The following is a 72,089-nucleotide window of genomic DNA, read 5'->3' on the forward strand; positions in this document are numbered from 1 at the left end:
GCCCATCCCTGGGGTGATCTCTGGCAGGGGAATTTGATGATATAGTTATCCAGGCTTGGGTCACATCACCATTTTAGATCAGGAGGGGAATGATCCCCCATCCCCCACCCCAAGCACATGGAATGATGGAGGGGATGGTTCACCAAGGAAAATGCAGGTCAGTTCCTAGAAGGAGGTGGACCATGTGTAGACCCAGCAACACCAGCAAACACCCGTCACCCCTCAAGCTCCAGTCTGGTCTGCTCCTTCCTCCCTCCTCGGGCCTCTTATGGGCTGGCCTCCCTCCTCCCCTCACTGCAGGGTCATCAGTACTGACTCGGGTGCATCACTTCATTATCCTCATGTGAGGCATGTGTGGTACCTATGAGATTAGACTCTGAGCTCTCAGGAGGGCCGTGTCTTATCTCACTATGCTCTGTGACCCCAGCTTTTGGCACATTGTGTCTGCATCTGTCAAGTGTCAAGTCTGTGCTTCGAGAATGAAGGGAAGACTGACTGGAGAGAAACCTGAGTCAGTCAACACACTTTTCTGCTCTGATGTTTTGTGGGTTCTCCTGTTGTGGTGTGTATCATGTCTATGTCATCTGCCTGGGACAGCTGCAGAGAGGATATGAGGTCAGGCCGGAGGATGACTGCCACAGATGAGGTCACCTCAGGGTCTGAACATCCAATGCCTTGGACCAGTGCATCTTTCCACATGGGGATGAATAGGGGACATTTAAGGCTGGTTTTCTGGTATACGTGTGTGTGTGTATTGCTTTGTTTTGTTTTTGCAAGCTCTGGGCAGTAAGGACCAGAAAGATTGAGAGCCAGCTTCAGTTCAGCTCCTCCCAGGCATACACATCTGGTCACACACAATTTTGTGACCCTATCGCTGATTTGGGGTGGTCAGCGCAGTACTGGTACAAATAAGTGCTGAATAAACTACAGTCAAGTGAATGAGTCAAATGAATCTGGCTTGCTGTGCCCCGGGCAGGGGAGGCTTAGGATTCCCCATAGTTTGGGTAGAATGGGCTGGGAATTAACATGGTTCAACATCTCACACTGCCATTTTGAAACTATAACATATGAATGCTGATCACAAAGGGGATGGGATGGTGGTGTGAGCCCAGGTCTCTTTCCAAGACTCAGAGAAATTATTACGTTATCAGAAGATTTTTCTGTTTTTCTTCTTTTTTTTAAAGGTTTTGCCTCAAATGTCTTTAAGAAGTTAATCCCTCTCTTCAGACAAGCTGGTGAGCCACAATGATGACACATTTTCCGTGATGAAACAATGAAACATCATTGAAAGCTTTTTAAAAGAGAGGCAGATGAACAATTGTTACAACTTCAGGATGAGATAATTTACTAGCTGAATTGCTAAAGTAGGAGGAATCTGCCCTTTTCTACTGTAAGGAAACAATAATCTGGAGATGAAACAAGAATGATTAAACTACATTGTCCTGGCCCATTCCTTGTAGTCCTAGAAGGTTTCCAAAGTTGAGGCTTTGATTAAAAGAAGAATGTTCTTCTCAGATGCATCTCAATGGTATTTGTTCTGTTTTATCCTGTGGGGAGCTTGCGGGTGCCAGGCCGTCCACCAGCAGGGGTGTCTGGACTCTGGAGTCTGTGTCTGATGTGAGCCTGGAGCGAGGCAGCCCCAGCAAATGTCCGGAGGGTCACTGAATGTCTGGTGCGGACAGGGGATCTGAGGACGCTCATCCACTTCACACTGCACGACAACAGTGGAAAGCACGGGCTTCCTCCTGCAGAGTCGTCACCCTCTCAGGGAGCCTGGGTCAGAGCTGCCCCTCTGCAGAGGGACCAGCAGACTCACCGTGTGTTTCCATGGGAGATGCCCCAACCTCAGACACGAGGCTCTTCTCCAGGGTGTGGCTTCCAGGCAGGAACGAGCCTCTTACAGGCGCTGTCATGTGTCTGGGGCACTTCGTGTCTCCTGGCCCAGGAGGTCTCAGGGGAGGACTGGAGCCAGAAAGGCAGGTGCAGGAGCGAGCGTGGACCTGAGTTCCCCTGACCTCCCTGGGCTCCTCCCCATCTGGGTGGGTGTCATCACAGTGCCTGCCTCTGGGGGCGCTGTGGGGTTACAGGGGATGATGTGTCTCCTGGGTTTGCAGAGCTGTGAAGGGGGCTGTGACGGGCCATAGCGCAGGCGGCTGCGACGGGCGCGCCATAGCCGCAGGCGAGAGGAGCCACCCCACGTCCGAGGTCAGGGGCAGAAGCCGTAAGGACCCCATGCCCGAAGGGCGGCTGCCAAGAGGAGCTACCCCGCGTCCGAGGTCAGGGGCGACGGCCGGGAGGAGATACCCCGTGTCCGAGGTCAGGGGCGGCGGCCGGGAGGAGATACCCCACGCCCCAAGCCCGAGGCCAGGGACGACGGGCGGGAGGAGCTACCCCACGCCCCTAAGCCCGAGGCCAAGGGCGGCGGCCTGGAGGAGCAACCGCACGACCAAGGAGCCGTGGCTGCGCGGGCGCAGGAGGGCCTAGAGGAGCTATCCCACATTGAAGGTCAGGAAGGCCTGTGGTGAGGAGATACCCCTCGTCCAAGGTAAGGAGCAATGGCTGCGCTTTGCTGGAGCAGCCGTGAAGAGATACCCCACGCCCAAGGTAAGAGAAACCCAAGTAAGACGGTAGGTGTTGCAAGAGGGCATCAGAGGGCAAACACACTGAAACCATACTCACAGAAAACTAGTCAATCTAATCACACTCGGACCACAGCCTTGTCTAACTCAATGAAACTAAGCCATGCCCGTGGGGCAACCCAGGATGGGCGGGTCATGGTGGAGAGATCTGACAGAATGTGGTCCACTGAAGAAGGGAATGGCAAACCACTTCAGTATTCTTGCCTGAGAACCCATGAACAGTATGAAAAGGCAAAATGATAGGATACTGAAAGAGAAACTCCCCAGGTCAGTAGGTGCCCAATATGCTACTGGAGATCAGTGGAGAAATAACTCCAGAAAATGAAGGGATGGAGCCAAAGCAAAAAGAATACCCAGCTGTGGATGTGACTGGTGATAGAAGCAAGGTCCGATGCTGTAAAGAGCAATATTGCATAGGAACCTGGAATGTCAGGTCCATGAATCAAGGCAAATTGGAAGTGGTCAAACAAGAGATGGCAAGAGTGAATGTCGACATTCTAGGAATCAGCGAACTGAAATGGACTGGAATGGGTGAATTTAACTCAGATGACCATTATATCTACTACTGCGGGCAGGAATCCCTCAGAAGAAATGGACTGGCCATCATGGTCAACAAAAGAGTCCGAAATGCAGTACTTGGATGCAATCTCAAAAATGACAGAATGATCTCTGTTCATTTCCAAGGCAAACCATTCAATATCACAGTAATCCAAGTCTACGCCCCAACCAGTAATGCTGAAGAAGCTGAAGTTGAACGGTTCTATGAAGACCTACAAGATCTTTTAGAACCAACACCCAACAAAGATGTCTTTTTCATTATAGGGGACTGGAATGCAAAAGTAGGAAGTCAAGAAACACCTGGAGTAACAGGCAAATTTGGCCTTGGAATATGGAATGAAGCAGGGCAAAGACTAATAGAGTTTTGCCAAGAAAATGCACTGGTCATAACAAACACCCTCTTCCAACAACACAAGAGAAGACTCTATACATGGACATCACCAGATGGGCAACACCGAAATCAGATTGATTATATTCTTTGCAGCCAAAGATGGAGAAGCTCTATACAGTCAGCAAAAACAAGACCAGGAGCTGACTGTGGCTCAGACCATGAACTCCTTATTGCCAAATTCAGACTTAAATTGAAGAAAGTAGGGAAAGCCACTAGACCATTCAGATATGACCTAAATCAAATCCCTTATGATTATACAGTGGAAGTGAGAAATAGATTTAAGGGCCTAGATCTGATAGATAGAGTGCCTGATGAACTATGGGATGAGGTTCGTGACATTGTACAGGAGACAGGGATCAAGACCATCCCCATGGAAAAGAAATGCAAAAAAGCAAAATGGCTGTCTGGGGAGGCCTTACAAATAGCTGTGAAAAGAAGAGAAGTGAAAAGCAAAGGAGAAAAGGAAAGATACAAAATCTGAATGCAGAGTTCCAAAGAATAGCAAGAAGAGATAAGAAAGCCTTCTCAGTGATCAATGCAAAGAAATAGAGGAAAACAACAGAATGGGTAAGACTAGAGATCTCTTCAAGAAAATCAGAGATACCAAAGGAATATTTCATGAAAAGATGAGCTCAATAAAGGACAGAAATGGTATGGACCTAACAGAACCAGAAGATATTAAGAAGAGGTGGCAAGAATACACAGAAGAACAGTACAAAAAAGAGCTTCACGACCCAGATAATCACGATGGTGTGATCACTCACCTAGAGCCAGACATCCTGGAATGTGAAGTCAAGTGGGCCTTAGAAAGCATCACTACGAACAAAGCTAGTGGAGGTGATAGAATTCCAGTTGAGCTATTCCAAATCCTGAAAGATGATGCTGTGAGAGTGCTGCACTCAATATGCCAGCAAATTTGGAAAACTCAGCAGTGGCCACAGGACTGGAAAAGGTCAGTTTTCATTCCAATCCCAAAGAAAGGCAATGCTAAAGAATGCTCAAACTACCGCACACTTGCACTCATGTCACACGCTAGTAAAGTCATGCTCAAAATTCTCCAAGCCAGGCTTCAGCAATATGTGAACCGTGAACTTCCTGATGTTCAAGCTGGTTTTAGAAAAGGCAGAGGAACCACAGATCAAATTGCCAACATCTGCTGGATCATCGAAAACGCAAGAGAGTTCCAGAAAAACATCTATTTCTGCTTTATTGACTATGCCAAAGCCTTTGACTGTGTGGATCACAATAAACTGGAAAATTCTGAAAGAGATGGGAATACCAGACCACCTGACCTGCCTCTTGAGAAATCTGTATGCAGGTCAGGAAGCAACAGTTAGAACTGGACATGGAACAACAGACTGGTTCCAAATAGGAAAAGGAGTTCGTCAAGGCTGTATATTGTCACCCTGTTTATTTAACTTCTATGCAGAGTACATCATGAGAAACGCTGGGCTGGAAGAAGCACAAGCTGGAATCAAGATTGCCAGGAGAAATATCAATAACCTCAGATATGCAGATGACACCAGCCTTATGGCGGAAAGTGAAGAGGAACTCAAAAGCCTCTTGATGAAAGTGATAGAGGAGAGTGAAAAAGTTGGCTTAAAGCTCAACATTCAGAAAACGAAGATCATGGCATCCGGTCCCACCACTTCATGGGAAATAGATGGGGAAACAGGGGAAACAGTGTCAGACTTTATTTTTCTGGGCTCCAAAATCACTACAGATGGTGACTGCAGCCATGAAATTAAAAGACGCTTACTCCTTGGAAGGAAAGTTATGACCAACCCAGATAGCATATTCAAAAGCAGAGACATTACTTTGCCAACAAAGGTTCGTCTAGTCAAGGCTATGGTTTTTCCAGTGGTTATGTATGGATGTGAGAGTTGGACTGTAAAGAAGGCTGAGCACCGAAGAATTGATGCTTTTGAACTGTGGTGTTGGAGAAGACTCTTGAGAGTCCCTTGGACTGCAAGGAGATCCAACCAGTCCATTCTGAAGGAGATCAGCCCTGGGATTTCTTTGGAAGGAATGATGCTAAAGCTGAAACTCCAGTACTTTGGCCACCTCATGCGAAGGGTTGAATCATTGGAAAAGACTCTGATGCTGGGAGGGATTGGGGGCAGGAGGAGCAGAGGACGACAGAGGATGAGATGGCTGGATGGCATCACTGACTCGATGGACGTGAGTCTGGGTGAACTCCGGGAATGGTGATGGACAGGGAGACCTGGCGTGCTGCGATTCATGGGGTCGCAAAGAGTCCGACACGACTGAGTGACTGATCTGATCTGAAGGGGGCTGTGCTCCGTGAGTAGATGTGAGGGAGTGACCAGGTGGCAACCACGTCCCGAGTCAGTGAGGATGCACTGTGCACCTGGTCAGATCCTGGCGGGTGTGCCAGGCCCCTGGGGCTGCCCCCAGATCCAGGGAGAGGATGTGCCCTAGGGAACCCCCAGGCTCTGGGCGGTTCTGCGGCTCTGGACAGAAATGAGGTAGTAGAGGGGCTGCGGTCCTGCCTGAGCCCCTGGACTCACGTCTCATAAGCTCTCAAAGGTCAAGGGCAATTTTGTTTCAGACCAAATCCTCCACCAGCTTCCCCATCCAGAATCCTCTTTAGCAGTCGACACAGCCGCCTGCCTTAGGGAGCAACACATGTCCACCTCCTCCTGCAGTTTCCTCCAGCTGTGAGATGCAGAGGAGCTGCCAGCAGGCTGCAGACAGCTTCAGGGAGTCGGGATGATTGTGACATGACGTGGGTGGATTCATTCATGAACAGGGATTCGGTTACTCTGGGTGCATGACTGCTGCTTCCAGAAAGTCTGAGATGATGAGGGTCACGTGCTCTCACTCAGACCTCCTCCCAGGCTATGAGGAAGCCAGGCTCAGACCAATCCCAACCCGCGGGTGGCCGTGTATTACACACACTGTGTAGGCCGACACTGAAAGCACAGGTCAAGCCCTCCTGAAAACCCATGAGCACCCCATGTCTCCTTGCTGGGACTTGATTCAGCCTCACCAGCAGGAAGGGTCTACCTGATATCCCAGAGGCAGGACCTTTACTTCCTGCTTGGTACCAGCCCACAGCATCCTCTGATCCACCAGATGGATGGAGGACTGTGTAGGGACCGTGGGAAGAGACCACCTGGCCTACTGGTCCCTTTACATGTACCTGTCATTTTGGGGGAGGGGGGTGCGGGTCTCCAAAATATGTTAGCCAGCCAGCCCCCTCATGAACAACAAGGATAAAGTTCTAAAGCCTGTGATGCTAGTTAACAAGCTAGACATTTCACCTAGAGAAATTTGCTTCTGGGTTCATGGTGCTGAGAAAATGAGAGCAAACCATTTCCAACTCCTTTGACTAGGGAAGGCTCATTCCTAGAAAACGGGAATGGGCCATGATTGGCTTCATGTGCTCAATGATGTCAACAGGTGGCCTCTCCCACTTGGCTTGTGGCCCCATTGATACCGCACTGGCTTCATCTCAAGATATCCTGTGTGGTGGAGGGGGGAAGAAGATGCTGCTCTCAGCAGTTTCAGCGGAAGTCACAGGACAGGTTCTGGTTGGCTTCTGTGGGTCACGTGTCTATGCCAGAGCCAATCTCTGAGGCTGGGATGGGGACAGATGATTGGCCAGATCCATATCACATGATGGCCCAGGGGCAGAGCCCAATGCCAGCCCCCCCACCCCCCAATCCCAGAGGCTGGGGATGGGGCGGGGTTCCCTGAGAAACCTTGAGAGCTGTATGAGAAAGGGTTACCAACACGCCACGCCTACCCCTTTGTGCCTCCATGTCCCCTGCCACGTCCATATGTCCCAGAGTCCTGAGTGACTGCACTGTGATGTCCTCCCAGTCTGATGACAAGTCACATGTCCCATGTCACCAGTGATGGCGGTGAGAGGATGGACTTAGAGAGGGTCTGTGGATGGCACTGAAGCCACCACCCTGCTCCCCTCCCCCACGGGATATTTCCTAAAAATTGTGAAGCCAGCCCTCCTTTCTCTCACCTACCCACTCCCCACCCCCACCCAATCCCTTCCCCAACTGCTGATTTGAAAGCTTCTTTTGACTTTGTTGCGTATTCACTGGCACTGACTGAAGCCATGGGCCCGGTGGTTAATTAGAAACGTGTCCAAGGGAAGATGCCTGAAGACCTAGCTTCCTGCTTCTTAATTAAAATTCCACATGGAGGTGCAGCAGCATCTTCTTGATAAAAAGGGTTCCCGGAAGGGCAGAGCAGGGGACTTCATTGTGGTGTCCTCGTCTGTTTGGGAACCGAGGGAGGGCAGGTGGTGCCAGCCCCACACACAATCCCCTCGTTCCAGCTGCACCGACTCTCTCCCCTCCGCCCATCTCCTTCCTGGTGATGTGGGCTCTGGGGCGTCCACAGGTAAAAGCAAGAGATGGTGGGGGTGCTCCCTCCCCAATGCGTTGGCCTTTCAAGCCTCCTGGATCCCACCGTGGTCCCAGCACCCAAGTGTCTGTCCCAGAGGGGAGGCGGGGCTGTGCTCCAAGCTCTGTGGGGCTTCAGGGCCCCTGGGCTCTATGTAGGATCTTCATAGAGCCCTGGTGGGAGGGGTGGGCATCAACCATGTGCCCCTCCTGGATACTGGCCCCTCCTGCCCCCGGGAAGGGGGAAAGTCCAGATATAGACCAGGCTCAGAGGCAGGAGGAGAGGGTGCCAGGAGTACCCTCCAGCTCCCTCAAGCAGGACGGTGGGTATATAGGCTGCTCGGTCCCCCACAGACCAAACTCCTGTCGTGGGTGCCAGCCCCACCCCAGCCACAGGCTCCCTGAGCCCCTGACACTATCCCTCTGCCCTTGGCTCCTCTTTCTTGCAGACAGATCTCACAAACCTCTGATCCTCTGCCCACGAGACAATTGTCAAAGATCCCAAAATGCTGTAACCAGCCCACACAATTGGGCCTCCAGTTTCTCCAGTGAGTTCTGCCTTAGCTACCTGGTATGCTCATTATTAATCACCCACAGATTTTTACTGTGACCACCCTTTACTGTCCTTCAGTACATTGGTCACAGCCCATGTAGGGGGTCAGGATGGGGCAGGGACACTGGGGTAGGGACCTCTGAGTCAGGCAACCTGGGTGTGGTGCCAGGGGCCCCTCTGGAGTGAATGTTCCCAGAGACCATCTGCCATGCCAGCTGATTAACCTCACAGGAAACTGCACTGTCTGTGTGCAAACCCTAATGTATCTGGTACAGTGGGGGTCAGCTGAGGGGGAGCAGCCACTGCCCGTTCAGATCAGGAAAGTGACCTTCCAGCTCAGTGAAAACCCCACCACTCTCTTGTGTCTCACACCTGGTCTGACCCACTGGGGCATCTTTCTGGCCTGAAAATGTTTCTTTTTGGACACCCTGCTTCAGGCACATTGAGTTGGAGGTGATGATGGTGGAGTCCAGGAGGAAAAGAGAGAGGGTGGGAGGCTGGGTAGAGAAGGGCAGACTTTGACTCCCATGGCCTGGCCGCTGCCCTTGGAGGCTGAGCCACTATAGGGGGATGGACCACGAACAAGGACAGCTTCCTATGTTGCAGGTTGGGAGGAGCTTCAGACAAGCTGGACGGATCCACGAGCCAAGCAGGGTGGGGGGCATGCAAGGCCACTGGCAATGCATACCTGTTCTGTGAAGGAGGTCTCTTTCCAGGAAGGGCCACCAGGTTGGAGAAGGGATGGGACCATGGTCTCAGGCATGAACTCTGCATGAACTCCGAGCTCTGAGTACAGGCTTGGGTTCTTCAGTTAATTGCTTTCAGCTGTGGAAGGTGGCACGTTATTGTGGTGACGTGACCCTGAGCTTCCAATCCAGGCTGTCCCCTGTCCCAGGGCTGCATGAAGACCATGTGCAGTCAAGTTACCTCCAGCCTTTCACAGGATGACAGACGCCCCTGTGAGCAATTCTAAGTGGGGTGGGAAGCCCTCCCCTCCTGCTCCTGAGGTCAGGGAGGACCTTTACCTTGTCACTCAAATGGAGAAACAGGCTCAGACAGACTCCAGTCCCCCCGATAATTAAACCTTCCTGATCAGGGCATGAACACTGGGCGGGAGTGGAAGGGAAATAGTTGAATGTGTAAATCCCCTGTCCCTGTTCTCTCTGTGTGCTGACCTAACCCCCCAAGTTTGGAGGGCCCGGCAGCACTGCCCCCTACCAGATGCCCCTGGTGATCTGGGTGTTTCATCTGACTTGGGTCAGTGACAGCGGGGATCCGAGGCTGCCCTGCCTGGATCCTTCACCCCCACCCACCGCAGCATGGAGTCCAGCTGCAGCAGGGTCCCCGCATCCTGTATCCTCTGGGCTCATTGGAGCCCCACTGGCCTTCCTGAGGGAGTGTTACCTCCAGTCCCACTCCATCTGCTCACAAGGGGTTAACACCCATTACCTGGGACAATCTCTGTGGAGGGGTCAGCAGGGAGACCTCACAATCTGACGGCCTCCCACCTCCAGAGACATGTGTCTTCCTCATCCGGGGTCTGGACACTAAGCACAGGGGCCTCTCAGTAAACAGCTTAAGGATGAATAACAGAAGGCACTCATGTGCCCACCCCCCAGCATTTTACTCTGCCCGCAGAGACCCCAGGGCTGACGCCCTCCAGAGTTTGCAGTTTCTTCTTTTCCCTGTGCGCATGCGATGGTCTGAGCTCCCCGAGTACTGCTGTAAATGTAGCTCACCTCACTGATATATCTTCACTTTCACGTGTGTGCTTATGATTCATAGACTTGTGTGTGTGATATTATGTATGGATGGATTTAATCTTCCTGAGACTTTCTCTTTGACTCATGGCTTATTTAGAAATGTGTTGTTCAATTTCCAAATATTCAGGCATTCAGGAATAATTTCCAGATATTGATTTCTAGTTTAATTCCATAATGGTTCAAGAATGTACCTTCATGATTAACTGCCTAATTTTTATGGCCCGGATATGGTCTAAATTAGTGGCAGTTCTGCATGTGCCTGAGAATGACTGTGCCCTGCCGTCACTGTGCAGAGTGTTGTAGACAGTCTGTTAGGTCGAGTCTCTTGGTAGTGCTGTTTGAGTCATCAATATCCTTACTGATTTGCTAGTCCTTGCTTTATGGTGGCTGGGAGTGGATTGATGAAGTCTCCTCCTCTAACTGTGGAGTTGTCAATTTTTCCTTTCAGTTCTATTGGTGTAATTTGAAGTTGTATTGTTAGGTGCACAGCTATTTAGGACTGTTACATCTTCTGGGCGAGCATTCCCTTTTATCATCCTGTAACAGCCCACTCAGTCATCTCCAACTGTTTGTGACCCCAGTCCATGGAATTCTCTAGGCCAGAATATTGGAGTGGGTAGCCTTTCCCTTCTCCAGGGGATCTTCCCAACCCAGGGATCGAACCCAGGTCTCCCGCATTGCAGGCAGATTCTGAGGATGAGATGGTTGGTTGGCATCACGGATTCAATGGACATGAGTTTGAGTAAGCTCCAGGAGTTGGTGATGGACAGGGAGGCCTGGCATGCTGCAGTCCATGGGGTCACAAAGAGTCGGACACAACTGAGTGACTGAACTGAAGAGCCCCCTCATCCCTGGACATCACCCTTGTCCTGAAGTCCACTTTGCCTGAAATCAGGATATTTACTCCAGCTTTCTTTTGTTTGCTGTCTGCATGGTACCCCTTCCTCCTTCCTTTTACTCCTGACAGAGACATGTTTTTATATTTAATGTGGGTTTCTTTTTGACCATTTATAGCCAGTTATTGCTTATCTTCATCCGATCTGATGATCTCTGGGTGTTAACTGATGAGTTTCGAGCACTCAACATTAAAATGACAATTGATGGAATGGGGTTCATATCGGCCATCTTGCTGGTTGTTTTCTACCTGTTCCTCTTATTCTTTCTTTTTTTTCCCTCTTTTTTGCCTTTTCTAGAGTTTAATTGAACTTTTGTTATTATCCCGTTTTATTTCCTCAGTTGACATACTATTACCGAAAGCAGAGTCTGGCTGCTCACTGCTCAAAAGCTGATAAAGAGGCCAGTTTAATGGAAAGGAAAGTTTGCTTTATTTTGGATGCTGGCAGCCAGAGTGAATGGGAGGACAGATGTCCAAAGGCTAACCCCTCCACCAACAATCAGGGAGCAAGAGCTTTTTTAGATGGAGGGAGGGGGGCTACATGCATAAAAAGCACCGTCCGCTCTGACAGTCATCTTGAAATTAGTCATCAGTTGTCTGATCAGCATTGATTGTTTTAGGTACAATCTTGCATTCAAGAATCAGTTTGTTTCCATTTTTTGAAGCCAGTTCTTGGAATTGTGGCAGCTTATGTCATGGCTACAGTCATCACATAGTTAACTTCTCCCACCTGGTGGGGGTTTCAGTATCTATAAAACAGTTCACAGACTATGGCTCAGAATATTATCTTATAGCCCTTTAGAAGGAACTAAATATCCTTGACTATGCTTAATGAGTATATTATTATTATCTTGTCTCCTTTGACTGTTTTCCTTTGTTTCTCTGAGTTCTCACTTCTCTGATTAAACTTATTCTTTGGCTGAAGTTTTCCACAGATGAAAGGCAGGCTGAGGACATGGTAGGGAAGGACCATAGGGTCCTGCTCCATTTCAATACCTCATTTTAAAATGTTGAACTACGGTTTGTAATTTTCATTTTAAATAATGAGTCCACCTTCGAATAAGAACATATAGCTTCTCTTTATATATATATACACACACATAAATATATATACACACACATATGTATATATATCATGAATGGCCACACCTCTCTTCCAGGTCCCAGGCTCTGTGGTTTCTCCATCCCCGCTCTCTGAACCCCTAGAACTTGGACATTTAGTTAATCTCCTTTCGTCCTGACCCTGAGGACATTGCTGAGATGTTCACAGGAAACAGGTTAGATTTTTCAAATGACCTCAGATCTTTCAGAAACTAAAGTTCCCTGAATATGGCACAGCCCCCACATCCAGCTATGGACCTGTAGTGAAGGGAAATTGCAGGGGGAATGGGGGTGGGGCTTCATTTCCCCTGCCTGATCAGACTTCTGTTCAGGACCCTGGAGAGCTGCCCATGGGAGGGGACGGGTTGTGCTGGAACCTCTGTCACAGACTAGCACAGCCCCCCTGCCCAGTCCCCAAAGGGAGCCTCCCAGCCCCAAATCCCAAGGGGAGTTTCCTGGCAGGTATCCAGCAAGGAGGGAGGGTTGGGCAGAAGATGAAGAGCCCTCAGCTGTGAGAAGTCATAGCCCAGGAGCAGGCAAGAAAGGAGAAATGGGTACTGCTCTAGGCAAAATTTTTCATTCTTTTTCTTAAATACACTTTTTAAAGTTGAAGTGTAGTTGATTTAGAAAGTTGTATTAGTTCCAGGTGTACAACAAAGTGGCGTATATATATATATATATATATATATATATTCTTTTTCAAATTCTTTCCCATTTAGGTTATTATGAGATATTGATTGAATAGTGTGGAATCCCCTGTGCTATACAGTAGGACCTTGTTTTTTTACCTATTTTATATATAATAGTTTTTATCTGCTAATCCCAAACTCTCAATTTATCCCTCCACTCTCCACTTTCCCCTTTGGTAACCATAAACTTGTTTTTTATGTCTGTGAGTCAGTTTCTGTTTTGTAAATGAATTTATTTGTATAATTTTTTATAATCTATGTATAAATGATGTCATATGGCATTTGTCTTTCTCTTTCTGACTCACTTCAGTTAGTATGATAATCTCTAGTTGCATACAGTTTGCTGCAAATGGTATTTTTTCATTCGTTTTTATGACTGAATAATATTCTATTTTATATATGTACCACATCTTCTTTAATCACTTATTTGTCAGTGGACACTTAGGCTGCTTCCATGTCTTGGCTATGAACATAGGGGTGCATGTATTTATTCTAATTAGTGTTCTCCAAATATATGCCCCGCAGTGGAATTGCCAGATAATATGGTAATTATTTTTAGATTTTAAAGAACCTTTATACTGTTCTCCATAATGGCTGCACCAATTTTCATTCCCACCAACAGTGTAGGAGAGTTCTCTTTTCTCATACTATCTCCAGCATTTATTGTTTGTAGACTTTTTGATGATGGCCATTCTGACTGGTGTGAAGTGGCACCTCACTGTAGTTTTGATTTGCTTTCTATAGTAATTAGCAGTCTTGAGCATCTTTTCATGTTTCTGTTGGCCATTCTTTCTTAAAGTCTTTACTTTGAGACATGATGAGAAAATTTTACAAGTGCACATGTGTGAGACATGATTCCAGTTGAATATGAAGACCTTGTAACCAGAGAGCTTTAATAGTTATGCTATGCTATTATTAGCTATGCGGTTCCCAGGGATCTGAGACTGACAGACTTTGCAGCTGAAAGTGATGGTGGTTAGTGTTCCTCTCCCTCTACCTCACCCTCTTCTTGTACAGAGCCCACACCAGCCCTCTCGGAACCCTTCCTAAGGACAGCCACGTCCTCTTGGGCCTCAGGAATCTCTTGCTTCCTCCATGCCTTCACCCACACCCCAGCAAACAAAGCCCCCTGTGGCCGGTGTCAGGTCACAATGGTGGCCCCAGTGGCCCAGACCTCAGCAGCAGCTGTGTCATTGCTCAGCACACAGTTTGCTGGACTTTGGCCAGGTCTTCACAAGGTGCCACCAGGAGAGGTTGGCCATTGATGCCAAGTTTGAATCCAACAGAGCACCAGTCCACAAACTGGATGCCACACTTTCTCTGGATGAACATACATATATGTAATCCCTTTGCCAATAAAGGTCTGTCTAGTAGATGCTATGGTTTTCCCAGTAGTCATGTATGGATGTGAGAGTTGGACTATAAAGATGGCTGAGCACCGAAGAATTGATGCTTTCAAACTGTGGTATTGGAGAAGACTCTTGAGATTTCCTTGGACAGCAAGGGGATCAAACCAGTCAATCCTAAAGGAAATCAACCCTGAATATGCATTGGAAGGACTGATGCTGAAGCTGAAGCTCCAATATTTTGGCCACCTGATGCAAAGAGCCGACTCATTGGAAAAGACCCTGATTCTGGGAAAGACTGAAGGCGGGAAGAGAAGAGGGTGACAGAGGATGGGATGGTGACTCAATGGACATCAATGACTCAATGGACGTCAATTTGAGCAAACTCTTGGAGAGAGTGAAGGACAAGGAAGCCTGGAGTGCTGCAGTCCAAGGGGTCTCAGTGTCAGACACGACTTAGTGACTCAACAACAATTCCCTTTGATGGATGACTCAAGGCTGGACCACATGCCCACCCCTGAACCAGTCACAGAGGATGGAGGTCACCAGTTAACCTAGATCTGAGCTGCACAGTCTACTCTGGCTCTCGGGGACAGTCACCACCCCCAAGCCATGGTGCCAGAAAGTTGAATGAAGCAACTCAACTTCACCACAGGGAATCTGGGGCCGTTATGAACATTCAGAGCCTCGACACTTGTGGGCACGGCAAATAAATGGATACCACACCTAGGATGAGGCTTTTCCTTCCAGGACATCAGGGGACATGTAGGCAAACCAACCCTGCATCCAGTGGACAGAGCTCAGGGGGACCCTTGTCCTGGAGCTGGAGCTGGGAGAGGGGTCAGGGCAGGGAGGAGCCTGACTGAGTGTGGTGACTGAGTGTGACTTTCCAGGACCCTGGTCCAGCAGTGCTGAAATTTTGTCATGGAAGGTCACTTCCATTTAAATTAAACAAGTACAAATATTTTTAAATATTTAAACTAAAAATATTTTAAATACCAGCAGCTTTCAAATTTCCAAGGCACTGGCACAAAGTTACTTTAGTTACGTTATATCATTTTGGATCTAAAAGGAAAAACAGTAGATATTCCTGCAGTAAAATCGATAAGGTAATTATCCTGTAATGAATGCCAAACCCTTGGGAGTAAGCTAATTTGGGCTTTTTATTCAGTTTCTCAAAGCCCTCCAGGACTGTGCCTTGTGAGACAAAGGACGCTTGTGGGATCTGAAGCAGAGCCTAGAGTGAGCGCCCCCCCATCTCTCCACAAGCCCAGCTGTGGGAGAGGAGGGGGACAGCATCAGGAGTCACGTGTGTGTGGACAGCGTCCCCCACCTGCCCAGGCCTCCTCCCCTGTGGCTTCTGAGTTTGACAAGGGGACCTGACAAAGGGGATCCTGACAGCTCTCGCCTATTAACAAGAGTCCTCAGAGAGTTTAGACTAGAGGAATTTCCCCAAATCTCATCGTTCATTGCTTTGTTTGGGGGTAAAAATAAGCCGTCACTTTTAAAGTAGTACATTTGATACCTATTTCTCAGCGGCTTCTCCTTTCAAATAGAGGTTTTCCGGGATCTAAAGACTGAAGCTGAATAATTCATGATCTGTTCTTTCCCAGATTTGGGTGTTTTATTTTAAGTGCATTAACTTCATGAAAATACTTGGGCTGTAGCTTCCCTGAGAGCTAACTGTGGGAACAGCCCTTGGGCATTTGTGGCTAAAGTGGGACTTCCCACTTGGCACTAGTGGTAAAGAACCCGCCTGCCAATGCAGGAGACATAAGATGGGAAGATCCCCTGGTGGAGGCATGGTAACCCACTCCAGTATTCTTGCCTGGAGAATCCTCACAGAAAGAGGAGCCTGATGGACTACAGTCCATAAGGTTGCAATGAGTCAGACACAACTGAAGCGATTTAGCACACACACACACACACACACACACACACACACACACACACACATGTGACTAAAGGTGAGACCTTGAGCCTATTACCAACCTCTTGGCGCTTCACTTTCCTCATCTGTAAACCATGTCACAGGCTTATTGTGAGGCCGAATCTGACAAACGTACCGCACTTGGTCCCAGCCTCACACTGTCAGTGCTTAGACACATGCGTGTGGATGCTCTTAGCCCAGATTTTCCCCGTTGTTGGGCTTGGCCCTCATCAGCCCATTTCCAAGGTTTCCTGAACACATCCACACGTTCTTACTATGTGTCGGGTGTGTGCCCTGTGGTGGTCAGTATACCTAAAGCTCATGTCCACCACCACTCAGAGGACAAGCAGCCCACAACATTGAGACAAAGAAGGCTCTGCAAGGACCTACCCACTTTGGTTCTGCACAGACTTAGGGGGTGTTATCCTGAAGGCACATCTCTGAGTCAGGAATGGGATTCAAATATGGCTTTAGAATCTGGAGAAATCCACTCATTTAGGATTAGGGCGGTCAATGAGCCCCTTCTACATGCCAGGCACCAATCCAGTAAGGGAAACCAAAACAAAATCTGCCCATAGGCCAATGGAAGGAGGTAGAGAAGCGGGCAAAGAAGGTGATGTGTGATGTGTGAGATGGTCAAGGGTACTGGAGGGAAGAAGAGGCGAGGAGTGTGGAGCACGTTGTGGCAGGCATAGCTTTATCCCTCACAGAGGTAAAGGGGTTAAAATGTAGAGGATGAGGGAGCTGAAAATAATTCCCATTCATCATGCAAATCTGTCAACTGAGAGGGCTAAGCCTCACTGCAGGAAATAGCCTCATGTGGGGAACGGGTCACGTGACTCTAAATAAAGCTAATGACAGCTTGGGCCATTTGCTTTAGGCAGGTAAGACCATGAGTCTGGGCCAGTGGGAGGCACAAGGTGGGAGAGAGACGCTGGCCAGGGCAGGTCTGACCGCAGGGTAGCTGGGGCCGCGTCTCCCAGGAGCCCTAGGGCTTTCCTTTAATGCCCACCTCAAGTCAGTGACCAGCCCTGGAGGACCTGCTCTTTGGGTCTGTCCTCTCTGGGGAGGTCAGAGCCCTAGGTCCTGCACCATCTTGGTGCCTCTTCTCACATTAAATCCTGTGGTTCTCAGAGTGGGGCCCCTGGACTGGCAGCATCAGCATCTCCTGGAAAGTTGTTAGTGATAAAAGAAATGTTTACATGTGGAGGACTGGAGAAGTCATCCTGGCTTATGCATGAGTTAACTTGAATATTATGCTAACTAAAGCAGCTTGTTTATGGCCTATCAAACACATATTGTACATCTGCTTTATTTTTTTTAAGGGTGCATTGACTGGAAAAAAAAGAATGTCCATGTTAAAAACAAAGATCGAGTGGCCTCCTTTCCTAGGACACCAGTGTCGGTCCTCCTTCAATGGTCAGATTCCCTTCCTAAGTGTCAAGGCTACATTGATTCTCTGTGTACATGCTGATCTCCTTCTTTCCTTTCCCTTATTTCATTTCTTTTCTTTTGAAAGCTTGAAGGAATGTATCTCTGCTGTGTTTGATTTTTTTTTTTTTTTCAAGACAGAAAACTGGGCTGAAAGCTATGCTTCTTGGGAGTAGTACCTCAGAATTATCTAAGTAGCTGTCTTCTAGGCTACAGTTCTCAGTTTGGCTCAAATCAAACCCTTTCCTATTCCTATGATGTGCTAAGCCACTTCAGTCATGTCCAACCCTTTGCAACCCTCTGGACCATAGCCCACCAGGCTCCCTTGTCCATGGGATTCTCCAGGCAAGAATACTGGAGTGGGCTGCCATGCCCTCCTCCAGGGGATCTTCCCGACCCAAGGATCAAACCCATGTCTCTTACATTTTCTGCATGGGAGGTAGGTTCTTACCATGAGTCCCACCTATTATAGATTGTTTATTGATTATTTTCATAGACATTAGAAACACAGACTCTTGGTCCTGCCATCCAGACCTGCTTCAGCAGAGGATCTGGGGGTGGAGCCTGGTGATCTGCTCTTTAACAAGCCCTCCAAGTGATGCTCATGCTGACGTCTGGGAATCTCTGGAGTAACAAGTCCTGGAAAATCTCTTCACACTGAACCATACTTATTAGGATGGGTTAATCCTATTGACATCTTGGCTTCCCCAGAGACAGAGAGCTGAGCACTCTAAAATTTGGCTATAGCCTCTCCTACCACACATGGAAGCTCGGGGCTCTCCTCAGAGACCATCAGTGAGCAGAGAGGGAAGAAGGGCAATGGGGTGTTTGCCCTTATCTTGGAAGCAATTTAATTCAGCTTTTGGTGAGTAATCACCATTAGAATGAGGAAATCAGCATTAAAGTCTAAGTAAATCTCCTTGGTTGTGATAACATGGGCTCCACTCTGCTAAAAATGCGTTTATCCTCTGGGTGCAGTTCTGAGCCACTCATGTCTTCAATGAGGTGTCACAGCTATCAATACTGATGATGGGGGAATTTACCCTCCATCATCCAACACCAGCAGCCCTATTAACTTCCCCAGCACACACAGATATGAACCTACTGACTGAGTGAGGGGCCAGATAATGAATCTGACAGTTGGCCTGGTTTGTAAAACCCTGTGTCATGATTACTTCTTAGCTGCAGGAGACCTGGTTAGAGACTTTCTATGGAGTCTTTCTACGGGAAGGAGTTGGGGTAGAGATAGAGATGGGAGTTACATCGTCCTTGGACCACAGAATCCCGAGGGAGAGTTGACAAAGAGATGGTGGCTGAAAACTGAGCCTTGGGGAATGTCTATATGTAGAGGTTCCAAGGAGGAGAGACAATGATGGAGGCAGATGAAGAACAGGGCAGGAAGAGTGCTACATAAAACAACCAGTGACAACTTTTCACAATGAAGGAAATAGTCCATCATCTAAAATGCTTCAGAAAGAAGGACAATGAGACCAAAGATGAGACATGAGTTGGAGCGACCATCATCAGCAGTATCGCTCCTCACTGAGGACAGAGGGCAGGGCTTTGGGATGAAGCCCGCTCCTGGTCAGGAGGCTGGGGGATGGGGATGGGGTGGGAGAGGGTCATCACCTGCTGCCCTCAATTCTCCCAGGAGACAACTGTGTATCTATTCTCTCCCTCATTGGAGAGAATCTCCAATCTCCAATGAGAATCTCCTCATCCTTAGAGGAGATTTAATCAAGAAAGAATTGATCTAAGGATGTCTTTCAAGACACGTGGACCCTGTGTGCTGTGTTGCCTGCTCTTGTGGCTAGGTCTTCTGAAGACTCTTCTGCTTTTAATAGCTTAACAAGCTGCATTTTCCAGTTAGTTTGCAAATGGCCCTGTCCCCCTGTTCTATTCTTGGTTTTACTGATCTCCTGGGTTGTGAGAGATATTTTTTCCCTCACTAATTGGAGCCAAATTCTTCTGTCCTTAGGTCCACCATTTAGATGGTAGCCACTCTAAATGGCTACCATGAAGGCTGTTTCCATGTGAAACTGGGGAGCAAAGGGCACAAGAATGCCCATTCCTGGTCATACTGGGCCACCCTGCCCTTGGGCCCTTGGGCCCTTGGGGTGAACCTGTTTCTGCAGCAGATGACAGCAGCCTGGGCCCTTGGGGGCTTATGACACATGGACTACCTTGGAGGTTTAATGGTGGCTCTAAATACTATGTCCAGGTAGTGATAAGTTACTGACTTTCCAAGTGCCTGCCCATCCCAGGAGACAGGCCTCTTCACAGCTACCATGGCTTTGTGTGAAGCTGGAGAGGGTCAGGAGAGTAGAGTCAGATAAGGATGGGGGCATACCTGTCCCGGGCAGCTGGAATGTAGATGTGGTGACTGGAGCTCAAGCAGCCATCTTGGAAAATAAGGAAGAATCAGATATTGAGGAACTCTTGGAAGCAAGACAGAGGACTCTCCTTCCCTTATGGCCACGAATGATGATACCAGCTCTGGACCACACTTCTCCACTCTCCAGTTTTCTGATAGAGAGTAGCTTGTCTTAGTGTGAGCTCCTGTGGATGGTGTTTTGTGGTCACTCACAGCTGATTTGTCTCACCCAATGCAACCTCAACGGGTGTATTTCTGCCCCCTGTGTTGTGCTGACTAGACAGAGCAGCTTCCCTATGGCTCCTCAGAAAACAACATGCTCAGGAGACCCCTGGGGCTCCTGACACTGCAGATGCCAATTCCCAGGCTGGGGATGGGGCCTGGGATTCTGCGTTTCCAGTCTCCCAGGGGATGCCAGGTATATGCAGCTTCCTGACCACACCTGGGGCCTAGAACTCCTCTGCCTCAAGTCTCAACCCAGGTGTTCTCACCGCCACACCTAGGGCAGCTCCTGCCTGCCTCTTCCCACAAAAGCAGCTGCTGGAGAAGAGCGGTCAACAGAGAGAATTTTCATTTGACGGGTCAGCAGGGAGCGGGGACTCTGTTGTGATGTTGGTCCTGGAGGAAACCCGTCACTTCCCCTCACCTGCCTGTTCTTGTGAGCTTCGTTTCACAGCAGGAAACTGGGACATCATTGTAACATCAGAGGTCCAGGAAGGGTACAAAAGATGAGTTAACAGTTTCATGCTTTCTTAATCCTTGAAGTAGGTTTTCTGCACCATTTTCTGGGTTTTCAGAGTGCTTTACCATCTGTCTTCCAAAGCTGGTTAGCAATCAGAGGATGCTGCAGCTTAGGATCCTCATACCTGAGGATGCTCACTTCCCTTCCTGACCATGGGTCGGCCTGGACTCAGAGGGTCACTCTCCCTCCAGCCCCTCCCACCCTCCCTGTGGCTCCTGCACAGACTCTCGATGTAAACGTGAGATGTGGGGCCTGGACAGGTGGGCGAGGCTGCCAGGACTGTCACCACAGCCTCTCACTGGGGGTCCACAGTCCTCAGCGCCCTCTCCCCAGAGGCCCACCAGCCTGCAAGGGGTTAAGAACAGTTGCCAGGCAACTGCACATTCAAATCCTGGCTCTGCCATGTATTAGCTATGTGCCCTGAAGAAATGACTGTCTCTGTGGGTCCAGAGGGTGCTGCAGGTGAGGGGCCACATGGGGAGGTCAGCGTTACAGGCTGGGCCTGTGAGCCTGGGGCAGGGAGTGCCAGGAGAGTGGCTGAGGGAGAGCGAGGTCAGTTTTGGAGGAGGCTCTGCATCTGGCAGAGCAGGTCAGAAGCCCAAGAACCCGACTCAGGTTGGATTAAGGGAGGGAGTGGCTCCCCATAGGCAGCAGGTATGGCTGGACCCAGGGCCTCAGTTGGTTCTGCCTCCTCACCTCTGGGCTCTGAGAGGCACCAGCCTCATGTGCTGTGTGGCAGCAAGTCAGCAACCTGCAGCCCATGTACCTCTTTCCAGCACCCCATTATTAGTCTCTCATCCCCACAGGTCACTGGGGTTCCCCATGGCTGGGTCGAGTATCACAGGCACCATCAGGCATGTCTGAGTCAATGTACAGTCCTGGTTCCATGATGCTAACACCTGTCCATGGGCTGAGGGGTTTGTAGCCTGACTGCTGCTTGGAACCCTGCTCTGTCACTTTCGAGCTTTGGGACCCAAGGCAGTCACCGCACCTCTTCCTGGGTCTCATGTCCATCTGCAGATTGTGGTGAGCATAACACCTGCTCACAGCCTTGAGAAAGGTGTGGTGCCTATCCTTGGAAGAGGCACCACACAGGTAAGGAGGCATCCAGTGGACTCAAGCAGTTGTCATCAGTAACACTTGATGTTTCAAGTGCTGCCAAGGGCCAGTTTGTCTCTTATCTCACTGACCCTCGCTAGGTGACCCCCACTCCTGCAGATGTTGTATCTATAGAATCTCTAAATTACCTGGAGTTCATGTCACCTGTGGTGGGTTTCAGGCATGTCCATGCATCTGGCAATCAACTGGGCATGGAGACCCATCAAACCATTACTGAGTTCCTACTGCATACAGCCATGGTATCAGATCATTACTGAGCCCCTACTGTATACACTCACAGTGCCGAGCCTTTGCCAGATGCTTACTATATACATTTACATTGCTAGGTCATTGCTGAGAACCAACTGTACGCATCCATGGTGCCAGGTCATGGCTGCGCACATACTGGGTACATCTGCCTCAGAACGTGGTGCTCAGGGGCCTGGACCCTCACTCACACGCCCTGGCCTTTCCTCTCCAGCCACGCATTAACTTGCTCAAGGAGAGCAACCTGGTGCTCTGATTCATCATGGAGCAGGCGCACATTTCCAAGAACCATCCCTCATCCATCCAAACATGCAGCTGGTTGAAATTTTGAACTATGAGAAAATGAAACAATTTTTCAAAACCAGCCTAATCTCTATTTCTTCATCCAAAATAACTGCTTGCACCGCATCCAATCTGAGTCAATTCTAAGTAAATGTGGTCACATCAAGACTGGACTTGGTCAGTTCAGGATGCGCCTCCCTCCATCTTCTCCTGGGAGGTGTGGGTCTGGATGCCTCTGGATCCTGGACCATTATCTCCCTCCTCACAGCCATCTGCAGTGACATCCATCACAAGCTGTCCTTGTGGGTGGCATTTGGATGGGTAGACAGATGACAGGCGGATAGATGATAGACGGATATTGGAGGAGACTGCTCTGAACAGCTAAGAGCCACTCCTCCAAGCCCCACTGCAGGGCTGCCTTGGAGGCTAATCCTGTGATCACCTCTTTCGGTCATTTCCTCTCTGGCCAGTGTTAGAGAAGTGAGGACCCATCTGGCTGCAACCACAGCCTCACTACCACCAGAAAAAATTTTTAGCAAATCAACCCAGCAAAGGGAAATGGGACTGTCCATGTCAGATATTGATTTCTCCCTGGTTACTCTGAAGAAGCCCCGGGGAGGATAGGAAAAATCGATAGAAAGTTAAAATGAGTAATGGAATTGGCAGTTTTCTTACAAGACAGATTAAATTGAGATGAATTAAAATAGAGTGGGTACCTGGGCAGTGCTATATTCCCTGGTGGCTCGGAGGGTAAAGAATCTGCCTGCAATGCAGGAGACCCAGGTTCGATTCCTGGATTGGGAAGTTCTCCTGGAGAAGGGGATGGCAACCTACTCCAGTATTCTTGTCTGGAGAATCCCATGAACAGAGGAGCCTGGGAGGCTACAGTCCATGGGGTCACAAAGGGTCAGACATGACTGAGCTGTTAACACTGTCACTTTTGTGGGTGGTGTTTGGGGAACGGAAGCACTGCTGGCTTATGCAAGGAATGACTCAGTGTGTGGGTCAGTATCTGCCACAAATAAGAAATGCCTGGGGAAATTTAAGACTCCTGATTTCCAAACTGTGCCTCAGGCCAAGTTATACTAGGACCTCTGAAGGTGGCAGTCAGGATACAGTCATTCCAAAACTTCTTTGGTATTCCAATGGACAGCTATTTGGGGAATCACTGACTAGAGCCTTGCCATCCATCTTTGGCTCCAGAGGTTTCTGTCTCACTCCAGCCTGGGCGCAGGGTGGAGTGGGGAGTGGGCCGACCTCAGGGCAGTCCCAAGCTCCCCTGGAGCTGCTGTGTCTCTGAGCCATCCTTTGTCCTTCCTCCACCATGGTCTCTGCTGGCCAGAGAGCCCAGAATACACACCCTCTTCTTTGGCCAGGCCCTTCTCCCAGGCCAAAGTCCTATATGGGCCTGAAGAGTGACATTTGTGTGTTAGACATTCAGCTTCCATTTCCCTCTTTCTAGCCTCTCCTGTGGCCCAGAGGTGGCTTCACTCCTGGTGTCATGAGGGTGGGTTATGCCTCCTGGCTTGGGCCAGAGTGATTGGTTCAGGGATGGCCATGCGACTCAAGCAAGACTCTCTGGCTCAAATATGGAAGCCCTGACATTATGGTTGAATGACTTGGATGGTAGTTGATTTTTCTTGAGACTTCTGAGTCTGAACTGGTGGGGCCAGGGGATGTTAAGGTTGAGCTGTTGAACACAGATGCTCCAAGAATAAAGCCAGCACAGAGAAAGAGAGGAGAAAATGAACACTAGTAATGTCATTTGAGCCCCTGGATCAAGCCAGGCCTGAAAGCAATCCTTGTTTCCCGCTAGGTGCATCAGTAACACCTCTTTTCACTTAAGCTGGCTTGGTGTTGGTTTGCTTTCATTGCTCACAACATAAAGGATCCTGAAAAACACAATGGCCTGCAGCTTCTCATTATATGACTCTCGTCCTGCCCACAGCCAGTCTGTAGATACATCATCTTCTGTCTCCTCTTGGAGCTAAAGTGACTTAGAAAGATCTTAAAGGAGCTCAGTACAGGGATCCAGATGGCTTGGTTCAAACCCTGGTCCTGCCACTCATGAGTTGTGTAATCTTAAGCAAGTTACTTATCCACACATGCTTCAATATCCTCATCCAAAGTACAGAATAGTAATGGTACTGGGTTCATTAAGATGTCTTTACTCATAAGGACAGATTAAGGATCAAATGTGATGGTTGTTCAGTTGCTAAGCCATGTCTGACTCTTCACAATCCCATGGACTGCAGCACTCCAGGCTTCCCTGTCCTTCATTATCTCCCAGAATTTGCTCAAGTTCATGTCCATTGAGTCAGTGATTCCATCCAACCATCTCATCCTCTGTCATCCCCTGTCCTCCTGCCTTCAATCTTTCCCAGCATCAGGGTCTTTTCCCGTCAAGTGGCCAAATTAAATGAGGATGTGTATTTAAAACAGAACTGTTTGTGGATACAGTGAGGCCTATGTCAGTGTCAGCTCTCATTATGACAATAATGTTTGTGTCCAAGGGCTCCTCACCCTCCCACCTCAGGCCTTTGCACCTGCTGTTCCTGCTGCCTGGAACGCCATCTACTGTCATTCCAGGTCACACCTCCTTCAAATGCAAGCTCCCCAAATGTCCCTGTTTCATGTCCCCAAGTTCCCTGCAATTCTCTGTCCCACTGTCCATCAAAGTTCTATGTCTTTAGAGCAGTTATTCCTTTGCTGTATCCCTCTCTAGACTGTGAACTTGAAGATGTGATGAATCTGTTTTGCTGTGATTTGTAGCTTCAGTACCAAGGACAGAGCCTGGCCCCTTAGAAAATACATTAGGAAGGGAGGGAGAGAGGAAAGAAGGAAGCAATCGAATGGTCTGGTAACTCAGGGACTACTTCACTGGGAAAATGTGACAGATTCCAGTGCTGAGAGACACATTGGTGTTCAGGCTGGGAGGATCAGTCCAAGCCCTCAGAGGTTCAGCAGTGGGGCTTAGAAACAACTTCTGACCTGCTCAAAGCTGGAGATGGTCCATATTCTTTTATTATTCTATACAAACTTCAGGTTACAGCATTACAGTTCAACATCTGTAGACACATCTATAGGGATTCCTAGGTGGAGCTAATGATAAAGAACACTCCTGCCAATGCACAAGACTTAAGAGACGTGGGTTCGATCCCTGGGTCAGGAAGATTCCCTGGAGGAGGAAATGGCAACCCACCTCAGTATTCTTGCCTGGGAAATCCCAAGGACAGAGGAGCTTTGAGAGCTATGACTCATAGGGTTGCAAAGAGTTGGACACAACTGATGTGACTTCACATGCATTCATGCATCTGTATACACCAGATGGTCCACATTCCTGATCACTTGATCAGGAGAGGACTCACCAGTGGGCCCACTCAGCACCTGCTGCTGCAAAGCTCCAGCAAGGTCTGCACTAGGCACATGGGGTGGTTTAAACACACCGTGGGGAGAAGCAATGGGCTGTAACAGGCACATTACTATCCTCAAAGGGGACCTGTATCCTTTTTTCCTTCTAAATACATTTCAACATTATGAGATTTTAATTAAAACTAAGGCAGGTGTCACTCTGCTAAGATCATGCATAAGAAATGAGAGGATGAAGATGATGCTAAGAGATATTGATAATGCAGAGTAATTATAATGATGTTCCATGAAATGCATTTTGTTCTTGGAACTGAAATTGACTTTAATGGCTTTCAAAGCCTCAGTGCATTTTTAATCCAGGCAGAGACTCTTAGTTTTATGGGCTCTACCAGGATCACTGGGGACCAGAGACATACTGGGAGCTGGACACAGCATGAGCTTGAACAGAACTGTTGTAAGGAGATGGTCCATCTCCGAAGCCTGTCCCATGGTGAGCAGCATGGGGTGAGGGGGGAATTTAGAGTCTGGATGCAGAGGGTGAGTCCCAAACCTGTCATGGCTGTGCTGAAAGTCACCTCCATGATGCAGAAGTGTTGATCACCTCCCAAGGAATCCAGATCCAAGGCTGTGCTGCACTCATGGGTCACATTTCTCTGCCAGGGACAAGTCAAGGTTCTCTGAGTTCAAGCTACAGAACTGGACTCTGGCCAGTGCCAAGCACCAGAAAACTTGGAGACACTTAGAAATTTAATGGATTTTCACTCAGAGCCTAAGAATTTCCTTTGCTTTCCTGATCCCCTATGTGTGCTGTGCGAAGCGAAGGGAGTGGGGAGCTCAGAGTGGTTTCCAGCAACATCCAAGAAACAGCCTCCTTGCCCCACCCAGGGTGAGAGCTCCTCTCAGGGACCTGGCAGATGACATAACCTCCTAGGGTCACCTTCCTCCATCAGCCCCAGCCTGGCAACTTGCCCACAGCTTGGTGAGTGCTGACCTACAGCAAGGAGAGCCTTCCCAAGCTGCTGTAAAGGTGAAGAATAAAAATGCTCCCAGGATAGAAAGTCCAGTTGCGGCATCGCTCCCTGTCTTTCATCAAAAGCCTCCTCATGAAGGTCTCTGGCCTCATCTTTTCTCTGAGCTGTCAGGGTGGATATAATAAGCTGAGTCTTCCTAGAGTCTGTCAACAGTCACATCATCTCAAAGAAGCCCCACTTCCAGTAATGAGAGGGGCTCTTGGGAAGGCCTAGGAAGTGGCATGGAACCAGGGAAGTTTTGTGGAGTAAGTCAAGAAGGGGGTTGATGCAAGTTCTTTTTTATCTAAGAGATAAAGTCTTCATTGCAAAGTATTTATTGCACCTGTGATACTGGAAAAGAAATACACATAGAGGTTATTTTATTTAAATACCTTGATGGTCTTCTCTGGAAGACTGAAGGATAGTGATTTAGAATCATGACATGCTATACAAACAAGTACTCAGACTGCCACTATAATGTCCCGGTCTTTCTCAGAGATCCAAGTACTACAGCTGAGCTGCTGGTCCGTCTCAACACTCCCACCCTGGTTTCCAAACATGTTGTGTCTCCCAGAGTATCTGACTCTTAGGCTCCAGGGACGTGTTGGGTCCATATCTAGCTCTTACCATATCTTACGACCAAGTCTGGGGCTGAGTCAGCTTGTGTATGTGTTACAGGTGTGCCAATCACATGGCTAACCTATGGGTGTGCATCAGAGACCCCTCCTTACCTTCTCTCAGAGCTGAGGCTTCCCTGTCAGCCCTGGGCAAGACCTGGTGCTCACTCTGATTGGATCAAATGAAGTCATGTGACCATCTTTGACCCAGTCACTACAGCCAGGATATAGCCAGTGGAGAGTGTAAGAGCTTTTCCTGTTGACCCTGGAACAAACACTGATGCTCACCCTGACTGGACATGCTGAGATCCTGTGATCAGCTCTAGACCAATTGTTGTGGTCAGGGCAGAGCTCACTTGGCCTCACCTGGGTCACAGCCCCATCTGGAACCAAGGGTGCCGCGCCTGGATCACAGGTCTGAGCATGGAGGGTAGATTCCTCCACGAAATTTGGGGGCGTTCTTAGAAGGAGAGGTGGATGCTGGGAGCCTGCCCACGGGTGTTATCTACTAATCTGGGTCAGTGCCAGTGAGGCACCCAACTGCCCCCTTATGGAGCCTGCGGGGTGGAGAAGAGGTGACTTGACTTGGAAAGGAGAAATACTCCATCGTGAAATGCAAAGCTCTAAAATCACTCAGAGGAAAACATAAGAAACTTGCAGGAACATCTAGAAGACCAAAAATTGGGACACCACAGCCCCTGTGTCCAGATGAGGTGAACACACTCCTGTGGTAATAGGTCTGTCTTTAGGTGGAGAAAGTGCCCGAACTGGCTTCCCTACCATTCACCCTCTGACAGGGAGAATCCACATCAGCAGTTAAGGGACAGGGAGCCAAAAAGGCAAAGGCTGAGCTCCACAGAGCACTCAGACCTCCACCAACTTCAAGAAATGTCTGGGTCTCAGCCTTTCCTGACCTTCTCTTCATGAGCAGGGTTGCCTCTCCTGAGCCCTCTGGTAAGTCCTCCCAGACCTAGTCTGCCCCTGATTTCTCTTTCCTTTCTGAGTTCCCATAGTACAGGGTAGAACTCATCTCATTGCTGTGTCTTGGAGTTGGTCTCACTCACCTAGGATAATGGGATTGCTGGATGGAAGTCATGAGTCACTTCTATCCCAGGGCATCTGACATCCTTGTCGAGCACTTCCTCCTTCTGACTTAATGACAGCCTGGGTCCTGGGGTGATTGTGGTGAGAGGAGCCATTATGTCAGTCCATGATTGGTGTGTGGCACAAGCAAGAAATAGACAGTTGTTCTGAGTCACTGAGATGTGGAGCTTCTATGTGACTGCTGAAAATGTTTGTGTGCATTAGTCAAAAGCAGCTCTTATAATAGACTGCAGTCTTGGATGGCAAACCAAAGTTCCTACACAGCCACACTTAGCATATCTATTTCACAGGCTTAGGATTGACCTTGTTATGTTGTATTCCAACCTTCAAAGCTGGAACCCGCATTTACTGGAACATCCTCTTCTGCAAGGATCAGAGTTTATTTATTACTTACATCTGACACATCTATTTGTTAGCTCTCATGTGTTTACTCTTATTTACAATCAGTCTTTAAACAATTTTTTTTCATCTGTGTGTGCTTCAGTAGTCTCTCTTGGTTCTGGACACAAACATTTTAACAGCTGCTTCCCCTGTCCAGCCTCATTCACCCCTCTCCTACCAGTATTACTTAAGGTCTTCTCCAAAATACATAGCTTGACCTTGAATCTTTGCTGCAGACCTGCTTATGGAGAGATGTAAACTACAATGATACATATTAGAAATAAACCCACCAGGACTTAAATTAATAGTGGGATGTGAGGCAGAGAGAAATCATGCATGAAGTCTAAACTGTTGACTGGAACATGAAGACAGCACTGCTATAAAGATGTGGATTATATGAAAAAGAACCATTACATAACTGGGGACATGCTGGTAAAATCTTGATGGGCGCACTATCTGAACACTTCCTTAGCAGCCATGGATAAAGGGCTGTGGATATTTCTAGAATTTCAAAAGCCTGAAACTCCTCATGTCCCCAGTGAGTCTTTTCAAGTCTACCTTAGAGCATTAGAGGATTCTTCTTTCTGTTATCTATCAGCAATGGATTATTCAAATAGCTTCCAACGAGTACCATTCATTTCTGTGTAAAAAGTCCACTGTCCCAGAAATAATTTCATTAGCTGCCTCATTTTCAGCCACACATGACTTTATTAAAGTTCCTCTTAGGAATTAAATTTCCATGCTTGGTCTCTACTTGATGGTGACTTCACGGCAGAATTTGGTTAAATTTGCTTCAGTCCTTTGTGAAGTAAAACTACAGGCATTTACAACCAACAAATGGACTTTTACAACTTTGTTTGCCCATACTTGGCTGTCAAAAGTATTATGGTTGGGAAATTTACCCTTTTTTCCCAAATGTGCATGCCACAAGAAAAATATAGGTAGTTCTGGCAAAAGCTTCTTCTTTGGGGTCTTCTCCAGTAATCTATCACTCAAAAGTCCATATAGTATTTATAACATATGCACTTGCAGATTAAATAATCTCACTGAGGCATCCATACATCCTATAATATTTTTGTTTTATTGAGAGAATTTTAAGATATATTTTTCTTCCACATACTAAGACATAAAAACACATGTCAATAAATTTAGAAGGTTAGAAATTACATTAAACATCTTTTCTGACCACAATAGTAAGAACCTAGAAATCCATTACAGAAAGAAAAGTGGAAAAAGACAAACATGGGGTAGCAAATAATATGCTACGAGAAAACCAATGGGCCGATGAAGAAATCTAACAGAAAATCAGAAAATACCTTGAGACAAATGAAAATAAAAGCACAATTTTCCCATATGTATGGGATGCAGCCAAAACAATTCTAAGAAGGAAGTTTATAGCAATATAGGCCTACCTCAAGAAATAAGAAGAACCTCAAAATGACTTAACCTACCATCTGAAAGAATTTTTAAAAAATAAGCAAAGCCCAAATTCAGTAGAAGGAAGGAAACAACAAAGATCAGAGCTGAACTAAAAACAATATAGGCCAAAAAACTGATAAAAATGACAATGAAACCAAGAGCTGAGTTTTGAAAAGATAAAATTTAGTCACAAAGAAGGCTCACGAAGAAAAAAATAGAAAGAGAACTCAAATAAACAAAATAAGAACTGAAAAAGGAGAAATTAGAACTGATACTGCAGAAGTGCAATCGCAGGAAAATACTATGAACAGTTACGTGCCAGGCAGTTGAACAACATAGAAGTGGATAAATTCTTAAAAACATACAACCTTCCAGGACTGGGTCAGGGAGAAATGATATAAATAGATCAATTTCTAGTATTGAAATTGAACCTGTGATTAAAAAAAAAAAAAACTCCCAACAAGCAAAAGTCCAGGACTAGTTGGAGTCACAGGAGAATTCTACCATACTTGGAAAGAAGAGTTAATACCTATCCTTCTCAAGCTATTCCCAAAAATTGAAAAGGAGGGGATACTTCTAAGCTCATTCTTCGAGTCTACCATTACCCTGATACCAAAATCAGACAAAGGTATTACAAAAAAGAAAATTATAGGCCAATATTTCTGATGAATATAGATGTGAAAAATCCTCAACAAAATATTAACAAACCAAATTTGACAATATACAGAAAGGATCAAACACCTCAATCAAGTGTAATTTATTCCAGGATGCAAGGACAATTCAATACCACAAATCAATCAGTGTGACATGCTCTATCACCAAAACAAAGATGAGAAATCACATAATCATCTCAATAGATGTAGACAAAGCATTTAGTAAAACTCAGCATTCATTCATGATAAAAATGCTCAACAAAGTGGGTATAGAGGGAACATATCTCAAAATATAATAAAAGCCATTTATGGCAAATCCAGAGCTGACATCTTTCTCAATGGTGAAAAACAAAAAGCTTTTCCTCTAATATCAGGAACAAGACAAGGATGCACACTCTCACCACTTCTGTTTAGCATAGTATTGGAAATTCTAGTCACAGAAATCAGACAAGAAAAGGAAATAAATTGCATCCAAATTGAAAGGGAGGCAGTAAAACCATCATTATATGCAGATGACTTGATAATATATATAGAAAATCCTAAAGTCCCCACCAAAAAACTATTAGAACTAACAAGTGAATTTAGTAGTTTGCAAGATACAAGATTAATATACAGAAATCTGTCCTTTTCTATACATTAATAGTGAGCCATCAGAAATAGAAAACAAAACAAAAAAAAAGTAGAAAACAAGAAAAAAAATATCATTTACAAAGTTATCAAAATGAACAAAATAGCTAGGAATAAGCATAACCAAGGAGATGAAAAACCTATATTCTGAAAACTACAAGACATTGATAAAGGAAATTGAAGATGATACAAAGAAAATGAAAGATATCCCATGTTCATGGATTCAAATAATTAATAATACTAAAATGTCCACATTCCTCCAAGCACTCGCCAGATTTAATGCAATCCCTATAAAAATATTCATGACATTTTTCACAGAACTAGAACACATAATCCTAAAATTTGTATGGAATCACAAAAAATATGCTGACTAGCCAAAGCAATCTTGAGAAAAAGTAATAAAACTGGAGGCATCAAGTTCCCAGACTTCAGACTATACTACAAAGCTATATTAATGAAAACAGTATGATACTGGCAACAAAAAAAAAAGAGACACAGAGATCAATGGAACACAATAGAGAGCCCAGAAATAAACCCATGCAAATAAATTCATCTATAACAAGAAGGGCAAAAATATACAATGGGAATAAGACAGTCTTTTTGACCTCCAGTGGTTGTGGAGTGGCCAAGGCTGTGGCAGCTTGAAGCAGGATCTCAGTTCCCCAACCAAGGATTGAATCTAGTTCTTAGTACTACCTTGGCTCTTGTTTGCTTTGAAGAAAGAATTTGACAAAGAGACAAAAAAGTAGTGAGATAAGTAAAGTGTTTTTAGGAGAGAAGATGCATGCAGAGAAAGCACAGGCAGACTCAGAGAGAGACAGAAAGACCAAGCTGCATGCTTTGGAGGTGGATTAAATCACTTATGTGGGGGCAGTTCTTCCAAGTTTTCACTTTCCTCTGGCCAATAATCTTACTTTGCTTCCCACGTCTAGTCAGACCAAGGATCCTTCCCATTATGTGTGCATACATTTCAGCCTAGTAGGGAGGGTCTCTGGGAGATTGACAGCGCCTATTATGGGATAGTGCCCCCTTCTTTTTTGACCTCTGAGGAGCCTTTCTGCACATTTGCAGTTGAGGAGATCTCTCTGACCTCAAGAATGATGGATGTTGTCTTCTTCTCTCTTTACTCCAGAAGGGCTCAGTTCCTCTATGCTCCTGCCATTAGCTTTTTCCTTGAAATGTCAGGGACAGACAAGTTCCAGTTTACTCAGCTTGAAAAATTCCAGCTGCTCAGCCCACGAACCCATTGTCCTCCTACCTCATCTTCAACAAGTGGTGCTGAGAAAACTGGACAGTTGCATACAAAACAATGAAATCAGAACATTTTCTAACACCATATACAAAAATAAATTCAAAATTAATTACAGACCTAAATGTGAGACTAACAAAAAAGCTCCTATAAGGAAACATGAGCAGTACACTCGTTGACATAAATTTTAGCAATATTTTTTGGATCTGACTTCTCAAGCAAAGGAACAAAAAGCAAAAATAAACAAATGGGATCCAATTAAATTTCAAAGCTTTTGCACAGCAAAGAAAACCATCAACAAAATTAAAGGACAACTTACTGAATGGGAGAAGATATTTTCAATTGATATGTCTGACAAGGGGTTAATACCTAAATTACATAAAGAGCTCATAAAACTCAAAATGAAAAAAAAAAGAAGGACTTCCCTGGTGGTCCAGTGGTTAAGACTCCACACTTTCAATGCAGGGGACAAGTATTTGATCCCTGGTTGGGGAACAAAGATCCCATATACCATGTGGTGCAATTAAAAAAAAAAAAACCAAAACTCAATTAAGAAAATGGACAGAAGACCTGAATAGACAATTTTCCAAAGAAGACATACAGATGGTCAATAGGCACATCAAAAGATGCTCATCAGCAAAATGCAAATCAAAACCACAATGACACCTCACACCAGTTAGAATGGCTATTTCAAAAAGACAAGAACTACCAAGTGTTGGAGAGAATGTGATAAAAGAGAATCTCGAGCACTATCCCTGGGAGTGTAGGTTGGTATAGCCCCTATGAAAAACACTATGGAAATTCCTCAGAAAATTAAAACTACCATATAACCAGCAATTCCACTCCTGAGTGTATATCCAAAGAAAACAAAAATAATAATTCAAAAAGATATATGCACCCCAATGTTCATAGCAGCATTACTTACATAGCAAAACCATGTAAGCAATCAACAGACATGTGAATGAAGAAGGTGTAGTACATACGGATAGTGGAGTACTACTCACCCATAAAAAGAATGAAATAGTGTCATTTGCAACACCATGGATGGATTTTGAGGGTTGTGGATTTTGATGGATTATGCTTAGTGAATTAAGTCAGACAGAGTAAGACAAATACTGTATGTTTTCAGTTATATGTAGAAACTAAAAAGAATGAATAAAAAAGAAAAACACCAAACTCACAGAAAACAAACCGGTGGCTACCAGTGGGAAGAGAAGTGGAGAGAGAACCAATGTAGGGGAAGAGGATTAAAAGCTATAAACTACTAGATACAAAATAAATAAGGTACAAGGATGTAATGTACAGCACAGTGGCTACAGCCAATACTTTATAATAACTTTAAGTGGCTTATAATCTATGAAAATATTGACTCACTACGCTGTATGCCTTAAACTGCTGTAATATTGTAAATCAAATATACTTTAATTTAAAAAGATCCTTTTCTTCACCATCATACATTCTGTCAGTCGTTCAATATTTACTGATAAACTATTGTGCATCTGAACTTGTGCTAGTACTACTGATAGAAAGGTAAAAACACCGTTACTCCTTTGGCACCTGCAGTTAGTTGGAAAGCCTAAGATGTAACCTCTCATAAATTCCCTCTAATTTTAATAGAGCTCCTGAATTTAGCTGGATGCACAGCCCCCAACTGGAGATTACATTCTTCAGGTTCCTTTGCAGTGAGTTGTGGTCATGTGTCTAAGTGCTGGCCAATGGGATGTCAGCAGGTGTGATGCTCTCACTTCCTTATAAGGAAGCTGACTGCCCTCCACTTCCTGTCCCTTTCCTCTCCTGTAAGCTGGGTTGCAGACATGGAGATTGAGTCCCAGGCTTGGCCTTGTGGACTAGAGTGATGCCCCAGGAAAGGCAGAGCACTGAGATGGGAGGGCCCTTGGACCCTCTGCCAGCCCCAACTTTCCTTTGGAATGGGGGGCTGACCTCTGATCTTGCTCTGACCAGCCTAGGAGCCTCAGGTGAAGCAGCCGCATGAATATGCTAACACAGGCCCCTGAATAGACATTGGAATACTGTGATCCTTACTCTAAAAAGTGTGACAGATGTGATGTGAGCTCAAGAAGCATCAGAGTCAGTGTGCAAGAGATTGGAAGGTTGGAAACTGGAATCAGCCTACAGACCCTCCTCTCCCTCCGTACCCTTCACTCTTGGTCTCTGCACTATTTCCCCAGGTAAGTGTGCTGGTTCACTGCACTGAACACCCGCCACCACTTCCTCTCACTTGGTTCCCTCCAAGGCTGGCATCACTGTCTCTGTGAGGCTGAGCCTGGTGAGCCTGTCCAAGGCTGTGTCCTCAGGAGCTAGAAGGGCACTGGCATACAGCAGGTGATAAGTATTTTTTGATTGCCTCTATAAGGACAAAAATGGTATGGACCTAACAGAAGCAGAAGATAGTAAGAAGAGATGGCAAGAATACACAGAAGATATACAAAAAAAAGCTTCACGACCCAGATAATCACGATGGTGTGATCACTCACCTAGAGCCAGACATCCTGGAATGTGAAGTCAAGTGGGCCTTAGAAAGCATCACTACGAACAAAGCTAGTGGAGGTGATAGAATTCCAGTTGAGCTATTCCAAATCCTGAAAGATGATGCTGTGAAAGTGCTGCACTCAATATGCCAGCAAATTTGGAAAACTCAGCAGTGGCCACAGGACTGGAAAAGGTCAGTTTTCATTCCAATCCCAAAGAAAGGCAATGCTAAAGAATGCTCCAACTACCACACAATTGCACTCATCTCACACGCTAGTAAAGTAATGCTCAAAATTCTCCAAGCCAGGCTTCAGCAATATGTGAACCGTGAACTTCCTGATGTGCAAGCTGGTTTTAGAAAAGGCAGAGGAACCAGAGATCAAATTGCCAACATCCGCTGGATCATGGAAAAAGCAAGAGAGTTCCAGAAAAACATCTATTTCTGCTTTATTGACTATGCCAAAGCCTTTGACTGTGTGGATCACAATCAACTGTGGAAAATTCTGAAAGAGATGGGAATACCAGACCACCTGACCTGCCTCTTGAGAAATCTGTATGCAGGTCAGGAAGCAACAGTTAGAACTGGACATGGAACAACAGGCTGGTTCCAAATAGGAAAAGGATTATTGTTACCATCTTTCTAAATTCCATATATATGCGTTAGTATACTGTATTGGTGTTTTCCTTTCTGGCTTACTTCACTCTGTATAATAGGTTCCAGTTTCATCCATCTCATTAGAACTGATTCAAATGTGTTCTTTTTAATGGCTGAGTAATACTCCATTGTGTATATGTACCACAGCTTTCTTATCCATTCATCTGCTGATGGGCATCTAGGTTGCTTCCATGTCCTGGCTATTATAAACAGTGCTGCGATGAACATTGGGGTACATGTGTCTCTTTCCCTTCTGGTTTCCTCAGTGTGTATGCCCAGCAGTGGGATTGCTGGATCATAAGGCAGTTCTATTTCCAGTTTTTTAAGGAATCTCCACACTGTTCTCCATAGTGGCTGTACTAGTTTGCATTCCCACCAACAGTGTAAGAGGGTTCCCTTTTCTCCACACCCTCTCCAGCATTTGGCAAAACTAATACAATATTGTAAAGTTTAAAAATAAAATAAAAATTTAAAAAAGTTCAAATAGGAAAAGGAGTACGCCAAGGCTGTAAATTGTCACCCTGTTTATTTAACTTCTATGCAGAGTACATCATGAGAAACGCTGGACTGGAAGAAACACAAGCTGGAATCAAGATTGCCAGGAGAAATATCAGTAACCTCAGATATGCAGATGATACCACCCTTATGGCAGAAAGTGAAGAGGAACTAAAAAGCCTCTGGATGAAAGTGAAAGTGGAGAGTGAAAAAGTTGGCTTAAAGCTCGCTCAACATTCAGAAAACGAAGATCATGGCATCCGGTCCCATCACTTCATGGGAAACAGATGGGGAAACAGTGGAAACAGTGTCACACTTTATTTTTCTGGGCTCCAAAATCACTGCAGATGGTGACTGCAGCCATGAAATTAAAAGACGCTTACTCCTTGGAAGGAAAGTTATGACCAACCTAGATAGCATATTCAAAAGCAGAGACATTATTTTGCTAACAAAGGTTCGTCTAGTCAAAGCTATGGTTTTTCCTGTGGTCATGTATGGATGTGAGAGTTGGACTGTGAAGAAGGCTGAGCGCCGAAGAATTGATGCTTTTGAACTGTGGTGTTGGAGAAGACTCTTGAGAGTCCCTTGGACTGCAAGGAGATCCAACCAGTCCATTCTGAAGGAGATCAGCCCTGGGATTTCTTTGGAAGGAATGATGCTAAAGCTGCAACTCCAGTACTTTGGCCACCTCATGCGAAGGGTTGACTCATTGGAAAAGACTCTGATGCTGGAAGGGATTGGGGGCGGGAGGAGGAGGGGATGGCAAAGGATGAGATGGCTGGATGGCATCACTGACTCGATGGACGTGAGTCTGAGTGAACTCCGGGAGTTGGTGATGGACAGGGAGGCCTGGTGTGCTGCGATTCATGGGGTCGCAAAGAGTAGGACACGACTGAGCGACTGATCTGATGGGCAGTTACTGTGCATGGTGACCTATCTGTTATGTGGAATGTGATGGTCCAGAGGAAATTGCTCCAGATGCCCTGGTGAAGCTGAGGAAGACTTCCTGGTGGAAGGGGCTCCCTGAAGGGAGATTATTTTCAGGCTGACGAGGGGAGAGAACATTACAGTATGGGAACCATGGGGACCAAGGCTCAGAGAGTGAACTCAGTGGGTGACTGAGGACCACTCTGGGGCAGCAGGAGGTGGAAGAAGGGGCTGGGGCAGCAGATGAGGCTCAGAGGAGGCAGGTTAGAGCCTCTGAAGGGTGTGACATGAGTGGCCAACACCAGATCTGATGTTAAAAATATCATCTAGAGGCCTGGAAGGGGGGGCTTTGGGCTGATTTGTCAAATGAGAAATTTCCCAGACCAGAGGTGATAAAGTGCAGAACTACAGGCTGGATGACCTCCAAGTGCTTAACCTGGTCGGTGCTGAAACAATTTGAGTTAGTGTTCACTGCTTAAACATTAAGAACTTTTGCCTAAAGTGGACATTTCTGTATATTGCTGAGGAGTCAGGGCTCAGATCCTGTGTGGCAGATCCCCGAGCCCCATCCCACATGATGGCCATGGCTGGTGCTGAGCAGTGGACCCCCCGCCCCAGGAGCGCACACTCACCACTGCCCCAGCCGCACCCGGTCCACAGTCTCCTGTCACCGCCTGCCTGAGGGTGTCCTGAGGGTTCACCTTTGCATCAGTTCATATTCACTGAATGGATTTTTGGAAATTTGAGACCCTTCTTGACCTTAAGAAGGTTTGACCCTCAAGTCAGAGGATGGGGACAGATAAGCAGTTCATCACATCACAGCACAGCATCCCATTGGGGAACAAGGGCCCAACATTGAATCAAAGAGAACCTTGGTTCTGGTTCTGGGTGACTGGACAGATAATGGCCCCACAGGTGTCCCAGGACCTGTGACTGTGTTACCTTGCATGGGAATGGGGGTCTTGCAGATATGATTAGGGGTCCAGATCTTGAAATACAATGTACATTCTGAATTATCCAGATGGGCCCAATCTAATCCATCAGTTCTTAAAATATGATAATGTCCCATTGGTATTAATTCCAGAACATCCTCTGTGACTTGTAACAGGATCAGTGTACTCTAAAGAACACAACCAGTTCTTAGGATGGTGCTAAGCGTCAAGCAAGGGACGGGCATGACCAGGAAGTGGACAGTACACCGGGGACCTTGGCCCCTCCCCAATTTGCCTGACGTTCATGCTTTCTACTGACATTTCTGACTGTGTCCTGTGGGTCAGGTCCTCCCTGGGTTCTGGGTGTGAGCAGCGCAGGGAAGATCAAGTCCTGCAGATGACCACATGGGTCAGAGATTCCAGGAGGTGGAGACAGGGAAGGACAGAGGGAGGAAGTCTGCACCATGTGGACTCCAGGAGGGAGGTCGCTGTGACTTCACCCCAGACATTATCAGTAGGATTCCTAGGAGACTGGCTGAGTTCTCATCAATGTGACAAACCTCTGCTGTGTTCTGTAGCCACAGGCCTCACCCTGGCATCTCCCTGAGTCTGGGAGAAGCAGCAACACTGTCCTGGGGGCTGGAGGGGATGGACCTTCCTGAGAGATCTGAACTCTCAGGGAGCAGGGCATCCTGGATGGTGGGAGGGGAGAGAGTAGGGGTGAGGTGCACCCAGAAACCTGGGAAGGGGAGATGTCCTGCAGTAAGGCCAGAGGATTCCTAGAGGGATGGTCCACTGCATCTGGGGTTGTTTGCCTCATGTGAGTGACTATGGAAGAGAGAAATAAGACAGAGAGAGAGAGAAGGAGAGAGGGTGGGGATTCTGGCTTACAAGGATGCGAAGGGCATGCTGACAAGGTTGAGAAACGTCAGCCCTCCCTCGAGTATAAATTAAGAATCATCTCAAGTGAGTGGACTCAACTCAAGGAGATTCTTTCCTTCCAGCTGACAGGCAGGAGGAAGGAGATGTGAAGAAATGAAAGGAATGTTCTGACTCAATGTTAATGGCCCAAAGGCATGTGTGAAAGGTAAGATTATAAGGAATCATAAAATCAATTTTAATCTAAGAGCAAAAATACAATGGTATTATTTTTACATTACTATTATATCCCATTCCTATTGCTCTTCTGAAGTCTAGACTTAAGAATTAGGAACAAGGGGATAAGAAATATGGGTTGAGGCAGCCAGGAGAGGGGGAAAAAATGCACATTAACATGAAGAAATATTTGACTTCAGGGTCCTAGGTATGAGAAAGCATGTGATAAAGGCCTTTAAAATCTAGTGCTTCATTCGCAAATGCCCTGAAATACAGCATGACAAATTTCAAAATTATTTCTGCACCCTTCACTGAAAAGTCCATCCTGTGAATGTGAAGTTAATAACCACAGTGTTCGTGAAGCATCTCCTGGGTGACAGGCCTTGTGCTAAGGGGCTTAGATGGATTATCTCACTGATCCTCTCCTAGTGAGTTAAGTTCTTTAATCATCCACACTTACCAATGAGGAAGCTGAGGCCAGAGAAATTACAGAGTCGGTCACACATCCAGGGAGGGGTGGAACCAGTTTCCCACACAAGTGTGTTCCATTCCCAGTTAGTGGGCCCTCAGCACCCAGGATGCAGCATGGTGTTGGGGCTGCCACAAAAGACACATGGGCCATGAAAATAATGACCACATGGGAGAGGCCTACCTGACCCAAGGTTTAGGTTTATATTGAGTTCCTTCAAAAATTACAAGTTACCCAATATTGGAACTGATCACAGTTGTTTCCCCCCACCCCACCTCTGTTGAACATAAGATGAAATACAGGCCTGTTTGTAGGGCCATTAAATGAAAAACATAATTTTAAACCCTGGCTCATGTCAGCACGATGAGATATTCACCCCACTAGAGACAGAAAAGGGGATAGCAGATCCCCATCCCCAGATTCCTCTGCATGTGAGGTGTGGGCTTCTTGACAGGAATGACCCAAATGGTTTAAATAGTTCTCCCACTCCTCCCTCTACCCTCTCTCTGTTGATACATCTGGACTTAATACATAGACAAGTGTGTGCCAGGATCCCACTATGTGCTGTATCATAGCTTAGAGGAAGTTTCCTTGGCTGACATCCACATGGCTGCCTACACTGACTTCTGGTTCCCTCCATACACAGGGACAGAGGGCTGGGTCGGCCCCTCTCCAGTCTTGGATACGTCTCTTCTTGCTGGAGGAGGTGCTGGCTGAAAAAGGATCAGTGTGTCTGTCCCCAACCTGCTTATGTCAGTTGCATCTGTTATTGAGTATAGATACTTTAATAAACCATCGTAAGTGAATAAGATAACAGACAAAATAGGGGTGCTCCTTCTATTAAACCTGAACTGGAAGCCTTAGGTTCACTTAATAAACAGAAGTGCTTTAAAACGTCTTTTTGAATCAAGTATGGATGAAACCACTGTAGAGAACCGGGTAAAACTCTGAAGGATTTTGTACTGAGATTGTAAGTTTCATCATCTTATTTAAAACAACAACAAAAGCCCTGGAAATAACTCCTGAAAATTATATTATTGCCGCAGAGAAGAGCCAATTCTGACTATACATTCAGACTGTTTCTTTGACTAGCTTTTCATTGCTTTTGTTATTATAATTACACATAATGGTCTGCCTCAGAGAATCCTGCCCCTCTGCTGACTGTTAAGCTAAAGCACTTTTTGTTCAGGACCCTGTCCACCTGTGGATGGTAGGAAGGAAGAAATTAAAACTAAAATGTCTCCTTCTGGAGGCTTGCCATTCCAGGAGATATTCACAAGATTAATGGACATTTTACTTGGTTTCCCCACCTCCCCCTCTTCTATAAAAGAATCCGGCATCCGCACTCTGATAAGATGGTAATTTTGAGACATCAGTCTGCCATCTTCTCAGTCAGTTGGCTTTCCTGAATAAAGTCATAATGCTTGCCTTAGAAAATGGAGTATTTTCTGCCACATCAATAAACAAGGGTGTCACAGTCATCAGTGATTCCAGCCCTTCAAATGTGAAGTCCTGAGCCCTAAGAGCACTCAGGAAGGAGAAGAGGACCTGCAGTCTGGCAGCACTCAGGCTGCAGCCATTCCCTGTGGCGAGGCCAAGGGAGCTCAGGATGTGAAAATCACAGTATACTGGACCCAAGATAGCTGATATGCATATGAAAGGAATAATCTTGGTGAACCCAGACTCTTGCATCTTTCCATACATAGAGAGCACCAAGTTCCTTATCTTGAGATATCTGGTTTTCTTTAAGTAACAAAAATACTTTTGATGTTCAGACTACTTGCCCTTTGTTGCGAACTTTGCGCTACAATCCATGGGGTCACAGAGTCAGACACAACTTAGTGACTGAACAACAGCAACATAACCTGACTCTTCCCTCCTCACCTCCTTGGAGCAGTTCTCTCAAGAAAACATCACTGCGATGTTTTCCTAAAAATTCCCACTGAGTCAAACATAACTCTCAACTTTTAGGTTGTGACTATCTTTTTTAAGTCAACAGTCTCAAGACCTCACTCCAATTCACTGGCCTGCCATGCAACAAGCAGACTTGGTAACATTATAGCTGTGCTAAAGTTATGAAACGAAAGCCAAACTCCAGCTATCAAACCCATACTCAAAATATTGGCAAACAATTGTACATTCACATACTTTATGTTAAGAATATTTTCAAGAGATAAGATCTTTTTTATTAGGGTTCCACATCTTACCCCACACCTTTGCTCAGATAACCACATCAACTAAAGAGCTCTCTACTCTGCTCATAAGCAGGAGAAAGAAAGCCAGCCTTCATTTGGAGAACTGGGATTTTTCTTTTATGCTCTGATTCACAGATCACCCTGCTTGACACTGATTCCTTCTACACCTATGCCCTCACTTTCTCCACCTTCACCATTGAACATTGCTGGCTTCCATTCCCTCTGTTCCTACATGTTTCAAAACTTATTTTCCCTTCACTTGAGGGAAGCTGCTGCCTCCATCGTCCCGCCTTCCATCCCCCACTGTCTGGAGACACTGCCTATGTGTTGGCTGAGTGTCAGGCCATTTAAAGATGCCATTTATGTGAAAGTTCAGCCTTGTACCATCACACCCAATATTTTTTACATGGTAACATCAACCAGAACTGTGAGCATGCTGTCAGAGAAAGGGCACTACAGCTAGATCAAGTGAAAAAGCTGTACACACAACCCCACACAGCAGCTCACATTCCAAAAAACATGGTCAACAAAGTGGATCTGTTTCATACCCAGAACGCTCCTTCCAGGGGAAGCCCTGGATCTGTGTGGATCGTGGTGAGGTATAGATGGAGGGGCCTGCGAGTCTTGTCTGGCTGTGGGAGAAGCTAGAGTAGGTGTGATACAGCCCCTGACGTTCTATGAGACCTCCCTTCCCAGGGGACGTTTCCCTCTTTGTGGGTCTCACTTCCCTGTGTGGAAACCAGAGGTCAATTTCCCAGCCTCCCTTGTAGCAGGGCCCAGTCACGTGACCCAGACCCACCAATCTGAAGCCTCGCATGAGCTTCAGCTCCAGAAGAGGGAAGATGGCCTGCTGGAACGCATGAAGCCAGTGTAGCAGGCAGGGACCCTGGACTCAGCAGGGAGAGATGGAACAATGAGATCCAGGTCCCAGGGCCAGGGGTGGCTGTGAGGTCTGGCTGGGTGGCCCTAGTGTAGAGCAGGCATTTGTTCCTCATGAAGGGCCTCAGAGCCTACTGATGTCCACTGGTGGCCACCCAGCGGGCAGCTTCACCAGGGGCAGGTTGGAAATATACAGGCCCAGACCCACAAGACCTACTGAGCCAGAGTTTCTTCTAACAAGGCCCCAGGAGATGCACATGCACATTAAGCTTAGAAATGCCAAAACATGCTTACTCCTTTTCTACTTAACCCAGCTGCAGGGGTTCCTATCCTTACAGTTACTAACCTTGATCATATAGAAGTCCTGAGAGGATTTAACCAGGTAGTGAGCTAATCTGGTTTATCCTTTAAATGACTGTCCTACCGCTGGGCTCCAGAGGGCAAGAGGGGAGGCCAGGCCAGGAGGCCATGACTTGTCCAGAAAAAATGCATTTTGTCACAAGATAGACATGCACATTCCCTGTGCAAAGACACACACCTGCAAAGTTAAGACAGGCACACATATCACAGATGCTCACAGAAAGAGACTCCCATGTGCAAATTCAGAAACATTCCTATTTATACAGGGAATACAGACCCACAAGACATGGCAGGGGGATGGGGAGTACTGGCCCCAAAGCTGCTTTTTTCTTGTATCCCTAGAACCATAGGACATGACCAAGGCTGCCTGACTTTGCTTCCCTCCTACTGCCAAAAACCTTGCAACTGAATTAAATATCCATGAGCCCCAGAAACCTGGTTTGTGAGACTGGCTCCTGTGATGAGAAGTCAGCTCCAGGCCAAATGAGATGCCTGTGCCTGTGGTCTTCCTTCTGTCAGGGAGAATCACTCAGTTTAGCTCCCCAAGGCTGCACATCAGTATGGACCAAATGCTCCAGTGTTGAACCCCAGGCAGTGTGTGTGCTGGCAGTGGGCACCTTTGCCGTCCACAAGCAGAGTGAGTCTGTCATGGGCGATGATGGCTTGGTGATGTGGTGTGTATCATTTGTGCATCAGCCAAGCTTTCTGACATAGAGACACTAAGAACATCAGCTTCTGCCCATGATTAGTTATGAACACTACCCAGTCCAAGTTTATCCCACTAATCAATTACAAGGTAAGTGAATCAGATTTAAGAGATAGTAATTCTACAGTACGTTTCACTTTAAATTATAATTCTATGAAACCTAATTATGTCTAGACTAAAATTTAATTTTGATTATTGAATTAAATTTCCTATGCTTTTATGAAGAATGTTGCCTTTTTTTTTTTTTTTTTTTTTGGCCATTCCATGCGGCATGTGGGATCTTAGTTCCTTGACCAAGGATCAAACCTGTGCTGTCTGCACTGGAAGCACAGAGTCTTAACCACCGAACCACCAGGGATATCTAGGATGCTACATTTATGAAGGCCATCTGTCCCAGTCATTGAAGAGTGACTGCGCAGCACCATCAGAAGCTTCTAACGTCTCTTGGAGTCTCAGGGTTTGTCTTGCGGTGTGATCCTGGGGGAATGTTATATCCATCTCGGGCTGTCTGTTTTCATCAGACATCACCATTGTCATCACCATTGTCACGGTTATCGCCTTCACCAACATTATCATCATCACCATCATCAACATCACAAGCACCATCACCAGCACAGCCATCACTGAATATGGTGCTCATCGTGTACAGGCTCTGCTCTAAGTGCTTCCAATCTATTACTCCTTTATCACCATCACAAACTTATAACGTAGTATTGTCACCATCCCCATTAGAATGATGAAGATGTTGAGACTCAGAGAGGCTGAGGGACTCACCTAATGTTGAACAGAGCTGTTCGCAGAGGCTGGACTCTGACCCAGCAGCCCGGCCCCACGTCCGTGCTCTTAGTCATACTCCATGCAGCACAACACACCCTCTTTCTCTCTGGACAGTCTTTATTCCTCACCGTTGGGATTTTGTCCTCACCTCGCTGTTCCCAGAATGTCCCTCCCTCCCCTCAAGCCTTTGTCAACGTGCTCATCCTCCAGGCTCCCCTGTGGTCCACCTGCTCATGAAGGCCCTTCTAGCATCTCCTTACCTCAGCTGCAGATGCTCACAGCACTGCCACTGTCCCCTCCTGACACTGACCACCTGAAGCACCAACCTGAGGGTCACAGTTGGGTAGACAACCCAGCCTACTGCCCTAAGCATCTCTCAGGGTGTCTGGGGACAGTGCATTGTGAGTCCTGACGGTGGGCTTTAAAAGGCACAGAGTTAGGAAAGAAGAGGAGGTGTTTATTACCTGAAACCCCTGGTCTCTCAGCATCCTCACGTCACAGCCCACAGAAAGGACATGACCATGCATCATTCTGGTGTAATGTTCATCTGCCAGTCCCCCTCTAGCCTTGGGCCCCCAGCTCTGGATGTGAGCATGTTATGTGGGCAGTTGAGAGATACCGAATTTGAAGGAAATGAGATTGAAGCAGACACACCTGTCTTCCCCCACAAGGTGACTCACTGACACCTCTTAACAAAGGGGAACTCACTCTCTATCTGATCTGTCTGCTGGAGACACCTTTATCTTTTCTTATAGAGAATTTGACTTCTACACCTACACAATTTTCCCGATGTAGCAAGATCAGGACATGGAATCAGAACAGCTCTGTGTAATAGATCCAGACTGGGCTTCCCAATGACAGCTGACAGGAGCAAACCAGCCTCCTGGTGAGCATGTCCGCTTTCTAGGCAGCCCATGAAGGAGTGGCCTCTGTCATTGACCCCTCTGAGACCCCATCTGCCCTGGTCAGTGTGCTGATGAGAAGACCAGCATTAAAGATGTTCAGTCGGTGCTGGTCCTGCTTGGGGAGCTCTAATCACAGGACCAGTTCACTCAGTCCTCGTGACGTGGGGAAGGTTTATCCTCAGTTTGCAGATGAGGAAGCTGAGGCAGAGTGGTCCATTCTCTGGTCCAAGGACAGGACCTAGTGAGCACAGAACCAAGGCTGTCAGCATCATTATTGTGATTCTCTCCACAGTCATAAGCATCCTCATCATCAACATCCACACCATGGTCATCACTGCCCCTCCCTTCTTCCTTTTATCTTAATGAGAGTCTTCCTTTCTCATGATATTGATTTCTTTGAGAAAGTGGAGTCATTTTTTTCCCTTGGGATTTGGCTTGACTTGTTTCTCTACAAATCAACTTTTTCAAATTTTATATTATTAAGATACATGCAAAGTAAATATTCAGACACTATTAAATTAAAAGTAAACAATCATTTACAGAATAAGAAGAGAAAAAGTAATAATTCACATTCACTAGTAATACTTCGATGGTTCTCCTTCTTTGTTTTTAGGCAAAGATAAGTAAAACTTTTCTTTCACCAAACATAGGATAATACAGTACATGGCATTTCATAGCCATTTGCTTCCACTGGACAATATATTATAACATTTCATGCCCACTCACACCCATCCACCTGTGCTTCGTGATACGAAGCCCTCACAGGTGACACCAGCCAGCCTCTGTCACTCTGCCACTGGTCCTCGTCACTGCTATGGGGCAAGCCCCTGTCCCTCCCATCCCCCTCTTCCCATAGGAATCCCGCTTCTTCATTGTCATCAGCTTCTGACCTGCCTTCTCTGGGAGACCCCCTCACCCACATGTTCTCTGAGGTCCGCGTCCTCACGTTCCTATCTCATAAAGGATTGTGCTCACAAACTTGTCACATTTCTTGAGAAACTACTCACTCCAGACCCTGGGTCGGTATTGGGAACACAGAGACAAGCCCAGCTGACTTTTCTTGAGCACTGATAGGCAGCAGGAATTTACTATTTACTTGTCTGGTCTCCTTAATCCCAAGCCCCAAGAAGTATGTTCTATTATGACTCTGATTTTGAGAGAGAGGAGATGAAGCAGAAGCTGCACAAGTGAAAAGCCAGGTTCCACACCAGGTCATCAGAATCCAGAGCTGATCCCTGGGCCCTTTTCTAGTCCATGGGCCCTGCCTGTGAAGAGGTCTTCCTGCATCAGTGGACTCTCCACCTCCTCAGTCCCATGTCCTGAAAAAGGCCAGGTAGAGCCTGAAGTGCTCTAGACAGCTAGAACTCGTTTGGTTATAAGTGACAGAAAACCCAACTCTCACCAGCCTTAGGTAAATTGAGGGTTTTGGATTCAAGCTCCACAGTGTAGGGCCACACCTGGCCTCTCCAAGGCTGGATTCAGACCCAGTGATGCTATTAGGGTCCTTCTTTCCCTCTCTCTCATTTCTTCTTCCGGATCAACTTCATTCTCAGACATGCTCTCCCTGATGGATGCAGAATGGCTGCAACAGCTCCAGCCCTCACACTCTGTCAGCCTCAAGTCCAATGGGAGGACACCTGCCTCTGTCCTGTAATTTTCACTAGTGGAATGGGAGAGGAGTGGGGTGTCTCCTCTGATAGAAGCTTTAGAAACCAGCGTGTCATTCTCTTTCCCCTGCCACAGTGAACAGCAGTGTTCCAGACAGAAGCTGCCTCAGTAGCCAGGGTCCTGGAGTGACAGTGATATGGACCAAACCCACAGCCAAGACAAGATGGACTTGAAGCCTGAGCAAGGCTTAGCCTCTGTCTTTGTAAATACTAAATCTGGGGTTGCTATGTTGTTCATGTTTATTTGGTCTCTGGGGTGGTTCTCTTCTCTAATGAAGTCTCTCTGGCTGCTTGCCCTCCTGGCTCCAGTCTAAAGCACCAAACAGGGCTCCAGATGCTGGGCAGGAGCAGGTAACATGCTCCAGTTTACCCTACTGAACTGAGGAAATGACCTGGTTCCCATCAATTCTCCTTGTGAGCTTGGGGCTTTGTGAAATCTTCCCTGGATAAAGTAGCTAAAAGCCTGCCTTCAACTGACACAGGAAGGAAACAAATGCCCTTCACCAGTTTTCAAAAATTTATTTTCTCTACAATTGTGGAAAAAATAAGGCACTGGCTGTTAGAATGTTCCCTGAAGTCAGAAAGGTCCACGACTCCAATTTAGCCTTTGTTCATCTGTAGACTCATTCGGAGTTCCATTGAGCCAGAGGCATCATCCCTCACAAACCAGCCTCTCCTCACTCCCCGGGATGTGGTCCCTGCAGAGGAAGGACATGTTATCACTGGAGCTTCCTACACTCAGCCTGCAGGTGCCTCCTGCTGCAGCCTGATCCATTCCCATCTGCCCTTTTCCTTGAGGGGATTTTCATTTCTGGAAACCAGTTCAGTAAATGTATCTGTTTGTGTGTATGTGTGTGAATAAAACATTCACTGAAATGTTGTTTATAAACAAATAAAACCAGCAACCACAGAAGTGTACCCACATTGGGACAGGTTAATACCATTTTTTAATTGTTTACGGGGAACCTGTGTGGCAGCTACTGTGGAAAACAGTATGGAGGTTCCTCAAAAAGCTAAAAATAGAACCAGCATATGATGTCCCAATTCCACTTGTAGGTATATATCTGAAAAATACCAATTTGAAAATATACATGCAACCCCACTGTTCACAGCAGCATTATTTACAAAAGTCAAGCTATGGAAGCCACCTAAGTGTCCATCAACAGGTGAATGAATAAAGATGTGGTATACATAAGTGTATATATACATACATCTTAATCATAAAAATAATGAAACTGCCATTTGCAACAACATGGACAGGCTTGAAGCACATTATACTAAGTGAAATAAGTCAGAGAAAGATAAATACTGTATGATATCACTTATGTGTGGAATATACAATCTACTATATAATACAGATCAGATCAGATCAGTCGCTCAGTCGTGTCCGACTCTTTGTGACCCCATGAATGGTAGCACGCCAGGCCTCCCTGTCCATCACCAACTCCCGGAGTTCACTCAGACTCACACCCATCGATCAGTGATGCCATCCAGCCATCTCATCCTCTGTTGTCCCCTTCTCCTCTTGCCCCCAATCCCTCCCAGCATCAGAGTCTTTTCCAATGAGTCAACTCTTTGCATGAGGTGGCCAAAGTAGAGGAGTTTCAGCTTTAGCATCATTCCTTCCACAGAAATCCCAGGGCTGATCTCCTTCAGAATGGACTGGTTGGATCTCCTTGCAGTCCAAGGGACTCTCAAGAGTCTTCTCCAACACCACAGTTCAAAAGCATCAATTCTTTGGCACTCAGCCTACTTCACAGTCCAACGCTCACATCCATACATGACCACAGGAAAAACCATAGCCTTGACTAGATGGACGTTTGTTGGCAAAGTAATGTCTCTGCTTTTGAATATGCTATCTAGGTTGGTCATAACTTTCCTTCCAAGGAGGAAGTGTCTTTTAATTTCATGGCTGCAGTCACCTAGTAAATAGAAAAGAAGCCAACTCACAGATACAGAGAACAAACTAGTGGTTACCAGCAGGGACAGAAGAGGGAAGAGGCACTGTAAGTGTGGGGGAGTAAAAGGAACCAACTATTAGGTATAAAATAAGCTACAAGGGTATACTGTACGACACAGTGAATACAGCCAATATTCTATGATAACTATAAACGTATAACCTTTAATAATTGTGAATCAGGATATTGTATACTTGTAACATAACATTGTACATGGTTCATAGCTGCTCAGTCATATCCAACTCTTTGAAACTCCATGGATTGGAGCCCACCAGGCTCCTCTCTTCATGAGGATTCTCCAGGCAAGAATACTGGAAAGGATGCCTAACACTGGAGTTGTTCAAGAGTCAATTGTGGTGAAAATGCAATTCTTCAAACAAGATAATTGCAGATGTTTTATATGCAATATGTAGCTGCACACACACAGTAACTCACAGAATCGTATCGGCAACACATCTCAGGGAGAAGCAGGATTTTAAATGTGTGTGAGAAACCACCTCTCCTTCAGGGAGAAGCAGGATTTTAAATGTGTGTGAGAAACCACCTCTCCTTCAGTCCTTTCTGGAACCGCAATTTGAGCCCACCTGGGGACAAGGTTGAAAGTTTAAGGTTGATCCCATGAGAGGTTGTGCTGTTGTTCCCAGTTCTTCACCTGCTCTTGTATGCTCACCTGGTCTCTTGACTTTAGGTTTAAACATGTGACTTGCTCTGCCCTCTAGATGGAGGGAGAAGGGCAATGGGGCAATTCTAAGCTGGACTCCAGAGCCTTCTGATATGTCCTGTTCCCTCTTACTTCTCTTTTCTTGTGTGGAGAAGAGTATGCCTAGGCTGCCCCATCAGTCCCAAAGGGGATTAGAGATGATAGGACCAGAGACTCCTTGGCCACGTTTAGCCCAGACCTGGCAGTCCCCTGCCCTCTGCTGACCCATGAGTGAGCCCTGAGACCAGCCAGCCTACCTGAGCCAACCCTCAGCAGGTCTGTATGTGAACATGCTGTTGTTTAGGCATCACGTTTCAGGATGATTCTGATCCCATTCCAATTCTGATCACCAGGGATGCTGGGGTCTTCCTGTCCTACAAGAGATGGGCCTCCTCCCCCACTGAAGCAGCAATCCCCCAAAACAGGTGGGGAGCAGTTTCTCTACTGTATCTGTTGAAGATACCAAGTATTTACAGGCTTAATTGCTTTTTATTCACTTAAGGAATTTACGACTCACCTAAGAAACACATAATTATTGCTTATGAAGGTTTTATGGTTGTGTTATGGGGGGGAAATCTATCTTTGCTCAGAAGTTAGTAGAAAAAATGTCCCCAAACAAGCCTCCTGAACAGCAACGTATGCATGCTCGTTCCTGCTGGGCGATGGCGCTGTGAGCAGCGTTTACCTTCAGAACACCGGGCACATCAGGAAGATCCTCACTGAGGACGGTCTGATGAAGCTGCTATCACCGGGAACCTGTGCAGAGTCATCCCATCCCCAGGGAAGAGATTTCTAATCATCACAAGCAGTCCTGAACTCGGAGATGTGGACCCCAGGTGGCAGAGTCCATGCACATTTCAGGGGTCTGATAGACATGCTTTAAGCTTATTTTGGTCACCACAGGAGGTGGGGCAAGACTGCCGCGATCCAGAATTGCCACATCTCCTCCCGGGGTGGGCAGTGGGAGCTGTGAGGTCTGAGTCCAGTGAGGGGAAAAGCAGGTCTGCGCTGTGAGTGGAACAGAGTGGGGACAGGTGCACAGCCTGCCGCATCTGGAGGAGACCGGGTGGTTTTTCAGAACTGTCTTACCCGCAACCCCCCACACCCTCCTTGGCATGGGCAGACCCTGCCCCACTGCCCCTGTTGCCCGTCCAACTGGGGACATGTTTCGGTCCATAGTAGACTGATGCCCCCACAGTGCAGAGAAGCGCCCACATGGTGGGACCGAGAGATGCTGCCCATTTCCTGCTGGTCCAGGAGGCCAGGATCTGAGGTCTGACCTGCAGATCAAGGAGTAGCCACCTGCCGGGCTTCACAGGGCTTCACCGCCTCCATCCCAGCTCAGGTGGGCAAACAGCACAAGGGTGGCTGAGAGCCACCCACAGTGATCCTCTGGCTGCAGCCCCTTGTGGCCGTGGCCCAGAGGGGCTCGTGCTTCCAGGGAGATGCCCACAGGATTACCTGATGTTGACGGATTCCAAGCCTGGGGGAGGTCCTGAGTGTGGGACGACACGCAACACCACAGGATGGAGCCCTGGTGCCCCTTTCTCCGTCCTGCACAAGTCACCTCACCTCTGCATCTCACCGTCCTCGCCTGTAGACAGCAGTAATGGTACCTATCCGCTCCTTACGGAGATTAAACATCTGAACCTGCGGGAGGTTTTAGGAGCCACCAAAGGTTTTAGGAAGGTTTTAGGAAGAGTGTGCATAGGCATCACTACTCCATGCTGGATGGAGTGACTTTGCCCAAATATTGGGGATCCTGCCATCCAGACTGAGAGATGGGGCCTCATCTCACAGGCCAGCCTTTCCCCCAGTGTCCTCTGCACCACCCGAGTTCAACAGGATACAGGAGCTGCAGCCTCCAGCACAAGGCTCCTGTGGTCAGATATTCTGAGAATCCTGGCATCAAACCAGGTCAACCACACCCTTTGCTGCCCTTTCATCGCCTTTCCCACAAAGAGGAGGCTGTGCCTGCGGCTTCTCAGGGGTGACCCTTGGCTTTGCAGAGCATCTCTGCCTGGAGAGGGGCAACACGTGTGCACACCCTGCCCTGCTATCCTCTATCACTAACCGCCTCCTGCCCAGGTCCTTGTAAATGAACAAGGCGAAAATGACTTGTTTTCAATGACTTGAAGTTTACAAATGCGAAAAGACTCCTTCCTCCAACCAGGGAAGTGTGAGGAGGCAGCTGACTCTGTTCATGTCTGATAACAGACAGAAAATAAGCTGGCTTAGTTTGTCCAGTATTTACAGCCCAGCCCTGGCCCCTTGTTAGCAACGATGATAACTCTGGGAACATCTCTGACCTGCTCAGCTTCTCCCTTCAGACCAAGGAGCTGTCAGGGCTGAGCCAGGAACTGCCTTCTTGGAACACCTGGACCCCTGCTTCTCTGCCAGGGAGAAGCTTGGTGACAGCGCTCCAGCACGATGCCCATCGAATAAAAGTCTCCTGATAAAACAGGATGGATCTCCCGTCCCAGGTTTTTATCCTGAGAGTGGACACTTAACCAAAATCTCCAGTTTCAACACTGGAATTTGTGAGTGACGAGTTGTCCTGGTCCTGCAACCAAAGACTCACATCAAAGTCCCCCAGACACTCAGTGCCCCTGCAGAGATCACTCCGCACTGCAGATGCTGTGCTGGCAACAGCCACCTTCACGGTACAGGGACTTCCTGTACTGTGAGGACCAACCACGCTGCCTGGGACCAACACACCAGGAGGGAAGCCCATGCTCCCGTCCACCCCTAGAAGCTTCCTGATTTGACATTTTCATCCCAAGATCTTCACTTAGAGGCAATGGTCTCTGAGGGCTGTGTTCGGTTGACATAGGCTGGGGTTGTTGGTGGGGTATTTTTCTGGGAAATTTTCTGAATTTTCCAGTTTGCTTTTATTTTCTGCTTTTAACATCTTCAGTGAGTTGAAATGAAGTTGGCAAAAAATGATGGGCACTTACTGATAGTTTTGGACATATGTGTATCCATGTGAAACCACCACCACAGTCACAATAATGAGTGTATCCATCACTCCAAACCTCCTTGTTTCTTTTTGTCGCCCCAGCCTTCTGCCTGGCAACCAATGCCCTGCCTACACTCATGATAAAATATTTCCATTTTCTAGAATTCTACATAAATGGAACCCTATTACTTGCACTCATTTTGTCTGGCATCTTTTACTCAGAGTAACGGTTTTGAGATTCGTGGGGCTGCATATATCTTAGTTCATCCATTTCACTGCTGAGTAGCTCCCTGTATGCATGGACCACAGATTGCTTTCTATTCAACTGCTGATGGACGTTTGAGTTACACCCAGTTTTCACTCATTACAAATACATGAGCTGTGTATATTTGTGCACATGTTTCTGTTTAGACATTTGCTTACATTTCCTACAGGTGAGGATCTAGGAGTGGATGGACTGAGTCATATGTACGAGTGTGTTAACTTTTCAAGAAACCATTGTATTATTTTCTGAAATTGTGCCATTTCACGCTCTTGCCAGTTGCATGTAAGGTTCTGGTTGATTCACATCCTCAGCAGCACTGTGTCCGGTAAGTCTTTTAATGTTTGTCCTTTCTAGTAAGGTGTGCAATAGCATTTTTAAATACCTTTTCAGGTTACAGTTGACACATTACAACATAGACTTGTTGAAACACACCATTCAATGATTTACAGTAAATTCAAAGAGTTGCACAACCATCACTATAGTGAAATGTTAGAACATTCCCATCACCCCCCAAAAGATCATATTTGCAGTCACACTCAGTTCTTACCCCAGCCTCTAGCAACCAGGAGTATAGTGTCTGTCTCTGTGGATCTGCCTTCCTGAATTTCCACACAGATGGAACCGTACCTGAGGAGGACTTCCCCATCTGGCTCCATTCACTTAGCATCATGTTTTGATGATTTACTCAAGTTGTATGCATCAGTGCGTGGTTCTTTTATCGCCAATAGGTATGTCAGTAAACACGCAAAACACATTTTGTCTCTTTCTTCACCACTCAGTGGATATTTTAATTGTTTGGGGGCCTTGACTACATGTTGAGCTATGAGCAGTTGTGTACAAGTCTTTGTGTACATGTCTGCTTTTATTTATCTTGAGTAGACATCTAAGAGTAGAATTGCTGGATCATATTCATTTTTTAAAATTTATATTCATGTTTTTAAAAAAACTGATAAGCTGTGTTGTGGTATAAATGTTTGGTTCCTCTCAAATTTGTATTTTGAAATCCTAACCCGCAAGGTAATGTACTTTGAGAAGGAGCCTTTGGTGGAACCCTTAGGAATGGCATTAGTGTAGTTATGAAAGAGGTTCAAGAAAGCTCCCTTCCCTCCCACTCTGTGAGGACACCATGAGAAGAGGGCCATGAAGTAGAACCTGGGCTCTCACCACAACAATGAACCTGCCGGCCCATAGCTCTAGGACTTCCCAGCCTCTGGTTTTGTGATAAATAAATTTCTGTTGCTTATAAGCCACCCAGCCAATCTATGGCATTCTGTTAAAGCAGCCCAAATGGACCAAGACAGGCTATTTTCCTAAGTGACTGTACCATGTACATTCCTCCTAGCAGTGCATGAGGATTAAAGTCATTTCATATGATTCTCTCTTTCATTTCCTCCAGTTTGACTGAGATATAATTGAAATGTAACTTTGTATTAGTTTAGGTATACAACATAGTGATTTGATATATGTATGCATTGCCAGATAATCATCACAATAAATTTAGTTAACATCCATCACATACAAAGTTAAAAATGAGATGTGATGAGAACTTTCAAGATCTACTCTCCATATATATGTATAACATATATTAAATACACACATATCTGTTGAATCGAACCAGGGTCTCCCGCATCGCAGGCAGACGTTTTACCGTCTGAGCCACCAGGGAAGCCCCCTATTATTGTAGTGTCGTTCAAATCTTTTCTTCATATTTTATTGGTTTGTTCGTTGCATATTCTGAATACAAATATTTCTTTGCTTATGTGATTTGTGAATATTTTTCTCTCTGCCTGTAGCTTGTCTTTTTATTTCATTAATGTCATTTTTTCTGGAACAAAAGGATTCATTTTAGTAAATTTGTCAGTTTTTTAAAGATCATGCTTTTGGTTTTATATCTAATAACTCTTTGCCTAAATATGGGCATAAATAATTCTCCTACATTTTCTTCTAAGAGTTTTATCATTTTCCATTTTTACATTTGATCTATAGCCATAATGCTTGGTTTGTTTTTCTATAAGGCACAAGACTTCCTTAGATTTATTTTTTATATTTTGCATATGGATGTCAATCTTTTCAACAATATTAGCTGAATATACTATTTACTCCACTGAATTAATCTTTCAACCTTGTCAAAAAGAAGCTTCTATATTATTGTGGGTCTATTTTTGGAGTGTATAGTCTCTTCCCTGATGTAAGTTTCTACATCTCCATCAATACCACTCTGTCTTAGTTACTTAAACTTTATGAGAAATCTTAAATTGGGTAGAACTTTCCTCCAACTTTTATTCTTTCTCAAAATCATTCTGGCTGTTCTACTTCATCTGCTTTTTCAAATGAATTTTAAAATCATCTTGTCCCCATCTACAATTAATTCCTGCTAAAGTTGTTGCATTACATTATACATAGAGATTACTTTGGAAAGAATTGATACACTAACTCCTGAGTCTTCATGTACATGATCATGGTTTGTCTCTTTATTTATTTAGATCTTTGATTTGTTGCCTCAGTGTTTTGTAGTGTTCAGACTACAGACCCTGCACGTGGTTATGACCAACTGTAATTGTATTTTGTGGTTCAGATTTGCATTTCTTGTCCATAGAAACATGATTCATTTTTGTTTATTGATCTGCATACTAAGACCATGTTGGATTCATTTATTAATTACTCAATTAATTTTAATATTTATAATTAAATTTTAATAATTTAATTTATTAATTATTAATTTAATTTAATATTCTAATTAATTTAGAATTAACACAGCACTGTTTATAATAGCCAGGACATGGAAGCAACCTAGATGTCCATCAGCAGATGAATGGATAAGAAAGCTGTGGTACATATACACAATTGAGTATTACTCAGTCATTAAAAAGAATACATTTGAATCAGTTCTAATGAGGTGGATGAAACTGGAGCTGATTATACAGAGTGAAGTAAGCCAGAAAGCAAAACACCAATACAGTATACTAACACATATATATGGAATTTAGAAAGATGGTAACGATAACCCTGAATGCGAGACAGCAAAAGAGACACAGATGTATAGAACAGTCTTTTGGACTCTGTGGGAGAGGGAGAGGGTGGGATGATTTGGGAGAATGGCATTGAAACATGTATAATATCATATAAGAAACAAATTGCCAGTCCAGGTTTGATGCAGGATACAGGATGCTTGGGGCTGGTGCACTGGGATGACCCAGAGGGATGGTATGGGGAGGGAGGTGGGAGGGGGGTTCAGGATGGGGAACACGTTGTACACCCATGGTGGATTCATGTTGATGTATGGCAAAACCAATACAATATTGTAAAGTAATTAGCCTTCAATTAAAATGAATAAATTTAAATTAGATTTAAAAAAAAGAAGAAACATCGCAGGGACATACATGGCAATACTTTTGAAAATATAGCAGGAATGAATAATTTTCTCAGCAATATAAAACATCATGGTTGACTAAAGAAAAAAAATAATTTTAAATTAAATTAATTCATTTAAATAATTTAATGTATTAATTTAATTTCATGTTTTAATTAATTGAGTGATTAATTTTAATTTAATTGATTGTTTTTAATTAATTAAAAGAGTTTTCCTTTTTCTTTTGGTAGATTTGTTGACATTTTCTTCATAGAGAATCATTTGTCTACAAGTAGAAGCATTTCTTTTGTTTCAACATATATGATTTTTATTACTTTCTTGCCCAGTGCCCTCCCTAGGACATGCAGACAATGTTTGATTGTTCTGGCTGTGCTCCAGTCTAGAGGGGATATTCAGTCTTACACCACTAGGCATAACTTAGATGTGTGTGTGTGTGTGTGTGTGTGTGTGTGTGTATGTGTATGATGATCTCTATCCAGTTAAAGAAAGCAAAGGAATTAAAGAGAAATCAAGGGAATTCCAGGAAAACATGTACTTCTGCTTCATTGACTATGCTGAAGCTTTTAACTGTGTGGATCACAACAAACTGGAAAATTCTTAAAGAGATGGGGATACCAGACTACCTTACCTGTCTCCTGAGAAACCTGTATGCAGATCGAGAAGCAACAGTTAGAACCCTGCATGGAACAACTGACTGGTTCAAAATTTGGAAAAGAGTATGACACAGCTGGAGGAGGAAATGGCAACCCACTCCAGTGTTCTTGCCTGGAGAATCCCATGGACTGAGAAGCCTGGTAGACTGCAGTCCATGGGGTCGCACAGAGTCGGACACAACTGAAGCGACTTAGCATGACACAGCTGTTTATTGTCACCTTGTTTATTTAACTTATATGCAGAGTACATCATGCAAAATGCCAGTCTGGATGGATCACAAGCTGGAATCAAGATTGCCAGACACAAAGACAGAAATATTGATCAATGGAATAAAATAGAAAGCCCAGAGATAAATCCACGCACATATGGACACCTTATCTTCGACAAAGGAGGCAAGAATATACAATGGATTAAAGACAATCTCTTTAACAAGTGGTGCTGGGAAATCTGGTCAACCACTTGTAAAAGAATGAAACTGGACCACTTTCTAACACCATACACAAAAATAAACTCAAAATGGATTAAAGATCTAAACGTAAGACCAGAAACTATAAAACTCCTAGAGGAGAACATAGGCAAAACACTCTCTGACATACATCACAGCAGGATCCTCTATGACCCACCTCCCAGAATATTGGAAATAAAAGCAAAAATAAACAAATGGGACCTAATTAACCTTAAAAGCTTCTGCACATCAAAGGAAACTATTAGCAAGGTGAAAAGACAGCCTTCAGAATGGGAGAAAATAATAGCAAATGAAGCAACCGACAAACAACTAATCTCAAAAATATACAAGCACCTCCTACAGCTCAACTCCAGAAAAATAAACGACCCAATCAAAAAATGGGCCAAAGAACTAAATAGACATTTCTCCAAAAAAGACATACAGATGGCTAACAAACACATGAAAAGATGCTCAACATCACTCATTATCAAAGAAATGCAAATCAAAACCACTATGAGGTACCATTTCACACCAGTCAGAATGGCTGCAATCCAAAAGTCTACAAATAATAAATGCTGGAGAGGGTGTGGAGAAAAGGGAACCCTCTTACACTGTTGGTGGGAATGCAAACTAGTACAGCCACTATGGAGAACAGTGTGGAGATTCCTTAAAAAACTGGAAATAGAACTGCCTTATAATCCAGCAACCCCACTGCTGGGCATACACACTGAGGAAACCAGAAGGGAAAGAGACACGTGTACCCCAATGTTCATCGCAGCACTGTTTATAATAGCCAAGACATGGAAGCAACCTAGATGCCCATCAGCAGATGAATGGATAAGAAAGCTGTGGTACATATACACAATGGAGTATTACTCAGCCATTAAAAAGAATACATTTGAATCAGTTCTAATGAGGTGGATGAAACTGGAGCCTATTATACAGAGTGAAGTAAGCCAGAAGGAAAAACATAAATACAGTATACTAACGCATATATATGGAATTTAGAAAGATGGTAACAATAACACGGTGTACGAGACAGCAAAAGAGACACTGATGTATAGAACAGTCTTATGGACTCTGTGGGAGAGGGAGAGGGTGGGAAGATTTGGGAGATTGGCAATGAAACATGTAAAATATCATGTAGGAAACGAGTTGCCAGTCCAGGTTCGATGCATGATGCTGGATGCTTGGGGCTGGTGCACTGGGACGGCCCAGAGGGATGGTATGGGGAGGGAGGAGGGAGGAGGGTTCCGGATGGGGAACACATGTATACCTGTGGCGGATTCATTTTGATATTTGGCAAAACAAATACAATTATGTAAAGTTTAAAAATAAAATAAAATTAGAAAAAAAAAAAAAAAGATTGCCAGAAAAAATATAAACAACCTCAGAAATGCAGATGATAACACCCTAATGGCAGAAAGTGAAGAGGAACTAAAGAGCCTCTTGATGAGGGTGAAGGAAGAGAGTGAAAATGCTGGCTTAAAACTTAACATTCAAAAAACAAGGCTCATGGCATCCAGTCCCATCACTTCATGGCAAATAGACGGGGAAACAATAGAAACAGTGACAGACTTTATTTTCTTGGGCTCCAAAATCACTGTGGATAGTGACTGCAGCCATGAAATTAAAAGACACTTGCTCCTTGGAAGAAAATCTATGACAAACCTATTAAAAAGTTGAGACACCATTTTGCCCACAAAAGTTCGTATAGTCAAACCTACAGCTTTTCCAGCAGGCATGTACAGATGTGAGAGCTAGTGAGACGCTTTTGAACTGTGGTGCTGGAGAAGACTCTTGAGAGTCCCTTGAACTGCAAGGAGATCAAACCAGTCAGTTCTAAAGGAAATCAACCCTGGACATTCATTGGAAGGACTGTTGCTGAAGTTCCAATACTTTGGCCACCTGATGCAAAGAGCTCTCACTGGAAAAGATACTGATTCTGGGGAAGATTGAAGGCAAAAGGAGAAGGAGGCAGAGGATGAGATGGTAGGATGGCATCACCAATTTAGTGGGCATGAATTTGAGCAAACTCCAGGAGATTGTGAAGATCAGGGAAGCCTTGTATGCTGCAGTCCATGGGGACGCAAAGAGTCAAATGTGACTTGGCAACCGAATGACAATAACAACTAATTCTTGTTTGCTGAGAGTTTTTGTCATGTAAATATATTTAATTTTGTCAAATGTTCTTTCTGTGTTTTTGATATAATCATGTCTTTTGTTTTTTTCAGTTCAGTTCAGTTCAGTTGCTCAGTCGTGTCCAACTCTTTGCGACCCCATGAATTGCAGCACGCCAGGCCCCCTGTCCATCATCGACTCCCAGAGTTCACACAAACTCATGTCCATTGAGTCGGTGATGCCATCCAGCCATCTCATCCTCTGTCGTCCCCTTCTCCTCCTGCCCCCAATCCCTCCCAGCATCAGAGTCTTTTCCAATGAGTCAACTCCTCGAATGAGGTGGCCAAAATAGAGGAGTTTCAACTTTAGCATCATTCCTTCCAAAGAACACCCAGGACTGATCTCCTTTAGAATGGACTAGTTGGATCTCCTTGCAGTCCAAGGGACTTGCAAGAGTCTTCTCCAACACCACAGTTCAAAAGCATCAATTCTTCGGCGCTCAGCCTTCTTCACAGTCCAACTCTCACATCCATGCATGACTACTGGAAAAACCATAGCCTTGACTAGATGGACCTTTGTGGGCAAAGTAATGTCTCTGCTTTTGAATATGCTATCTAGGTTGTCAATAACTTTCCTTCCAAGGAGGAAGTGTCTTTTAATTTCATGGCTTCAATCACCATCTGCAGTGATTTTGGAGTCCCCCAAAATAAAGTCTGACACTGTTTCCTCTGTTTCCTCATCTGTTTCCCATGAAGTGATGGGACCAGATGCCATGATCTTCGTTTTCTGAATGTTGAGCTTTAAGCCAACTTTTTCACTCTCCTCTTTCACTTTCATCAAGAGACTTTTGAGTTCCTCTTCATTTTCTGCCATAAGGGTGGTGTCATCTGCATATCTGAGGTTATTGATATTTCTCCCGGCAATCTTGATTCCAGCTTGTGCTTCTTCCAGCCCAGCGTTTCTTATGATGTACTCTGCATAGAAGTTAAATAAGCAGGGTGACAATATACAGCCTTGACATACTCCTTTTCCTATTTGGAACCAGTCTGTTGTTCCATGTCCAGTTCTAACTGTTGCTTCCTGACCTGCATATAGGTTTCTCAAGAGGCAGGTGAGGTGGTCTGGTATTCCCATCTCTTTCAGAATTTTCCACAGTTGATTGTGATCAACACAGTCAAAGGCTTTGGCATAGTCAATAAAGTAGAAATAGATATTTTTCTGGAACTCTCTTGCTTTTTTCGATAATCCAGCGGATGTTGGCAATTTGATCTCTGGTTCCTCTGCCTTTTCTAAAACCAGCTTGAACATCTGGAAGTTCATGGTTCATGTATTGCTGAAGCCTGGCTTGGAGAATTTTGAGCATTACTTTACTAGCGTGTGAGATGAGTGCAATTGTGTGGCAGTTTGAGCATTCTTTGGCATGCCTTTCTTTGGGATTGGAATGAAAACTGACCTTTTCTAGTCCTGTGGCCACTGCTGAGTTTTCCAAATTTGCTGGCATATTGAGTGCAGCACTCTCACGGCATCATCTTTCAGGATTTGAAATAGCTCAACTGGAATTCCATCACCTCCTCTAGCTTTGTTCATAGTGATGCATTCTGAGGCCCACTTGACTTCACACTCCAGGATGTCTGGCTCTAGGTCAGTGACCACACCATCGTGATTATCTGGTTTGTGAAGATCTTTTTTTGTACAGTTCTGTGTATTCTTGCCACCTCTTCTTAATATCTTCTGCTTCTGTTAGGTTCATACCATTTCTGTCCTTTATCAAGCCCATCTTTGCATTAAATGTTCCCTTGGTATCTCTAATTTTCTTGAAGAGATCTCTAGTCTTTCCCATTCTTTGTTTTCCTCTATTTCTTTGCATTGATTGCTGAGGAAGGCTTTCTTATCTCTTCTTGCTATTTTTTGGAACTCTGCATTCAGATGCTTATATCTTTCCTTTTCTCCTTTGCTTTATTGAACCAGGAATACATGCCTACATATATCTACACACTTCTTTGTGTTATGTTAAATTTTTATGTTTTTCATGATTCCATTTTTTTAAATATTTACCTGATGATTTTGTGTCTGTGTACATAAGGGATATTGTCCTCTAGTTTTCTTATCATGTGAGTCAAGATTGCCAGAAAAATATCAACAATCTCAGATATGCAGATGATACCACTCCAATGGCAGAAAGTGATATCGTGACTCTGGTATCAGGGTGGAAGTGCAGGCCTCTAAAGCTTGTTGCTAAGTGTTTTCCAGAAGGGACTGTGCACAAATTGATATCTTTTCTTTAAATGGTTGGGTTTTTTCCTTAGTTGAAGTCTACTTTGATATAAATATAGGTTCTCTAGCTTTCATTTCAGAGAAGGCACTGGTGACCCACTATAGTCCTCTTGCCTGGAAACTCCCATGGACAGAGGAGCCTGGTAGGCTGCAGTCCATGGGGTCACTAAGAGTCAGACACGACTGAGCAACTTCACTTTCACTTTTCACTTTCATGCATTGGACAAGGAAATGACAACCCACTCCAGTGTTCTTGCCTGGAGAATCCCGGGGATGGAGGAGCCTGGTGGGCTGCTGTCTATGGGGTCGCACAGAGTCAGACACGACTGATGTGACTTAGCAGAAGCAGCAGCAGCTTTCATTTGATTAGCATTGCACAGTATGTCTTTTTCATAATTTTAATTTATCTTGCCCAGAATGATGTATTTAAAATGGGTTTCTTATAGACAGCATGTAGGTTACTGTGTATGTTTGGGTTTTGTTTTTACTTTTTGTAATATTCTGACAATTGACTAGTGTGTCTAGACCAGGGTTTCTCAAGTTTTGGTTTCTTTCTATAACAGGACAGATGTTAAGTAATTTTCATTTTGGGCCACAGGGTTTCTGCTGCAGCTCTTCCATTCTTCAGTTTCAGCACAAAAGCACCACAGACAATACACAGATAATGGTAAAATCTCTATTCCAATAAACCTATATTTACAAAAGCAGGTGGCAAACTGAATTTGGCCTGTTTGGCCTGAACCCTGTTTTAGACTGTTTATAGTTAACATAATTATTGATGTTTGAATTATGTCTAATTATTTATTATCTTTTTATGTTTGCTGCCTCTGTTCTTAATTCCTCTCTGTCCCTTTTCTGACTTCCTTTTATAACATTTAATTTTTTTATTTTATTTTTTAATATAAATTTATTTATTTTAATTGGAGGTTAATTACTTTCTATTTCAATTTATCTGTTGATTTTTTAATATATCCCTTGTATAATCCATGTGTGTGTATGTGTGTGTCCTGGGGGTTAAAATTCATATACTTTAACTTTGCACAATCCACCTGACACTGATACTTTATGATTTCACATGGAACACAGGGATGGTAGTATCTGGGTCACCTTATCTTCCACACTATGGAACAGGTACCCTACATTACACCTACATTCCTTATAAACCCCGTCAGACAGTGATACACTCGCTGTCAAGCATCCTTGCTGGAAGCAGGACATGTGCACTGGGTGACGGAAACAGGGATGAGCAGGCCATTAGTGGAGGCTCCATGTCCTTCTGGGTAGGATGGGCTCTGGGTGAGGTTTTCTGTGGCTCCAGGTGTCGAAGGCTCCAGGTTCCCCTCGTGCCTTTGTCTGGCGCCCCCCAGACTGGGCTTCCCCGTGTGCTCCTCTACGGAGCCGCTGGGCCCTGTAGCTCTTTCAGCCATAATCATGGTTATTGCACCAGTGCCAAGTGGTTGTATACCTAGGGGAGGAAAGTGGTCTACAATCATATGATGAAATCTCTCTATTAGTGGCTGAGCCCTGGGCCTTGACCTCCTCACATGCTTCTCCAGAGGGATCAATTCTTCTCCCCCTTCATGTCAGACAGGGTTGCAGTGGGCAACCCCTCCTCCAGGCTGGGACAGTCTTCAGGACTGAGCTCTGGCGCACTCCCACTTGGAGGCAGCCTTTGCTCCAGAGAAGACTCTGGGCACCTTCACAGGGACTGCTCTCCCCTTCCTCTGCCTTGGCCACAGGGATCTTTCTTGGGTCTTCCCGGGGAGAACCTGGTGGGGCTCCTGGAGGTAAAACTAGAACGGTGTGGGCGTCCCCTGACACTGTGGCCAATAGAAGCTTCTGGCCCTCACACAGGTCCTCACTCAGGCTCAGTCATACATCAGTGTCATCAAAGTGCTCCTGCCAGCTCACCTCCCCAGCTGCTCCTGCTCCAGGTGAGTAGATCCTGGCCCGACCCTCTACATCCTTTGTCTCTCCAGATTTTGACGTGGTGGTTTGTCTGCTCCTCACGTCTCAATGCCTCCAAGCAAAGTTAATTTTAGTTTGTTCAGTTTTTCCTGGTTTTATGGATGAAAGTTAACTCTCAAAGCTCTGTAATGTCAGAGCTGAAACGAGGAGTTTCATGTTTTAAAGAATGAAGAGAGAAAAGCAGCCGATTCTAAGGACCCAGATACTCACCATTTCTGCTGCTCCTCCCTCCCTTGTGAAGTCATGAGTCTCCTCTGGTCTCTTTCTCTGCTCCTGGGGAGCTGCCTTAAGTTTGTTTCCCAGCAGGTCGGCTGGCAACACGTCTGGTGTCCTGCTTCTGAGAATGTCTCAGCATCACCTTTATCGATGGATGTTTTCACTGGAGGTAGGACTCTGGTGAACTCCACTTTTTTGAGCCTTGAAATCACTGGCTGTTCTGCTATCAGCTAATTTTATGCTTTCTGATGAAAACTGTGAAGACATTCTACACAATGACACACACAGAGGGGAAGAGCAATTGGAATGACTTCACAGTTATTTCAAGGTTATTCTTGTGTTTGCTTTCAGCAGTTTGATTCTGATATATGTAAGCATGACTTTCTCTGAATTTGTCCTATTTGGGGCTCACTTGGTTGCTTGAATGTGTTGCTTTTTGTTTTGGCAAATTTGTGACATGTTAGCAATTATTTTCTCACCACACTCTTCCTCTCTTTCTGGAATTCTAATGGCGTAAATGCTGAGCTTTTGTTTGTATTTGTCCCACAGGTCTCTGAGTCTCTGTTCAGGTTTTTCAGAATTATTCTCCTGGTTTTTCAGAATGGATAGTTTTTATTAATCTGTTATCAGTAGCATTTTCCTCTGTAAACTCCATTCTGCCTTTGGGACCAGACAGTATTTTGTCTTTTGGTTATTGCATCCTTCCGCTCTAAATTTTCATCTGTTGCTTTTTATCTTGTATTTCTCATCTGAATCTCTTTCTTCCCATTTGTTTAAAGAGTGCTCATATTTCTTCCTGGAGCATAGCTATAACAGTTGTTTTAAGGGTTTGTCTGATAATTCCAACAACTGTGTCACCTGGGGCTGGAATCTCTCAACTGTAATTTCCACTTGCAACAAACTGAGATGGTTCTGCTTTCTTGATGGCATAGTATTTCAGGTTGCATCCTGAATAGTAAATATTACATTATGTGACTCTGGATGTCATTTAAATTCTTTGGGGAAGGTTTGTTTTACTGGACAGTTGACCTGGATAGGTAGATACAGCAAGCCCTGCCTTCATTGCATGGGCTGTGGTTCAACTCAGCTCCAAAGCCTCTGAAGTGCTGGAGTAGACACACACCCAGGGAGGAAGATGCCAGCGAACTGGGGGCAGCGTGCCGATTAGTGTCAAAGGACACATGGTTGGGTCAGGTGAGCCCAGCACTTGCTCACAAATGCCCATATGCTTCCCCTTTTTTGTCTCCCACTTCTCTTGCTCTCTCCCTGACATTTTATGACTCTCAAGATCCCCCTTTTTCCTTTCTCCCTCCCCACCAACAGTGTTCTGGCTAAGATAACTGGTGCTTTCGTTTCCTTGTTCTGTGTGTAAAGTGAAACCCATTTCAGGGCCGGGGGCGGGGGACAGTGTGCTAAGGGCAAAAGTGCAACCCAGGGACACTAATTACATCTCTGTGTGTGACACCAAAGCCCCCGGGAATCCTGAAGGACCGAAGAGGGAGATGACTTCAGGACAGCATCAGTAAACACTCTCATAATAAGATGCTTGTGGAGATCTGCATGATTTGTGTGCACTGGTCTCTGCAGTGTGTCAAGTGATGGGGTAGGTCATGAAATGTCATTTACAACACGGACCCATTTAGGCATAGGTTAAATGTAGTATGTGCACTATATGTCTGCCTTAGTTTAGAGAAAATTCTAAAAATGGAAAAGATACAGCATTAATGCTAAAGGTGATTTGCCTGATGATAGAATGTGGATGATTGAACTCTCTTTTCTTTGAGGCTCTGGGTTTTCTGATCTCCTCTCCCTGCCATCAACATGCATCACTCACACAGCTAAACAGATGGGAAGCTTTTAAAATTTGGCTTTGTTTGCTGGCATCTTCCTCCCTGGGTGCATGTCTGGGTGAGAAGGGCCCCTGAATCTTCCCATCTTTGTGAAATGCACGTACATTATCTCTCACTAGCAGAGCAGAGATCACAAAAATCCAATCAAAACAGCAGTTAGACGGGACACAGACATCCAAGCACAAGGAGAATCTCAGAAAGTGTCGAGTCTTGTCTGCGCACTAGCTTTAATGTCTCATGTTTTCATCCATGACTAAAATGATCTAAGAGTGAACAATCCCCAGCTAATTTATACTTGCCTTCAGAATACATTAATTCCTTTTTAATTAATGATTTTATCCCAGGAGAATTAATGTTTAGAAAATGTCTGCCTTGGGCAATTATTACAGCAGCTGGTTCTCAGTGCTGATGGAGGGGGTGGGGAAGAGCAGAGGGGTGTGCTGGGCGCTCTAGGAGGAGGCAGGAGGGTGTACAGATCCAAAGACCCTTCCTCCCCCTCCCTCCATCTACAGAACAGCCCACATGCCTGGTCCACCTAGGTAATCCCTGAGCCCCAGGTGACAGGACAGGGCTCAGCAAGTGACATCTTCATGGGGTTAAAAGAGAAATCTAGTCAGAGCTCATGAAATCTAATGTAATGATTTATTCTCATCATTGGAAGGGAAACTCCGGGTTTAGGCAGGGCTTGGAGGAAATTCTTCTTCATGATAAATTAAATAGACCACTTGTATTTCTCCATTATTCACACGGCTCCATGGAAACCTCCTCTCAGCATCTTGCTCCAGTTAACAGGGGCACTTTCAGGAGGTGTCAGGTCTGCCCCTCGCTTTCCCTCCTCCCCACCACCAGCTCAGGATGGCTGCCACCAGAGTGGGTGGTTCTGCATTCTGCGATTTTGTGAGATCATGGCCATTTCTTTGTTGGGTCCCCTTCGCCCGCTCCACGGCCTCTTGATGATGGTATAATGGAATTTAAAGCAAACACTGGGATCTTCCTGCCCAAAGCATAATGAATAGACACATGCAACCAAAATGTATGACCATCATATTGTAATTCGGTGACCGCTGTTCATATGCGTGAGATTTTACATAAAGGATGTAATTATATTTTCATTGTGTTCAATAAAAGAAGAAAAGTGATACCAGCTCAAGATCATTGCCTTTAATCACATGAAATGTTATTTCCTTCTGAAATTCTTAGGAAACATCCGGCTGGGAAGCTGCCGGTGTCACAACCCCCGTGTATGAGGCAGAAAATCCACCCTGGAGTGGGTGGGTGAGAAGCGTGCTCACTCACTTTGGAGCAAGGTTGATGGACACCCCTCAGGGTCTCAGTCCCCACCCTCTGCCAGCCTCTTCCAGCGCTCAAACCCCATACTGTGTGTGGAGTGCTGGCCTGCTATTGTTCGTTAATCCAGCACCAACTTCCAAAAGTGCGTTAAACAGAAAAAGCTGAAATCTCACAGAAGACAGAATTTCTGACTCGAGGGGTCTGGCCTTGATCCAGCTGTGGACAGGAAGGGAAGGTGTGGACATGTCCCCAGCTAGAGTTAGTTTAGTCCCTCAATCATGCTGACTCTTTGCGACCTCATGGACTACAGCACACCATACTTCCCTGTCCTTCACCATCTCCTAGAGTTTGCTCAGACTCATGTCCATTGAGTTGATAAGGCCATCCAACCGTCTCATTCCCTGTTGCCCCCTTCTCCTCTTGCCCTCAATCTTTCCCAGCATCAGGGTCTTTTCCAATGAGTCAGTTTTTGCCATCAGGTGGCCAAAGTTTTGAAACTTCAGCTTCAGCATCAGTCCTTCCAATGAATATTCAGGGTTAATTTCCTTTAGAATTTACTGGTTTGATCTCCTGGCAGGTCATGGGATTCTCAAGAGTCTTCAACAACACAGTGCAAAAGCATCAATTCTTTGGCGCTCAGCCTCCTTTATGGTCCAACTCTCACATCCATACATGACTACTGGAAAACCAAAGCTTTGACTACACTGACCTTTATCGGCAAAGTGATGTCTTTGCTTTTTAAAATGCTATCCAAGTTTGTCATAGCTTTCCTTCCAAGGAGCAAGCATCTTTTAATTTCATGGCTGCAGTTACCATCTGCAGTGATTTTGGAGCCCAAGAAAATAAAGTCTGTCACTGTTTCCATTTTCTTCCCCTTCTATTTGCCATGAAGTGAGGGGACCGGATGCTAGCATTAGGACTTGGGATAAATCAGGAGCCAGTGGGAGGGAGTGATTCCTGACTTGGGGTCTGAACCCTGGACCCCCTGGACAGACATGGTAACAAGATCCCAGGTCCACTCAGGAATCTCCACCAGGGGCATGGGGGAGCCAGAAAGCAGAGGGGCAGAGGGGCAGCGGGGGCTCCTCCTGAGAAGAACCCCGCTGGAAAACCCAGCCCCTGCCATGTTCCAAGCACACGGGGGTTCGCGGGCAGCATCTGAGTGTAATTATAAGTCGTTAGAGAAGATTACATGGAATTTTAACCAGGTAATTCAAGCAATTATACTAAATTGGGGCTGTTTGTCCTAATATTACCAAGGGGAAGAACGCGTGTCATTAACTCTCTTAGAATCTCTCCTCCCCAGGACCAAGCAGAACACCAGCAACTGGGGATAAACTTTACCATGTGAAATCCTCATCTCCTCCCATAGGATGGTCTCATGATCCCCTAGATAGACCCCTGCTCACACCTCAGACCCACAAAGTTCATGATCCCCTACAAACAGCTTCTGCAGAGTGGATAAAATGTCATATTTTAATGACATAATTACCTATCTTGATTATGTAATTAGTAAAAACACCATAATTATACACTTAGAACCTGAAATCATTTATTACAGAGGCCCCATTTTGCCATTTGAACCATAATTTGTAACAGCAAACCTTGTAAAAATCCTGTGCAACATGCAAAAAAGGCAGTTTTAAAGGATGGAGACAGATGCCCTCAGCAAGCTGGGTACCAACAATTTCTTCAGTCATCAAAAAGAAGTTTGGAGCCCTGGTGAGAGCTTCAAATTATAAAAGTCAGCAAACTAAATACATAGAAAGTAGTTTTGAAATACACTCCACACACAGCTAATTTGTTACTGTTTCAATATCACTCACTCTCTAAAAGATTGTAAAACCCTCAAGGGTTCTTCAAAGACAAGGGTTGGGATTTTTTCTAAATATTTAGAAACAGTTGTGAGCGTGAGTGTGCATGTGTGTGTTTGTGTGTGTGTAACTCTTTTGGTTAAAGGTACTTTACATGAATGAAATTAAAAGATGCTTGGTCCTTGGAAGGAAATCTATAGCAAACCTAGACAGCATATTAAAAAGCAGAGACATCACTTTGCCCACAAAGGTCCCCAGAGTCAAAGCTATGGTTTTTCTAGTAGTCATGTACAAATGTGAGAGTTGGACCATAAAGAAGGCTGAAAGCCAAAGAATTGATTCTTTCAAAGTGTGGTGCTAAAGAAGACTCTTGAGAGTCCCATGAACTGTGAGATCAAACCAGTCAGTCCTAAAGGAAATCAACCCTTGACATTGATTGGAAGGACTGGTGCTGAAGCTGAAGCTCCAATACTTTGACCATATGATGCAAAGAGATGACTCATTGGAAAATACCCTGATGCTTGGAAAGATTGAGGGCAGGAAGAGAAGAGGGGGACAGAAGATGAGATGGTTGGATGGCATCATCGACTCAGTAGACATGAGTCTGAACAAACTCTAGTAGATGGTGAAGAACAGGGAAGCCTGGAGTGCTGCAGTCAATAGGGTCACAGAGTTGGATATAACTTAATGACTGAGCAATAATAACAGCATGAATGTCATGTACATGATTACATCATTTAATAGTCATCTCTTGGGAGATAGGATGTGAATTTGGAAATACCTCTCCAGAAGGAAGCTCTGCTTCAGAAGCAGATTTGAAATCCTATGGTTCAGCTCTGTGAGTTGAGGTGCTGGGGAATCAGAGATGACAAATATTTAAAGAATGAGAAGGTGGGACATCCCTGGCAGTCCAATGGTTAAGACTCTACACTTCTGTTGCTGGAGGCACAGGTTCAGTTCCTACTGGGGGAAATAAGATCCTGCATGCTGTATAGTGTGGCCAAATAAAGTGTCTTGGTCACACTTATAAACAAAATTTGTTGATGTATGGCAAAACCAATACAATATTGTAAAGTAATTAACCTCCAATTAAAATAAATAAATTTATATTTAAAAAAAAAAGAATGAAAAGGTAAATCCCTCTTATTGAGAAAAGTCTGGAGAGAGGAGAAGACTGAAGGGTGGGGATGGGGTAGGATCCTGCCTGGGGGATCTGCTGCCTCTGAGTCAGGATCTCACAAACCTTGCTGTCCTGATCTCGCCTTGTTCTGGGGAGGGTCTCTCTCTCCTCAGCTCCAACAGGCTGGGCAGTGCCTACTCAGTCCTCCTGCTAACTCTTCCCCACCCAGATGGTCAATACCTCCCCCACCCCAGACATCTCTATGTGGAGAGAGCCCCTGACTCACAGCAGCTGGGGCCCTTCTGCCTGGGGCTGCCAGCTGCTGTGGGATGTCACTGTGCTCTCACTGCTGACATATATTCCCCAATCTCTGCTTCCAAGAAAGACAAGGACCTCTTGTCCTTGGTGATGGAGATGCCTGCTCCATCCTGTTTTAAAAAAGGTCTGTTCTCGTGCCCCAGAGCTGGCTCTCCAGTGACGTCCTACTCAGATGCAGATGGTCACTGTGAAGAAGAGAGATCCTCACTGCCTCACCTGAGTGCCTGGATCCAGCCACGCCTGAAGGCAATACCTGGTACTTTCTGTGAAGTGGGCCAATGGACTCCCCCTACCTTTTTTAAAGCTAATTAGAAATTGATTCTGTCACCGACAGAGTTCTAATTGGTAACCTATTTCTGTCCCTCCCACCCCAACTTCACTCTTCTGAGCCTGAGAAATACTGGGACAGAGCAAGAAGTGTGCTGTAGAAAGGTGGTCTCTGAGCACTGAGGTCATCATAGCTCCTTCCCACCACATCAAGGGACTGATAGCTTTGGGAAGACCATTTCCACCAAAGCTTTCATAGCATCCTTCTGCCCACTGTGCCCACAACCTGGAGACCCTCCCCCAGGACTTCTGCTCCACTCTAAGGAGCCCCCAGGCTGCCACTTGACACATCCCCCAGGCCTCTCCTGCCTGCATCCTTTCCCCATGCCCTCCCTAAGCCCCCATCTATCTGCTGTCTGTGTTCAGCTCAACTCCAGGTCTCTCTGATACTGGAACCACCCTCCTCCCCAGCTGTACTTGGTCCCTTGAAGGCAGGAGCTCCCTTACACATTCTTGGTTTCTTGGCTCCTGGCAGAGCCCTGGGGTCCCTGATAAAAGCTCATCAGCAATAACCACTCACCCACCACCATAAATGCACAGATAACTGCAGAATTATTGACAGTTTGGGAGCAAGAGAGAGGTTGGGAATTCCTGTTCTCATCCTTGTGGTGTGGAATGCATCACTACAGGGTTCTAATTAGGCTTATACTGCAAGCAAAGTCACACTTCAAAACATAATAATAATAATTCTACTACAGGAGGAAAGAGACCGATTTTCATGTAAAGTTTCCACCCTGTGCTTTCCTGGAAGGATATCAAAGGCTTTTAGAGCTTGTTGTTCTAACTGGAAGAGTCCCAGATAGGAGAGCTGGAGGACAGGGATGGTTTCCTGTATGGCACTCCTGAAATCTGGTCTCCGAGCATCCCACCCTAGCTTCAGGGAAGGAGAGTGGGAGGGGACCTGGTTACAGGTGTGTGTGTGGAGGGGGTAGGCAGAGTCCTGGGGGCCAGGAGGCTGCAGTGACCTGGTAGGGACAGCATCAGGTAGGGGAGGGACCTACAGACATTCCCG

Source organism: Bos indicus x Bos taurus, chromosome 17, assembly GCF_003369695.1.
Source record: "Bos indicus x Bos taurus breed Angus x Brahman F1 hybrid chromosome 17, Bos_hybrid_MaternalHap_v2.0, whole genome shotgun sequence".
In the NCBI taxonomy this organism is placed as follows: domain Eukaryota; kingdom Metazoa; phylum Chordata; class Mammalia; order Artiodactyla; family Bovidae; genus Bos; species Bos indicus x Bos taurus.